Source organism: Oxyura jamaicensis, chromosome 23 (genome assembly GCF_011077185.1).
Source record: "Oxyura jamaicensis isolate SHBP4307 breed ruddy duck chromosome 23, BPBGC_Ojam_1.0, whole genome shotgun sequence".
Taxonomy (NCBI): domain Eukaryota; kingdom Metazoa; phylum Chordata; class Aves; order Anseriformes; family Anatidae; genus Oxyura; species Oxyura jamaicensis.
In genome coordinates, this window is record NC_048915.1 from 5893675 (window position 1) to 5949042 (window position 55368).

The 55368-nt window shown below is 51.1% G+C and overlaps 6 protein-coding genes across 8 annotated transcripts; 2 read left to right on the forward strand and 4 right to left on the reverse strand.

Moving 5' to 3' along the window:
* Nucleotides 1-2057: 2057 nt before the first annotated feature.
* On the reverse strand, nt 2058-10125 carry TXLNA (taxilin alpha). The gene is made up of 11 exons (XM_035345631.1): nt 9880-10125; nt 9257-9406; nt 7873-8211; nt 7288-7379; nt 6127-6297; nt 5222-5416; nt 4913-5032; nt 4540-4614; nt 3901-3993; nt 3399-3494; nt 2058-3256 (listed from the first exon to the last, which is right to left on the reverse strand). Exons 2-11 carry the CDS (start codon nt 9372-9374, stop codon nt 2906-2908), a joined length of 1650 nt encoding a protein of 549 aa, XP_035201522.1. The 5' UTR covers nt 9375-9406; nt 9880-10125; the 3' UTR covers nt 2058-2905.
* A 901-nt stretch (nt 10126-11026) lies between these two features.
* KPNA6 (karyopherin subunit alpha 6) lies at nt 11027-29842 on the reverse strand. 3 transcript variants are annotated; one of them, XM_035345418.1, is made up of 14 exons: nt 29707-29842; nt 20360-20493; nt 19530-19625; nt 19134-19233; nt 18734-18828; nt 17661-17792; nt 17346-17434; nt 16245-16344; nt 15079-15242; nt 14612-14690; nt 14071-14196; nt 13342-13469; nt 12647-12825; nt 11027-11678 (listed from the first exon to the last, which is right to left on the reverse strand). In XM_035345418.1, the coding sequence occupies exons 1-14, from the start codon at nt 29708-29710 to the stop codon at nt 11494-11496; spliced, it is 1611 nt and encodes a 536-aa protein (XP_035201309.1). In that variant the 5' UTR covers nt 29711-29842; the 3' UTR covers nt 11027-11493. The 3 variants fall into 3 exon arrangements, with proteins under 3 accessions (XP_035201309.1, XP_035201307.1, XP_035201308.1); XM_035345416.1 differs by having other exon boundaries at nt 20267-20493; XM_035345417.1 differs by lacking the exon at nt 29707-29842 and adding an exon at nt 25354-25479 and having other exon boundaries at nt 20267-20493.
* A 623-nt stretch (nt 29843-30465) lies between these two features.
* FAM229A (family with sequence similarity 229 member A) lies at nt 30466-30783 on the reverse strand. The gene is made up of 2 exons (XM_035345421.1): nt 30677-30783; nt 30466-30580 (listed from the first exon to the last, which is right to left on the reverse strand). The coding sequence occupies exons 1-2, from the start codon at nt 30781-30783 to the stop codon at nt 30466-30468; spliced, it is 222 nt and encodes a 73-aa protein (XP_035201312.1).
* A 743-nt stretch (nt 30784-31526) lies between these two features.
* Nucleotides 31527-32779, forward strand: TSSK3 (testis specific serine kinase 3). The gene is made up of 2 exons (XM_035345871.1): nt 31527-31671; nt 32076-32779. Exons 1-2 carry the CDS (start codon nt 31527-31529, stop codon nt 32735-32737), a joined length of 807 nt encoding a protein of 268 aa, XP_035201762.1. The 3' UTR covers nt 32738-32779.
* Nucleotides 32780-33152: 373 nt separating this feature from the next.
* Nucleotides 33153-41062, reverse strand: BSDC1 (BSD domain containing 1). Its single transcript, XM_035345420.1, has 11 exons — nt 40940-41062; nt 40528-40588; nt 39939-40055; nt 39198-39368; nt 39040-39094; nt 38214-38329; nt 37804-37872; nt 37524-37605; nt 36796-37335; nt 35670-35773; nt 33153-35106 (listed from the first exon to the last, which is right to left on the reverse strand). The coding sequence occupies exons 1-11, from the start codon at nt 40948-40950 to the stop codon at nt 35074-35076; spliced, it is 1359 nt and encodes a 452-aa protein (XP_035201311.1). The 5' UTR covers nt 40951-41062; the 3' UTR covers nt 33153-35073.
* On the forward strand, nt 41019-50185 carry ZBTB8B (zinc finger and BTB domain containing 8B). The gene is made up of 4 exons (XM_035345419.1): nt 41019-41063; nt 41296-42243; nt 44859-45037; nt 45341-50185. The coding sequence occupies exons 2-4, from the start codon at nt 41298-41300 to the stop codon at nt 45656-45658; spliced, it is 1443 nt and encodes a 480-aa protein (XP_035201310.1). The 5' UTR covers nt 41019-41063; nt 41296-41297; the 3' UTR covers nt 45659-50185.
* Nucleotides 50186-55368: the final 5183 nt, after the last annotated feature.

The following is a 55368-nucleotide window of genomic DNA, read 5'->3' on the forward strand; positions in this document are numbered from 1 at the left end:
CCCCCCCCCCCCCCCCCCCGAGCAGCGGGACGGGGACGCGGACACCGACCTGTGCCAGACCCCCCCGCTCCGTCCCGGCCCGTCCCGACCCGCGGAGCCGCCCGGCCGCCTCCCCAGCCCCGCAGGACGGCCACGGCCCCGGGGCCGGGATTTGCATTTAAAGGGAACGGGAACTTCCTCCGGGCTCCGCGCAGCCCCGGGGCGCTGCCGCCGGGCCGGACACCGCCGGCATCGGCACCGGCACCGGCACGGCGCTGCGGGGGGCAGGATGCGGCCACGGTCCTGTGCAGCCGCACACACAGCGGGCACGGAGCGGGTAACGGGGGCTGCACCCCAGCAGTCAGGGGGGTGTCACCGCCTGCCCCCCCCCGACTGCCAGAACTCTCCCCAAGCTCCCCCAGCAGCACCGGGTTCGTGAGCCCGGTCCTTGGGCAGGAGGACAGCAGGAGCAAAGGGTGCTGTCACCCCAAAGCACAGAGCTGAACACAGCAGCTTATGGAAACCACCCCAGGGCTCGAGGCCAACCGCAGAAACCTGGGGGCTGACCCCCCAGGGGGCTGATAGCACGGGTGCCAGGAGGGTCCCTGACTGGGCCGTGCCTGCAGGACCCCAGGGTGGGCACAGTGCGGTGCCCCAGGGGCTCACCCAGCTCACAGGGGAGAGCAGCACGAGTTGCCCCATGCCAGGGGTCCTGGGCACAGACCCCCACCCCTTCCCCGCAGGCAGGGACATGCCAGCAACTTTGCACCTGAAGCCCCCCTCCCAGCCTCTCCACTCCCACCCCACGAGCCAATGTCCCTCATTTCGCTCCCAAACACAGCCCTAACGCCCGAGAAATAACACAGACAGCAGCAGCGAGTTTGTGTGCATTTCTATTGGGTACCAAGATACATACACCAGCCCCCCGCAGAGGTTTTCTGTACCATAACAGAAAAAAAAAAAAAAAAAAGGTGGTGGTGACTTGCTATGAGATTTTTATTTGACTGAAAGAGCAAGAAGAGAAGTCCAGAGCCAGGCTGCAGCCCTTGCCCAGCCCTGCTGCTGGAGAACTGGGGGCTCCCGCTGGGCCAGAGCTACATTCACTCGCTCCGGAAGGCTCCTGGCAGAGGCAGATGTGTCCCCATGCAGGAGGAAGCGATGCTGGCAGCGCAGGGCTAGAGGAAAAAGCCCCACAGAACTCCAGGGAACGTAGTGGATGTTCAAGACTGTGGCTCTACAGAGACGTATTAGACTCTGTAGGTGACCACATTCATTAAGCCTGAACTCGCTGGACTTCCCTTGGAGGAACGGGGGATGCAGAGGCACCTGCTGCAGGCTGCTCCCAGGGCAGGTCCTTCACAAGGGCACTGTACAATGGCAGAGAGAAGATGCAAGAACAGCTGCATCACCAGAAAAGAAACCAAAGCTGTTCCACTGAATGCAGCCACTGCAAGGAACGGCTCAGGCCAGCTCACTTCAGCTTCAAGCAAAAGGAAGGCAATGCTGAAAATAAAGGCTGCTGTAGAGAAGCTACAGGAAGGTTTTCAAGGAAGCAGAGGTCTCCCAAAATAACAGTGAAATGAGGAAGTCTTGAGAAACTAAGGAGAAATCCCCCAAGCCCCGTGCCAGCAAGCCTCACGTGTCTCTCAATGCCCTCCCACCACAAGCAGGTCCTGTGGGCGAGCAGTTGGTCCTGCGGGCAGTGGCTGCGGCTCGCACCCAAACAGCAGCAGCGGCTTGGGCCAGGCAGCAGCTGGCACTTGCGAGCTGCTCTTCTGACCAAGCAGAGGGAAAGGAAGGGGCCAGGCAGCACCAGTGCAGACCAGAGGGCCAGTGGGGTGCTGATGCTGCAGGAGGGACCAGCCCCACATCAGGGTCCTCTCCTGGTCCCAGCGCTTCAGCAGGTCATGGAGCAGACGCAGGTTGGATCCTCCTGGAGCCCCAGCTCCGTGAACGCCTCCAAGACCACCCCGCTCAGCACCAAGGGGTGGTCCTGACGCAGGGCAGAGCTCAGCTGGAAGGACCTCCCCGTCCCCTTGCACAACTGGTCACACGTGCTTGTGCAAAACACTTCGGAGTTAGACCTTTGGATTAACTGTTTAATACACTTGTGCACATGTGCGTATAGCAAAGAGGCAACTGTGAATCATAAGGCTATCGAGACATTGGCAGGTTCTGGGAAGAGCAAAGAGCCTGCAGGAGGCCTGGGTGAACCAGGCATCCACAGTTTGCTTCTTTTTGTCCCCATTCAATACACAAAATCCACACAGAGGGGAAACGGCCTCTCTCGCCCTCGTTTGCTCATCTCACGCTCAAAAGAGCTGCCAGCCAGAGCATGAGAAAGGAGTAACAAGTCCAGGAGCTCCCTCCTGCCTGTCACAGAGGAGGAAGGGAGAATCCAGAGCTGAGAAACGCTTCTGCTCTCCCTCGCTCAACTCTTTTGCTGTCACCCAACATGAGAGTGTCGCTGTGAAGGCGGAGGAAGCAACGCATCCAGCTGTCCCAGTGCCACGAGCCGGAGGAGGGCTGGGGCTGATCCATGCACCTGCTTTCCTGAGCTGCGCTAGATTTTGGGGGAGTCACAGCCTGCCAATGACAAGGTCTTTTAGTGAAAGGGACAATCAGTTGAGTCTCCATATATTAGTTATTCACGCACACGCAGGGAGGTGGGTCGTTCTAGGTTCCATATATATTCGTATATAAAGTGTACGCTGCCCTGCACAGATTTTATATCCCATATATATATATGTCTCACACATATATATATATAAATTTAAAAACCCTCCAAAAACCTACGCTAGGAAATCTCGAAGCCCAGGGAGGGCTGTCCTCTTGCACCTGTCCAAGGACCAAGAGAGGGCCATCAGAGTCTGGAAACATTCACGCTATCCTCCCTTACCCTACCTCTGCCTACCGCACGGCGGGCTCAGTCAGCGCCCTGAGTGCCTTCCTCAGTCCCACTCTGCCCCAGGCCTCCTATGCTCAGTTCTCCAAGCGTCTCCACAGGATCTGTGCCGTGTGTTGGCTTTCCCGAGTGGAGGCAATCCTCAGCCAGGCGCTGCTCTGCTGGGGCACCTCCTGCCACCGCCTCGGAGCCCTCCCGGGCTGGGTCCTTCAGGGGCTCCGACAGGTCCATGTCTGCCCGGGGCGCGTGGGCGCACAGGTCCTGAACCTTCTTGTTGAGGTCGTTGCGCTCCGTCTGCAGGGCTCGGCACAGTTTCTCCAAGCGCTGGATTTTCACCTGAAGCCCCTCCAGCTCTTTATCCCGAAGGGTTTTCTGCAAATAGAGAGGCAGTTTTCAGACTACCATGCTGGGGATGAAGGCAGAAAGGGAGAGAGGTGAAATCTCAAACGTAAGTTCAGGGGGAAAAGACCACGCAAGTCGCCTGCCTCAGCACAGAAAGCCAGAGCTTCCTTACCTCTTCAGCCATTTCCAAGAGAGCCTTGTTGCTGCTCTCCCAACGAGAACGGTACATAGTGGTCTCTTTCTCCAACTTCTTAATTTTCTTAGTCATCTACAGAACCAGTGACAAAAAGGGAACAAATGAGCCAGTGATACAGCGGGGCACACCTCGCGTATCCACCAACGGGCACCTGCTTTCCCAGCACAGACAGAGATCCTGCTGTCCTGCACAACGTCTCCGTGCCTTGTTGTGGTCAGCGTCAAGTGGGAAACATCCAGCAGGTAACACCAAACCAGGAGACAGGGGTAGCACTGCTTTTTGTGATTCAGGAGTGGTGCAGCAGTCACCCCACAAGTCCAGTATCCACCTTCTATCAGCAGCCAGCTCGTGGCTGGTTTATTGCCAGCAAAACTCAACAAAACAGAGCTGCAGCTCATCCCGCTCACAGACGCAGCAAGGAGACAGGCAGTACCTCCAGCCCACACGCGCTCTGCCAGGCAGCGACAGCGTTACCCACCTTCTCCATCTCCTGTTTAAATGTTGTGAACACTTCACTGCTTTTGGAAAGGGTGTTCTGGAATTCTTCAAACTTCTCTGTGTAGAGAGCAAGCTGCAGGGAGAGACAGGGTTACAGCTCCTCGCCATGGCACCTCCTGACAGCCTTCCCTGGCATGGGGGAGATTTTAGCCAAGAAGTGAGCTAGTTATCTTGTGACTGAACTTTATGACAAACAAACTAGCAGCATGGGGCTGCTCTGCCAGCTTTAGGTACTGGAAAATGTGGAAGAGTATTTCTTCTTTCTTAGGGAAACATCCTCAGAGCGTGATGTGCTCTGCAAACATCTGGCCTTGGCAGGAAGCACTTGTTGGGTCTGATTCAGCAGAGCATGACCACACAACTGCTCCCAGCACTGGGAAATGCACTGGTAAAACCAAGGCCCCTTTCTCCCACAAGGCAGAAGAGCTGAAAGAGGTCTCAGCAAACCCCATGCTGACACAGACACACCAATACCAAACTCAGGAGCAGTCTTGCCCTTGTGTTTTCCAGATTAAGCAACTTCAGGTTGTTCCCCGCTGAGGGAGAAAGGAAGAGAAAACAAACAAACTAGCAGGCAAACGAACAAGCAGGCTGAGCACACACAGACCAGGTAGCTCACCTGCTGCTTCAGGTGGGTCTCCTGCTGCTTCATCAGCTCACACATCCTCTGCGACTCCACAGCTTCCTTCAGCAGCTAGGGAAGAACAGAGGCAGTTACCTGGCTGCCACCAGGGGCAGTTCCTGATATGCGCTGCACAGCTGGTGCTTGGCCTGGGGACAGCAGAGGGCTGGGAGGAACACCAAGAGCAGAGCGGGGGCTCCAGCTGTGCTCCTGAGGCAGCTGGGGGAACAGTCACTGCCGGGCAAACAGCAGGTCTGGGATGGCCCCATCTGACTTGGGCTCTGCGCGTAGGAACCCAGCAGCAACAAACCTCCACAAACAAGGCACAAAGCTAACTGCTTGCATCCTACAGACTTGCTGTGAGACTTACAAAGTCCTTCTCCCGCTGGTGTCTCTCCTCTGCCTCCTTCAGCATCTCCTGTGCCTGCTGGAGCTTGGCATCCACGAGCTGCTGCTGCAGGTCCTTGTGTTTGAACACCTTCTCAATGTGCTGCCAAGGGAACGCCACCAGTCACTGACACGCTCAGACAGGGCCCTGCTGCCCAGGTGGCAGAAATCTCGAGGGAAGACCCCAGAGCCCCGTGGCCCCTTTTCCCACCAGTCCCTGCCCAGAAACACGCTCCACAGGGCAGAACGGGCACACCCCAGCAGGCTGCCCCAGGCCCCCGCCCCAACCCACCTCCTCCCGCAGCTCGTACTGCTCGATGAGCTTCTTGAGCCGCTCTGCCAGCTCCATGTTCTCCTGGCGCAGCTTGGAGTTCCTCTCGTTGTGCTGCTCCATCTGGAGCTGGATGTCGTTCAGCGTCACCTGGAAGTGGGAGGTCACCTCCTTCCGCTTCTCCTCTTCCTCCCGGGCACGCTGGACACCCTCCTCCTGCACGAGCAGGGCAGAGACAGCAGGGCCACGTCAGCCTCCGCACGGGCAGGCAGGTGAGCGAACCTGCCCACGCCGCGCTGCTCTGAGCCCACCCAGCCTCCCACTGGTGTCAGTCAGGAAGGGACCTTGGGCCACTGCCTGAGTGCCTCTTCCTCAGCCTGCCCTGGGCCTTTCCCCAGGATTTCTGCAGGGAACATAGCCCAGAACAACACCTGGGCATGGTGGATAAAGTCATGCCCCTTCCTCCTGGGTGTCTCCTTGAGTTACCCCAAGGGCAGAAGCGGGCAGCACTGCAGAGCACAAGGATGCACAGGCAATTTGCTGACCCCAGAGAACTCCCTCGCACAGCAGCAGCTCCACTGAGTGGCTGGATCAAGTAGCCAGCGCTCCTGGTCACGGCTGGCACGGTCACCAAGGGGCAGGCTGCATCCCGGGCACTGCCCACTCTCCTTCCCTACCAGAGCTGTGCCAGCCCACAAAGCTCCCTGATTTTCTCCACACGAGACCATGCAGGTCGGCCCCCTTCCTTCCTCTCCCTTGCGAGGAGAAGGCTTAATAGCAGAACTAAACGCCTGCTCTGGACATCATCAGGCTGTGGGCAACCACGGGCAGAGGTCAGCTTGCCAAAGAGGCTCCCAGCCCCGCAGCAAGCGATCCGAGTGCTTGGGAGGAAGCAGCTCATGGGGCAGCGCCCGGGAGACACTTGCCTTGAGGGTGCGGTTGTGTCTCTGGAGCTCGCGGCACAGACTCTCCAGCTTGCTGCGGGCCAGGATGGCCTTGCTGTGCTCGCTCTGCAGGTGGTCCTTCTCTTGCACCAGCTGCGTCTGCTTCTTCTGCAAGATCTTCATCTGCTTCTGGGAGTTACGGTGCTCTTCCAGCTAGGGCAGGAGAGCAAAGGGCACAGATGTAGCAAAACAGACCAGGGCAAAGCTGTGCCTGTATGAGGGAACAGGGGGACCAAAGAAGTGCTCTGTGTACCGTAAGAGAACAAGAGTTTTATAACACAAAAGGTGCTGGTTTTGAGCAGAGCAGAACTGATACAGAGCCCAAAGTCCCCTGGACAGGGCCTTTCTCCTTCCTGAATCAGGATCCTACCAGAACCTGACAGCCTCACACGTTTCTCCAGCATCTCCATGCACACCTTGCTCATACGGAGCAGAGCTCTGAGCACATGGCCAGCTGCAGGGAAACCTGAACACGACCCCTTGGGATGCACAAGGACAGTCCCACATGTGTCCTCTGCCCTGAATGCAGCACGTGCTCAGGTTAAACGCGGCCCATGAGAAACGTGTGCACACTCAGCTCCACAACACACACCTAGCGGCACGCTGGCTCTGTCAGACACGTTTCTTGCTAAGAAATTATCAACAGAAACACGACCGAGTGGTGGAGACAGGAGATATATCGGCGTGATCCTGTCACAGCTGGGCCTGCCAGCTCACAGCTCAGCCCTGCCTGCAGAGACGAGGAACGCAGGCTCAGCAGAACAGGCCATGTATGCCACCAGGACAAGATGGGCAAGAGATGCAGCTTCCACTTACAGAACAGGCAGGAAGCATATCTGAAGTCCTCTTACATGCTGACCTATCAAAAATACTCCTGTCACTGCTTACAACTCTACAGAATGTTAAAACAACAGTGCCCAGCCAGACCAAGCAATGCCTACCCTCTGATATTTGGATACCCAGCACCACAGAGATCCCAGAACATACACTGCAAAGCTACAGGCGTGTTCCTGGACTGTCCCTCTCAGCACCAAGAGCAAAATAATCTACAGCCATCGTCTGCCTCACCACGCAGTTCTGGTGCTCGCTGCAGCAGTATCCTCCCTCTGCCCCAGAACCTGGCACGCAGACACAAGGACTCACCAGCTCAGCGTATTTCTTGCACAGTGCCGCTAGTTTCTCCTCTGGAGTGCTCAGGGTGTTCAGCGTCTGCATCAGCAAAGTGATTTCCTTGCCTGGAACGAGACACAGAAGGAAAAAAAAAACTAAACATCGCTCACGCAGAATTCTGGCTCCTAAAGGCAAGGACAGCAGAGCCAAAGCAGGCCTCGCAGCCGTCACTGCCCTGGGCTCCCAACTCCAGCGCCTCCTCAGGACTCTGTCCCACAGGCTGCACCGCGTGCAGCAGGTGAATGATAAGAGCAGCCAGGGAGAGACCCGGTTTTCAGAGCAGGGAACCACCGCTGGGCTGGCCAGACAGAGCTGCATCCCGCGGAGGGGAAATGTGCAGAACTCAGAGGCTGGAGCCGCACCCAGGACCAGCCAGAGCCTTTGCACCTCTCTGGTTCGCTCCCACACTACAACAAGATGCCGTACTGCTCCCAAACACTGCTGCACATCGCACACCCGAGGTGCTCACTGTGCTAACGGCAATTAGTGCATTACAAAATCCATGCCTGCTCCAACGTTCTCGGGCTGGCGGCACCACCACCGCAGGGCACCTCTTACCTAGGCCCTTGGCTTTCTTCTTTTCCTGAGCTTTCTTCTGATCCCGCTCCCCGCACTCCTCGCCAGGCCGGAACTCCTCCGTCCCCTTTGTGCTCTCCTTCTCCCCGTTCATCTCAGGGACACCCGGCTCCTGGTCGCCGTTCCTCGGGGACTCGCTGCGACACTTCTCCGCCTCCTCCGGCTCCGCAGGCTCGCTCTGCCCACCGTCCTCGCCCGGACCCTCCTGGCTGGCATCCACGCAGTACGTGTTCAAGATGTCCTCAAGCTGTCTGCTTAGCTCTTCGGAGACGTCACGCACGGCAGGCCGGGAGGACTTGGTGTCCTCCTGCGCGAGAGGAGCTGTGGGAGACGCGAACACAAAGCATGATGCTTCCCCCACGCAGCTTATTCTCTGCTCCCCAGAGACACACAGCCAGGGAGAGGTTTCCCCGAGCACCCCACGGCACCGGGGCCTGCTGAACTTCCAGCAACACAAGCCGCTTTGTTCAGGTGCGTCTCCAGGGGGCTGCCCTGACAATGGAGGTGCATTCCTAGCAGCCTCTCCTTTGATCACGAGAGCATGACCAAGCCCCTGACATCTGTCAAGAGCAAGAACTGCCCCCTGCGCGCCAGCCTTTAGCACAAGCAGGGTGCGTGCGGGTTTCCCCTCAGAGGAGCATCCTGCAGGTATCCCCAGAGCCGAGCTGTGGGTTATTCCCTTCTCACACATAGCAGCAGCTGCACAGGCTCAGACAAACGCGTCTCGTCCCCAGCAGCAGACACGTGGGGAAGAGCAGGCAGCGTATCCTTCAGCACACTTCTGTGCTTCCAAAGTTCCCCCAAAGGGGAGATTTACAGCAGCAGGTTATTAAACTAACTCTGTTAACTCTATTATTAAACTAGCTCTATTCACTGGGCACTTCCTGCATCACACATTTACGAGGCGTGAGAATCCAAGGCGAGGTTTATGTTAACCAAGCTCCCCAAGGATTACCCGTTTTTATCTTCCAGAGAATTATTTTTACCGAGTGCTAATAACAGAGCAGATCGCTCAACGCTGCCCCCAGGAGGGTTGCCTGACACGTTCTGTACGGGACCCTGGAGGTTTAAGCCCGACGAACAGCCCATCATTTCCACACCAGAATCAACTCCACACCTCGGAAAGGGAGCGGGAACTACTTCAGACCCGTGTACACGCAGGAATTGCAGGAAACCAGGATATTCTGCCCGTGAAACCACATCTGCTCTCACACAAGCAGCCGGGGGTGAGCACAGCATCCTGCCCTCACCCAGGAGCAGCAGCAGCCCCACTGTCTCCATGCCTGGAACCCTCCCTCGGGGTTTCCCTGCTCGTGCCACCAGGCGCAGGCAGCAAGCGCACGCCCCGGCCCCGGCCCCTCCCCACCTTCCAGCGCCGCCGTGGCCTCGGCCGGGTCACCCTCCTCCAGCAGCAGGGCTCCGCCGGCCACGGAGGAGCCCGCAGGGTGCGGGGCTGCCTTGGCTTCCCCGCCTTGGTTCTTCATCGCTGCCGCCGCCCGCTCGGTCTCAGCGAGCCCTGGTGAAAGAGAAACGGGGGGGAAGCCACGGGGTTTAACGGGGTGAAACCGGGGTTTAACGGGGGCCAAGCCGTGAAGCCCTGGGGTTTAACGGGGGCAAAACCGTGGGGTTTAATGGGGGCCAAGCCCCGGGGTTTAACGGGGCCAAGCTGTGAAGCCTCGGGGTTTAACGGGGCCCCAGCCCGTTAACGGACGGCAGACGCCCCCCCCCCCGCCGCAGGGCAGCTCCGGGGCACCCCGAGGCGCGGGGACGCGGCCGGTTCTCACACCCCCCCTCCCCCCCCCGCTTTGCCGTGGGGCCGCAGCTCCCGGGGGCTCCGGGCCCGGGGACAGGCGGCGCCCCCGGACCGGCCCCGGTCTGTGCTGGGGGAGCAGCGGGGGGGGGAGGGGAGGGCCCCCGGTGCCCCCCGCCCCGCCCCCCCGTGTCCCCACGTGCCCCCCCCCCGGCCCCGCAGTGACGTCACGCACGTACCCCCGTGGCGTCAGCGGTCTGACGTAGTCGCCCCTCTCTCCTTCAGCCAATCAGCGGCCGGGAGCCGGCGGCGCTCCGGTGCACCGGCGGGGAGGGGAAGGGGAGGAGAACGGCCCCGGCGCCGCTCCCGGCCCCGCCGTTCTCGGCCCCAGTCCCTGCCCCGGCCCCGCCGCCCCGCGCTGCAGGAAGCGGCTCCGGCCCGGGCCTCTCGCCGTGCGCGCACCACGCATGCGCCGCCCCGCGCCGCCGCCCAATCAGCGACGGGGCGCCGCGGGGCCTGCCGGGAAACGCCGGCAAGAAGCTGCAGCCGCGGCGGGCAGCCCCGCGGACTACAACTCCCGGCGTGCCCCGCGCGGGGCTCTCCGCAGCCTCTCCCGAACTACAACTCCCGGCGGGCTCCGCGCCCTCCCCCCTCCCCCCCCAGCTCCTACGCCGCCGCCGCCCCCCACAGCCGGCTCGGGCCCGGCCCGCCCCCGGCGCGGCGGATCCTTTATTCAGTCAGCAGCACAGCCCCCGCCGTGCCCGCCCCACGTACCGCTTTCCCTGCAGCCCCCTTAGGCAAATCTCTACCTCTACGTGATATAAAAAATACAGAGATTCGGGTTCTTTTCCTGTACATGATCTGAGTGGGGTAAACCCCGCCCCGAGGCGCGGTGCCACGGCAGGCAGCACCACGCACAGCCCTTAAACATCCACCCCAGCCCAGGTCAGGAAACATAAAAGAAAATCCAGAACTCAGAGCATGTTCTCACAGAGAGAGAGAAAAAAAAAAAAAAAGCTTTCAAGTAAAGATGAGGAGCAGCTTCACCATTTCAACAGTTCTGTGACTTCAATCAGTAGCAATGCAAACAAAGCCTGTGCAGCAGCAGCTGTGCTTCCTTTCAGAAACCACCCCAGCATCCCGCCCTCTTCAGTTACCAGCTCTGGGGTCGTGGTGCTTTTCTCCTTGTAAATGCTACTAGCAGTTCTCCGGGAACAAGAAAATCTAGGCCAAGGGAAGAATCCTTCCCCCAGAAAATTCTTCCCAGGAGGGGGAGAAGGTCCTGCTTCTTCGTCCATTTACAGCATATCTCAGGGGAACTTGGCCCAGCTCTGTCAGGACTGTCCACTGAAGGAGGGTCGCAGAAAGGCCAGGGCTAAACTTTGCTCTTGGCAAATTAGAGTCTTTAATAAGAGTAATATGTGCAAAAAATTAAATAGATCAACCCAGGTTTCCAGAATTATTGTTGTCAGAATGCTTACTTTCTATTTGTGTTCTTACCCAACCCAATGCTGAAATCTCAATTAAGTACCCGAGGTAAGAAGTGACATTTGGGAGAGATCACCACAAAGAAAAAACCCCAAGAGGTGCAATCTGTTACCTCAGTGTTCTTCCTCCACCCAGATGCCTGCATTAAAGACACGTATGCAGCAGCAAAAAGAAAAAATGTGCAAGATATCCCCTCCTTTCCATGAGGACAAAGCACTGTTTCTAGTTGTTTGAAGGAAGAATTGTTTCCTAACAGGTGGAGTGGGTGTTCAGCCTTCCATTAGCAAGGAGGAATGGGACAATCAGCTGCTCCCAGTTGCTTTCTGGCAAGTTTGTGGTGGTGTTTTTTCTTCCCCCCAGGCACATTATAGCTGGAAACCTTCCATGGGGGCTTCGGCTTGCTGGAAGATGAATTGCTGCTGGTTCTCATCGACCTGGGGAGCTAGGGTGGAGTCATCCTCTACTCCAAAATAGTGCTCAATCAGGTCAAAGGCTTTCTGGTAGATCTCTTGGTTCTCATGGCTCTGCAGGAACTCTATCTTATCCAAGCCTTAGAGAAGAAAAAGTGAAATGCAATCAAACAAGGAGGTCCTGTCGTTCACGCTGTCCCAGATCCATCCTCCACCCTTCCCCCTATTCACTGCAAGACCCTTGTCTGTGTTAGATTAGCATTTTTGTGAGCAGCACTAACAGCTAAAACTAACTATTCCTGTTTCTTCAGAGTTGCCTGTGGATGTAATCTGTATCAGAAAGCATTAATGCCTTTCCAATTGTAGGTTTAGCTGATACAGCTAAAGCAGATAGTCTCCAGCAGAGAGCTGCAAGCACAAAACTGATCATCAGTGAAATTAATATCACTGGCTGGGAAAAGTTTGGCAGTTGCAGGGGGAAGGAGGTAGGGTCTGTCCCAGTAATCTCCAGCAGAAGGGCAGCAACAGCTTAAGCTGTCCTAATTAAATCCACTGCTGAACAGGAAGCATCCAAGCATTACATATTGAAGAATTTCAAGAATTATTCTTACTGGGACACACGATGTAACAGTCAGTGAGAGGGCAAAAAAGACACTGGCAGTATACAGGACATTTCAGACCAAAATAGGAACTGTTCCTCAAAGCATTAGGAGCAGGACAAGAAACACCAAATTAGGCCTCTACAGGGAAAAGCCAAGTCTCTCTGGATTTCCATCATACAACTGCAGCAAGAAGTGTCATGGACTTCTTACTTAGCTCAGCTTATTTTGATTAATATTCCCAACCGTGCGGGCCACAATTATCCGGTTGGCATCCAGCTCTAAGAAACCCAGATAAGTATGATAGTTTTTGTTTCCTAGTGTTTTGACTTGCACTGTAGCGTAAGACTAAAAAAAGACAGCATGATCTATTATTGGAGCAAATACTGACTTACAATATACCAAATCCCTTCACGGAAAAGCAACCAAAAAAAACTTAGCATCAGACCTTTCAATATAATCGATTGCTTTCAAAGTCAATAGCACCAAGACCACCAACCACAACCTACCGTATGCCTCTTCGATCAAGCTACAGTAAGGGTTGATGCCTGTCCCACTCTGGTTGGCTTCTTGCTCTCCAAGCCTCAGGATGTTCTCCAGGCCATTCAGCGCCACCTGAACAATCTTGGAGTCCATGACAGTCAGCAGGTCACAGAGAGGCTTGATACAACCCAAGTTTACCAGGTATCTAAAGAGAGCACCAAGAACATACATACACCTTTCAGGATAGCTAGCGTACCCTTTGCTCAGTTATAAGGAACAGAAGTGAGTCAAGCTAAAATATATTGCTTAATTTTAAGGTAAGATTTCTATTTTGCAAGGCTAATTTTTAGCTACTTATTTGCATTTGTATACAACCCCTTCCCTTTTTTTAAAAAAAGAACATTTTTGAAATGCAGGTGCTATTCAAATTAGATGCACACTGGATTTTAATCCGTCATCAAGTTTGGACATTTAGCCTAGTCTAAGCTATGTAAATGGCATGGGAGGGAGTTGTAGGGGAGTTGTTTGGACTGGCTTATCCTTAATTCAGAAGGAAACTACAATTTACAGCACAGCATGTGATCTGTATAGCTTGGCCTGTTTCTCAAGTACTCTCCCTGAGGTTCTCCAAATTAGTCCCTTGTTACTTGTTCTTGCAGTTCCCATAAAGACAAAGCTACCATACACTCAGATTTCCCTTAGGAGGAGCCACAGGGGGTACCTGATCTGTTCAGGAGTTCCTCCTGACGTTGCATTTGTAATTGCCCATGCTGCCTCTTTCCTCGTACGGAATTCTGCTTTCTGCAAGATTTCTATCAGTACCGGGAAAATGTTTGCATCTATGACTGCCTGGGGAGAGAGAATAGTAAGAAGTGTTTGAATTGACAATACATTTTCTAAAAAGGGTATTAAGAAACCTGAACAAAATCTCTACCTCCATTTTCCAATTCAGAAAGAACTTTCCAAGCTACTCCCTTCAGTGATTCCTCCATTACATTCTTCAGCAAGATCCTAGTCATGCAAGATACTCAATTCTGTAACTAGCACAGTAGATCTTTATTATCACATCAATACTGTAGGAATGCTTTCATCGTTTATCTGCCTTTGTACGTAGGTCATTGAAAGGGTAATTAAAACTCAACAAGCTACAGCTTTTCAAAGGAGTATTTCTAATTGCATATAGAGAAACTGGGGCTGTGTCTCTCATTACTCCAATGATCCAGCCTGTGGGACTCATTTCAGCCCAGCCTTTGTAGGTACAGTTAGTACTATTTTTTTTATGCTTTTGTTTGGCAGATGGCTAGGTGCAGAAGTCTGCAAATACCTTCCAAATAAAGGATATGGAAAAAACAGCCTCAAAGCATCAGATATGAAAAAAATGCAAGTTCTTAGTGCTGAGCTTAGAAACTAGGATTTTTACAGGTGGACTAGAGAAGACTCAATGCTGTACCTGTATTTGTGCTCTGTTTCCTGCTGTGATGTTAGATATAGTCCAGCAGGCTTCTTTCCTGATTGACTCCTTAGGACTACTTAATAAATGAAGGAGACATGGCAAGGCTGAACAGTTCAAAATCACCTTTAGAGAAAGAAAGCAGTAGTTAGATCACCAGTATCAGGCAGAAAGTTAAATGCTTTCAATTTTCACACAGTGAATATGCTGTATGGGCACTGCACTTCCCTCCCTGACCTTTTAGAGAAGAGGGGAGCATTGGCACTTCTACATTATGTAGTAAAGAAAAGTATTCCACCCCACCACCCATATATCCCAAAAACAGAGTTTGGGTTTTTGAAATTGCACTAAAAATACACTCTCCAGAGTAGAAAAAAGAAAAAAAAAAAAAAAAAAACACACGAGAAAAGCAAATGGTGCACCTTGATCCTAAGAAAACTTGCTGCAGACATACAAGACCATACGTCCCAACTTCCATAAATATTATTAAGAGCTGTACTCCTCTTTAGCTGCATCTGTAAAACATTCCTATCCCCCTCACCTGGGTCTGGATGTCATCTCCTGTCACGATGTTGCCAACCGCTCGCAAAGCTGGGGAGGCCACTTTGTAGTCATTGTGCCTGCAGGAAAGATGGTGCAATGACAACAAATAGATCACTGTACCCAAATACTTGGGAAACCCTCTCTCCAGTCTCCCATCTGCATTACTTAGTATTCCATTCCCTAGCATACAGTCTAAGTATCAGTCCAAACCTCTGTTTACTAAGTTCTTAGTGTACAGTATTAACTAGCACTCCAGCACTAGAAAATGCTCTGCCTCTCTCAGAAAGAAGAGGTTGATAACCCACAGCTCCCACCCAGCTTCAGCCCTCTTTTGTAACTGCCCCAGCAGAGCTGGTTAAGGCAGTGCCTGGATCCTGCCCCCACAAGGTGGGGAGCGCTCTGACAATCTGGGAATAAACTGCTGCCCAGCCTCACTGGGCTGAAGCAGTGAGACAAGATACTTACATTAACAGCTCCACCAGTCGCCGACACACCCCCGAGTCAATAACTGCTTGAATTTTCTCATTGGGGCCATCTGATAAATAGGAAAGAGCCCAGCATGCATCTGCCAGCAAGTCAGAGTCACTGTTGAATAATAGTCGGGACAACACTGGCAGGCAGGGAGATACCTACAACAACAGCCACCACCCCACATTAGTCACAGCCTGTCGAGGACCACTACATTTGCATACCAACAACACAACGGCCACACTGACTGACAAGATAACAATATTGAATGTCCACAGCTTCCTTCCCCAAAGTCAGCAGCTTTCTTGCTGGCCTACATACCTCATAATCATGGTTTAAAGTTACCTCAACAGCTTTACTACTAAACTAAAGTTACATCCCTTCCTCTTGGACCAAGTGTAGACTCCTGAGACAAGTGCTACCATGCACACTGCAGTTTGGAAGCCCCTTACGTTTCTTATGCAAGAGCACTGCTCCATTTCTTCTTCTCACTAAGCTCAGTATTCAGAACAGCAACCATCAACAGTTACACTTCCAAGCGCTTCAAGTATTTGTTTTTATATTTACACTCAATTTAGATTTCACCCCTCACTGCAGGCTTCCCAGCTTTGATAAGCAAGCTTTCATTTTAAAAACACAAAACAAAAACACACTGATCTTAACCGTTTCAGATTTACCAAACAAAAAAGGATGAGACAGATCTGAACGACCAGCAGAAACGTTAGTGTCACTGGCATACCAGGGAAGGGAAAGAAGAAAGCTGCCGCAGCTATAATGTAGCTGCAGAGGTCCTGTTTTGTAAAATCTGGATGCCTCAGAATTGAGTTTTCAGTCTCAGTTTCAAAGTTGCAGGCTTCCAGCATTCACAACAAAAGACTTCAGGGTAGCCCTGAGTATGTGCTCCTTGCACAGAAGTCTGGGTTTGCCCCTTACTCGAGGGGCTAAGCTGATGGGCTGCCAACAGAGCCATGCAGCGAGGTTGGCAGAATATTAAAAAGGCACTCAAGTATCTGCTGAACAGTAAGATCCACCTCAGCAGGAAGAACCTCACCCCGTTCCCTCCCAGAACATCTTACAGAAGTCCAACGGCCAAAAATAATTTAGACAAACATCTTGGCTGGGTGTCTCCCCATCACATCTGCCAACGAGGCATTTACTCTCACCTTATCAAATTCAGGTGGTGGACTCTTTCCTCTGCATAAGTTCGACAAGGCCCAGACAGCATTTCGTGTCATTGTCAACCTGGTGGACTTTGTAAGGAGCCTGAAGAGACAATTACCATGCATTATCCTTGATGAAGAACATAAGTTGCTGGAAACCAGCAAAGGAATCAAAAAAATAAAACAATTGTACGACTGTAAGGAAGTCAAACCACTATTCCACTTGCTGTAGCTCAACATGCTGTTTGTCACTCGAGCCTCTCAATGAGCAAGAAGAGGAGTGAAACAACTCCTAGAGCAAACAGCTATTTTCCTAACACTACAGTGACATGGAACAGGCAAGCTCCATGCTAGACAAGTTGCAGAAAGAAGTGTAAGTCAAATGCAGTTCCAAGATCAAATTCAGCCCAGACACTTGCACCAGAGGTGAGATGTCCTCCCGGCAACCAGCTGACAAACTGCTGTCTCTACTCTGCAGCGGAGACAGTAAGTCCTGGGGCTGAGGAAGGCTTCGGTCAGTAATTGCTGAGAGAGGGGACTGACAGGAGTACCAGTATAGCAAACCAGGTCACTTGTGACAAAGCATCAGTTTGCCAAGGACAGGATACAGTAAACAATCGTTTCCAAAGCAGCCAAGTAGTGCTGGAGAGCACACTCTTGACACAGATCTTCTGACTGTGCTGGGATGTACCACACCTGCGAGCTCAGAGGCAAGGCGGTGTGCAGAGACCTGCTTCCCTTTCCTCAGTCCTAGAGAAGCCCACTCAGACAAGCACCTGAAATCCACAGCATAAGCACAAGAACAGGCATTTGGAGGGACACAGTGAAACAGCAAGGCCTGTGACTTCAGAGAGGCAAGCACACTGAAACAGCACCCGCTGCAGATTCAGAGCAGTGTAAAGGTTTGTGAGAAGGCATGTTATCTACCAAGTCCCACTAGTTATCAGATACTTGTCTGAGCTGCCAGTTTATCATCTGGTACCAATGGTTTGATTCCCATCAACACACATTGCTAGGGAATCTATTCATCCAGCTCAAATATTGCTCTGCTGCAGTACAGTGGGACTTCACAAAGTGTATTGGCAAGTATTCATGGCTACTCACATTAACAAGGGAGGAAGAATAGCGCAGTTAAGGACATAATCTCTACACACAGAGCTGTCTCCAGCAATGTTCCCCAATGCCCAGACAGCCTGAAAGGAAACAGCAACAGTTTTAGCATTCACGCAGTTTCCAAACAGAGGAAGAAAAAGGTAGTGTACTAAGAAAGCATTTTCCTGTAACTCCAGGTAACAGTCACTTCGGTTTGTGGTCTGAAGCCAGCTCTCAGACTAGTCACTTATTTTAAACATTGCATTTTAATTGTGTGCGATCTACTGTGGTTCTTTCCCTAACCCCAAAGTAAGAAGTGAACCTTACCTGTTCTTGAACATCCTCAAAGTCAGAGTTTAACAGCTCTATAAAGATAGGAACTGCCCCGGCCTCAATTACTATTTTTGTTTGTTGGGAAGTTCCCGATGCAATATTCGTCAGTGCCCACGCTGCTTCAAACTGAAAGAAAAGACAGAAGTGTGAATAAATAACCCCAACGGAGCAATGTATTTGCTATTAAATTTCAGCTAGAATTCTTTCATCTTATCTTAAACTACTTGTGAGAAAGCATTCCCCAACAAAACACCTCAATACACTAAGAAAAAGATTTTTCTTGAACCATAAGAAAAACCCACACCTGCCTCCCCAAAGGCTCAGCTTAATGAGCGAAGACATTTATCTCTACAACCACTTTCCTGTACAAAAGTGAAGATGCATACCCCAGAAATACAAGGAACAGGAAGCTTTATCTATTCAGTGCAAGCAGTTCTAGCCCACCCTCTCATCTGGCTAACACTACAAAGATGCCTCATGATACGTGGCCCTGGGCCAGAGGGAAGATAGAAAATTATGAAGGCAGCCATCAGCTCTGAGATCCAGCTCCATGTATGGAAGTATCTTTAACTCCTACAAGATAACTATAGTTATTACCAAGCTGGAAGGAATCTCAAAAAGCCATCTAGTCCATCCCTCTGCCCCACGGCAGGGTCAGTACTACCTATGTCACTTCTAACAGCCATTTAGCCTGTTCTTAAAAGCCTCCATTATTGGAGGCTTTTCTTTACACAATTGCTCCCTACACGTTTACTCTGTGGCTCCACTAGCTTCCAGCAGCAACATCAGACACAGGAAGGCCAAATTCCCCTCTGCTGCAACTGAAATACAGTTTTTCATTATTTTTGCCAGTATTCTTCCAAGAACCGAATTCATAGCAATCTATAACTTTTCTGTTTCCCCTTTCCAAGCATTAAAGCTATCTTCATCTTCTCCCATATATCATACAACCTGCATCTTTTGGGTTCAAGACCACTTTTATCTAATAGCACCAGCAGGTTCATGCTGCTCAGCTGCAAAGATTTAACAGCTACAAGCCACGAAGAATTCCTAACAGTCTGCTTTACCTGTAGCGTGCAATTTTCACTTCTTTTCAGGAATTCAACAAATCTGTCCACCACTCCTTGAGTGTTTATCACTTCATCTATTGGAGGATTTGGCTCTGAAATAGCAATACAGTGTCAAAATAGTATATAAGTCTAATACAAGGGAACAACAAGCATGAACGATTGTTGACCTGAATGGTTTCAAGCTGTACTGAACTTGGCAGGACAACTCCTCAGAACCACTTTTGGTAAGATGTATTCAATTGTAAACAGTTAGCAAATTTACTAGATTATCAGGTTTCTAGATTACAGCCTTCCCCACACTCAAAGCTGGAAAAGCTTCTGTACAACACTCAAGTGCACAAATACTTCTGAAATAAAGCCTATGCCAGACCCTAGGGCAGGGATGAGTGACTTTTACCTTTGGAAAGTAGCTTCCTGAATTTCTGTGTGGTTGCTAGCTGTAGGTCAGGGTCATCTGAAAAAAGCATCTCTACCATCTCTCTTGTGATCACTCCTTCCTGAAAGGATGGCAAGGAGAAAGAACAACAGTTCCATGTCACATTACGCTTATTTAAGGTATCACGGTCAGGACAGCCTACCACAATTTTGTGCTTGCTATTAATCCAAAGACGTTGCTGTCTGAGATTACAGCACACTATTTGCTTCCTGGCAGACTTCTCCAGTTTGTTGTAATAGTACTAGCAACATTCCCCAAACCAGGGAAAAACAAACAGGTTACGGTTTATCAGTTTTATGCAGTCCACAGCATTAAATCTATCTGAAGGCACGATCGCAACAAGGAAAGGCACCTTACCCCACATGTTGTAGAACTAACATAGGAATCCACGAGGAGGCTATCAAACATGGAGGCATCTTCATTGATCAGTTCCACATTTCTTCTTTTAAAGAGCTAACAGGGAGCAAAACACGGGAGTCATTATTAGAAAGCAATGATTAACAGTCTTCATAAGTAGACATTCTTGTTCCTCAAACAAGATCCCGTCAGCTATAGACGAAGCGTAACCTGAATAGAAAAGTAGTCATTAATAACAGCTCTGCACACTGAAGACTAGCTTGGCATACAAACCATGATAATAAAACATGCTAAGTCTTGCTCTCAGATATGCAAATGCCCAAGTCACTGAAGCACTGGTATAGGCAAGTGCAGAATTCGGCCTAACAAGTTAAGGAAAACAGGGAGAAGGCAGCTTGCAGATGATGCAATCGTTTAGTCTGAGCCACACATATCACCGAAGAATCACCTTTCACTTTCACAGACCTCCAAGCAAAAAAAAAAAAATACAGCTCAGAGTTAAGAAATGCATGCAGCCCATGCTTTCACTTACTCTCCCTGCTTCTTGATGAAGCAACTCCATCCACTAATTAATAAAAAAAAAAAGTTAAAAACAAGGATCTGTGAACAAAAACCTTCAGTACCGTAAAGACAAAGTGCTTGGAGAGCCCTTGGTATGAGCGACACTCTGTACTAGGTACAAAGGAAAAGCAAAGCAAGATCTCAGAACAGGAAAAATAAGAGGACTGCCAACAAACCTTAATGCACAGATCCTTGAAGATTCCCATTTGGCAGCAGCACAATCTTGGTTGCGTTAAGGCTGTACACAAGCTAGTCAAGATGAGAGTTACCTGTTGCTCTCGTTTCTGTTTGCGCAGTTGAATTCCTTCCTCTTCTCTTCTCCGACGCATTTCCTCAGGATTTAGGGCTTTGTTCTTGTAACTCTTCATTCGATAGTTATCCTTTCCAGGACTCGCCATGGTTTCTGTGAAGAGGGAAAAAAAAAAAAAAAAAAGGCCTCATTTCTGGTCACTCTCTGCTCCTTTATCAGTGTGTTGTTTTCAATGAGAAAGTCAGTGCACATAAAAAAGCAAAGAACAGCCAGATTAAATCGCCTTTTAATGTAAAAAGCGAGAGCTGGTCTCTTGCACGCTGAAGTAAAAGCTTCAAGCTGGAATATGATCCTGAGATTAGTTCAGGTGATGTGTTGTTGTGGTAAGACTTATTAAGTTCGTAGGAAGCAGAGCAGATTTACTGTTCTGAAAGGAACCTGCATCCAACTTCCCAACACTGAAGCACGTTACCCGTATGAAAAGCATCTCCTCAAAGAGCTTCATTGTCCTCAGGAGGTGCATAACTAAGTTCTAACTTGGTATTAGCAGAACTTATTTCCCCTGTACCATCAGGGAATAACCTGCACCTTGACATTCCTTTCCCACAGACATCTGCTGAAGACCGTTCTGATTGTCAGTTGGTGACTGCATCAACTTCAGCATTTCGGAGCAGCCCCTGAAAGTACCAAACAACATCTGCATGGCAAAAACCCAGCAGAGCTCACAGTAAACTGAAGCCTTGACTTTAAAACTCCAGTAAAACACTGCAGAGACAAGCTGTACATATCACAGGCCATGTTTGCAAGTGTTCAGTACCTGACCTACTTATTTTGCTGCTTCATATCTGACTAACGCAGTACTTCAAACCTGATTACTCGTGTATTTGCCTCCTAGTCAGGGAAGTGACACTCCACTGTTTAGCCCAGTAAAAACAACCAGGGCCAAGCAGCAGCCTGAGCACAGAAGGATATCAATTCCTCAGCTGCACCCAGCTACAACCCCCTGCTCTGACCACACCAACTTCCAAATGCTCCCTTTCTCCCATTTATGAGACAGATCGCTTGGCTTCCCTTCTGTGCCCTTCCCAGGACAGGAAGGGAGCAGCGATAATACAGAGCAGCAAACTGCCCGTTAGCCCTGAGACCAGACGACAATTCCCTGGCAGTCAGCTGGACACCAGTATCTGCCTTTTGTCCACCTGTGCCTAGCAGCTGGAAGACGTACCCTGTGAAAGTCGGCAGCTATCTCCTCTTACCTCCTCCTTCAACCTTTAAGCACTCCTCAGGCACGTTGCTTACAGAAAGTCCATGTCTGACTTATCAGCTGCCTCCAGCCACTCTGGAAGCCCTCCAAGATCAGCTAGAGAAGTTTCAGACCTTACTGCCCTCCTGCTAGCAGGGCCCACAGCCAAGCCAAAGACAGACAGGTACAGTGTACAGTTATCCAACAGCTCACTGCTATGGAAAGAGGAAACAACCAGAAGAATTCATGTTAACATGAAGAAACAAAATACTTTCAGTTATAGGATTTCAAGACCAGTAAGTGGAGACACTAAACATTAGGAGAGTCACGCTCCTTTTAATGGCATCTGCTTTCTGAGAGGGCATTCCCTTCCCTGGTCAAATCAGCAAGGACGTTCTTGTGAACAGCAACAGATAAAGCAAAAACACCGCCAAAAAAATCAAGTTCCTCTGGTCACTTACACTGCAACAGACACTGGCAAACAGTCCTGAGCCCATTCTGAAGCTCAGCTGACCCCAGAGACATCCCAAGGCTTGAGGAGGTGTAGCACAGCGGGCTGAAAGCTTATTGGCACCTCTAAGGCTGAAAAGAAGCCACCAGCTCTTCATCAGGAAGAAGCAGTATCCCAGAGTTGTATTAGAAAGCCTTTCAGTAGATGTTTAGGACACAGTAGCTCTATGAAAAAGGGACTGCATCATACTTGAGCACCACCAAGGAAAACACACAGAGCCTCCAAAGAGAATGGAGGGCTGAAACAAGTCAGAGCACGGCTCCTTTTTTCCTGAGTTCTCCTCTCACAAGGCAGAGGTTCAGAGAAATAACTGGCATGTTTGTAAAGGCATTTGGCACACCTACCTCATCCTCAGGGACCACTGACATAGCAAGGAAGCAGCCTGAAGCTCTCAGAAGCCAGGCTCCCCCTTGGCCATTCCCCTTCCCAGCAGGGCTGTACGCCAGGACGGAGGGAAGAATCTTTATTATTTTTGTCTGAGTAGCAGCTACTTCAGGAGATAGAAGACAAAATGTACAGGGGGTTGTTTATAGCTGATCTTACCGGAGCAAGGCGTCATCTACATAGAGATTTTAATTCAGGAAATAATTTCACCACTGCCATTCGTTCTGTAGGTGAAGCATCCACGTGACTACCCCAGCACTAATGGCTGATACAGGCACATAAAGGAGTAAGAGCTGATAGCTTAATTCAGAAAGATTACAACAGAATCCCTAACAGAGAGAAATTTGCTACCTCCCTCTGGAAGGCAAAGTCCCCAGTTAAAAGGTAGTTTTTAAGAAAGGGATAAAGAAAAAGCAATTAAATGGCTTAGCAGTATGCCTGGGCTTACCAGCCAGTTGGTCACACAAATAGCTGAGTGGCACATGACAGTCGAGCTGCCCGGGGACTTGCACAACCCCGCTCCGCAGGCACACCCTGACAGCCCGGAGCTGGGTGTCAGCGCAGAGAAGGAAATCGGCCAGGCAGCAAGGTCTCACACTCTGCATGGCATAAGTGTGCTCACACGCCATGCAGTGTAAGGCTTGTGATTTCAGGAGCTTTGAACACCACCGTGACACTGCAGGGAACCCCCACGGACGCAGCCAGCCCCTGCAGGGTGACTTTCTGTGCCGGCTGCACAACCACACACCTCTGTGAAACCACCACTGGTTTTCTACTTTATTGTGCACACACACACCTCCTCAGGTCCTTTCTGAGGACTTTTGCCAGTCCATCCAGTCCCAATACTTTGACATTGGAATGCCGGTTTGTGACATTACCTCCCATTTCTACGGCAGTGATGTCACCGGGGCAAGATCGTAACTTCACCGTGAGCTCAGCTGATGCTGTCAGCACCAGGCTGCAGCAAGCGCGAACACGTGGAACAAAACTGACAGCAGGAGGCCCAGCACATACAAATTCTCTGCACAAAACATCTGGCTCATCCAGTATGTCTGCAAGCCAGGCTTCGGCAGCGTTAACTATTAACTGAAATTCTACCCACACACCAATCCCACTAAGCCAGGCTGGAGGGGCAGTCTGATTCTCTGATCAGGAAAAGCAAATCATCCCCAATCATCTACGAGTGATGTGCAGACAATGCACATTTTCACTTTGCAGCTTAACATAAGTTGTTGCTCTGAGAAGCTTCTGCTTTTCTGTAAGAGTCCTTGACTAAGCGGCACTGGAAACCTAACTAGAGCATGTTTCTTTTAGCTGCTCGAAGTTTCCCACCCAAACCTCCACAAAGCGCTAGGACAGTACCTCTGCTAGGACAGTTTTCTTCTCTCACAACCAACTAGGCCCCGCCTTATAACAAGATGCATCAGCTCATGCCCTGGAATTACGGAGTCATTCTGATGTTGTTCCAGGCACAAGTCCTGGGCTCCAGGCTTCCCTGCAGCGCCCCACAGAAGCAGGGCACTCAGGCTGCTTCCTCCTGCACTGCAGCGCTCAGCTCACGGCCTGGCAGCAGCTCCCCCGAGCAGCTCGAGCAGCCTGCAGCTGCCCCAGGTACCCTGTTCCTTGCACGGAGGCCGAACCCTCCTGGCAGCACCCACAGCCCCGCTTACCTCTCTCCAGCCTGGCTCCCTGCACGCCAGGTGCCCGCACCCATCCCCGCCACACCTAAAGGCACGGGTGCCTGGGGCACAGTGGTGTCAGCCGATCCAACAGCCTGCTGAAGAACAAGGACAAGCACACACACACCTGCCAGGTGTCCCAGCACATGGCAATGCCACAAGGAGATGCAGGCAGCATGGCCAGGCAGCACCATCCCAGCACCGACCCTTCACAACCAGCACAGGACTGTATTTTCGCTCCCAGAGCTGCCCAGGCAACGCGTCAAGCTGAGCCCAGTCTGCCGGCCTGCTTGGGAGCAGCGCTGTTAGATGAGGAGCTTGCTCTGTTCTACAGGGACATCACAGCGTGATGGGTTGTTAGAAAGGACAGGAAAACAACAAGTAGGACAGAATTAGAACGAGGCACCTCCTCTACCAGTGGAAACAACAACACAGCTTTTCCATATCCAGCAAAAGCCAGTTCAGCTGCTTCAATCACACGCTCACACCTCGTTCTACCATCCTGCTGCAGCAGACAGCCTGCTTTCCCAGGGAGCTGGTTTCCTCTGAGCAACACCCCTCGGACTGCCCTGGAACGGTACCATCACTGCCAGCTCCTTTGTCACTGGCCAGTCAAACCTGGCTTCGGCCGGCTCCTTGGGAGCACCCACGTCTCCTCAGCCGTACACAGCCCCTCCCCGCTGCAGGAGCGATGCGGGGTGGCTCAAGGTGCACTGCTCTTACCTTTACCTCGTTAGTCCGATTTATCTTCCCTGGAGCAGAGGCAGAACTTGCTCTGGATGTTAACAGCCTGTCAAGCTGTCAGCCCATCCCTTCTGAACAGCCCCGCAGACCGAGCAGTTCCACGAACCTATGGGAGCTCTAACACATTTTCCAAGAAGACCACTTGAGGATCTGCTATTTGCGCCCAGAACCTCACAGCATTCCCTCCAGAAAAAAGACACAAGCGCAGAGCCTTACAGAATTAACTCCCATCTAGGATGCTGCTCGGACTAAGCTTGACAAGATCCCACGTCTGCCAACGAGTTCTGGATGCTAACACCTTCGGAATCACATCATTGTGGTAAGGGTAAATCAAGGACAGGCTTTATGAAGCTCATTCACTCTGGGAATGCTTTCAGGTGGTCTGTGAGCTGAGAATTCTCTTGCAGGAGCTACGGGAACAAACTTAGGGGTGAAGCTTAATTGATCAATACCTTTTCAGTTCCCTGGGTAAAGGGAACCCCTTCGGGAGGCTGGAGAAGTTTGGCTTCTGCTGTAGGTTTGCTGGCAATGGTCGGCTTCTATGGAGAAACCCTCCCGTTGTCATGTAAGCCAAAGAACGAACAGAACGCCACACTCCTCCTTACCCTACATTGAATGATACGAAAGTTTTTACCACGTAAATGAAAAAGCAGGGTGAAAGTTGGACTCAAGGCTCACCAGAGCACTCAGGTCCCGTAATTACGCATATAAAAGCCAACAAAGCCACAGCACTCGGCCAGAAAGGCGATTCCAGGGTCATTGCTACCACGCCAAGATTATAACGGCTTCTTAACGTTACTGAATCAGAAATGCAGCCTTGCTTCTTTCCAGCTGACGCTCTCCCCACTTCTCTGCCTTACACAAAGCAACTGCTTCCAACAGTTCTTCAGCTGCTGATTAAAGCCTCCGAGCTGAGTCACTGCAGGGGCTCGCACGTCTAAATCGGGACTTGTGCTGCTGAGTCAGACTGGAGGGACAGAACAGAGGAACAGTGACACGGACAGATCTAACCAGGCGTTTTAAAGCCAAAACCTCCTTCCAGGAGGGCAATCTTTGTACGGTATCTATTGCAGTCCTGTTGCTGGCCACAAGACATGTACCTAAGGCAACACCTGGCCAGCAAGGAGAGCTGACAGCCGCGTGTTCGGAGTTCAGTACAGCAGCAGAGTTACACAAGGGGAAATTAACGCGTTTGATGAACTACAAGCACTGATCTCGGTCAATTGGCAGCCCCTCGGTACCTCTCAAAGCTAGCCCAACTGAGCAAGCAGCAGGCCAGAAAGGCCTCTTCCAGCCCAAGCCTTCCCTGCCACAGCATGAACATGGTCAGCTACAAGAAAAGAAAAATCCCTAAGCTCCACAAATAAGAGCAAAACACAATCAATGTACTAAGAAGTTGCATTTGACAACCCTGCTGCTTACACCCTCCGGGTCTCTTCTCCCTGGCAGAATGTTTCTCCAGTCCATAAAGTTGCCTGAAAAGCCTGAGGAACCCCCTGCCACCCTGCAGGCCCTGACCCCAGAAATCAGTGTAACAGCAACAAAGGAAACAGCATTACGGATTTCTGAAGCGTCTCAAAACCTAAACCCTCTCTCTACATAGTCAAGCATTAACCACCAATTTCTCTGTAAGCACAGCGTGCCACTGAAGACCACAGCTGATGTCTTGCAGCTGTAACAGGGGTAACAGCCAAGATTTACTTGAAGTAAGTTTGTAAACCCACTCTAAATTTACTCAATAATCAGCAGTGCTTATGCGAGTTTTCTGTTTCCTCTGTCTTATTTGTGAAAGTTCCTGAAGTTCGAGAAGCAACAGAAACAAAAGTTCTTCTGAACCTCGGGTACGTAATGCGTTATACGCCTCTACAGGTATGTCTCCAGGCAATTCTTAAATGGATGTTTAAAGCACTTGCTTTACAACACAGCACAAGGGTTCTCCGTAACAGCAGCTACGGACACAGACCTAACTTCTCTTGAGAAGCGTGTCCAGGACAACTTAATAGTTTAGTTGAGAATGTAGAAAGTGAAGCCTATGTAATCAGTACTTCCTGAACACAGCTAAGTGAAGTTGGTTATGGTGAGAATACACAAATAGTTGAATTGTCTGTGTGCACTGCATGACGAGGCAGCTCCGAACTGCTGGCAGACACGAGCCCAGAACAGCTTCCTATACTGAGCCTGTCGTTTTCTCTTGAACCTGTCATTTTGATAGTTCTGTAGTGAAAAGTAAATTGGGAATAAAATCACTTCATCGCTCAGGTGACAAAGGGAAAAGGAAACCAAACAACTACCCAAGGAGTCCTGCCAAGCAAGCAGCTACTCGGGGCTTTCCCTTCACAGCCCTGGAGTGACCCAGCCGCTGCTAACCCTGGAGGAGAGGCCAAGTGCTGTGCTCTGTCACTCGCACAGGTCTGGCTTGCTCGTTTCATTCTGCTTTTACGTCCTCCTGCAGGTTCTCTGAGTGCCTGCTCCAAGCGAGCAGAGGCAGTACTCTTGCACAGTGGTCTCCAACACAGGCTGCTGCCATCCTGGGGCCGGGTGCTTCGCCCGGAGTACATCGTGTGCTCGCAGAGCGCTTATCCATGCAGTTATTTGGCTGTCTGGTGCAGCAGTCGCCGTTGGCTCATTCCCGTCGGTTTTCGCTGCGAGAGCCAGGGCCGTGATATCACTGCAGGAATGTGCAACAGCCTCGCTGCTGCCTGCGGAGGGGGAGGGGAGCACAAAAATTCTCTTCGGAGGAATTAAGAGCCCTGCAGCATACTTGTCTTTCACCATGGTCAGCCCGAGATTAGGCCTCCCTCTGGCTGTCCGTGCCCGATGTAAGGAGAACTCGCTGTCCTTGAGTCTGCTTCTCTGAACACTAACTTCAACTCTACTTCCTCCTGACCTTTTCACCCCAGAAGGCTGGGGTTTGGCTCCTATAAATCGCCTTCAGCCTGATTTACATGTCCCAAGACCTTCAGACTTCCTTAAGAGTGTATTGATGATCTGAGAAGTATAACTCCCTCTCACCTGAGGTCAGGGAGTCCTTTGTAACAGTTCCTAAACCGAGGATCAACTCAAACTTGACCCACAAGAGATATGGGAGTCCTAAAGCAGTCTGAAATAGAGTTACAGAAAGCTACAGAATTCCAAAAAGCTCATCCCTCCCAGCACGTGCTTTCCTGCAGAAACAAGCAGCATTGTGCTTTGATAAGCATGTTTATCTGGACTTCAAAAGTACAATAGCTTAAAAGTGAAAGGCCGGAGGAATTAGTACTCTCCCTATTACACCCACCACTTTGATGATCAAGCTCCCCTTCACAAAGTTCATGTTTGCTCTCCTGAACTCAAGCAAACAAAGCAAAATAGCCAAGTAACTAGTTAAATTCATCAGCCACAAGGTTTGTGGAGTCGGACGTCACTGCTGCACGGGCTGAGCAGCGCAGCAAAGACACTCGGACATCTGTAATCTGCACGGTGAATGAAGAAAGAACTGACGGGCATTTCTAGGAGGTGAGACCAACACCCTACAGCCACCAACAAACCACAGCACCCCCAGCCCACACCACGCGAAGTATCACGGCGTTCTGCCACAATTTATACCTATTAACCCAGAACACTGAAAAAGCAGTCTTAGTGTATTTTAAGTTACTTTCAAAAAGTTTAGGTGGGAAGTATTGAATGGCTGCTGTCGGAAACGTGTCCGCTTCAAACTCCAACGAGAAACCACACGGCAGAGGGGGGGAAGGATGGGAAAGCTCCTTCGAACATCCTCAGCCACAGAAAACACGCAGTTTCCAGACGTGCTCCAACAGGCCCGAGGACATTTTTCTATTCAAAGTTGCCAGTCAAGGTTTTACATCAAGCTACACATTAAGTTTCAGAAGCTGTTCTAGACGGGGAGGTGCTGCAGCCGGTGCAGCCGCAGACTTGCAGCCGCTCACTTCTGAGCCTCGCAGGAGATGTCTGAAGATGGCACAGGAGCTCCTGACATCTCGGTCAGGCAGCATCCCTCCACAAAGGGCATTTTTAAGACCTCTGAGGGCAACTCTGGTTAAAAGCTGCTGTTGCTGAAAATTGACAAGACCTTAACTTTTGCCTCAGAGACGAAGCTTACACGGAACAGGCCTGCTGCAGGCATCGCTTCCCTGCTCCCCTCACCCCTCCAACCCCCCCCTCCCTCCGTCAGGCCTCAGGGAAGCGCCACGGCCCCGAGCGGGGAGCTTCGGTCTCAGACCACGTCTGGGCTGACAGAAACCTCCTGTCACCGCGGGACCTGCCGAGGGGCAGCGCTCAGCGGTTATTTACTTGTACCTAACGAGAGCTGCTCCTCTGACAGGGCGCGGGGACAGCCCCGGGGGGCTCACGGCGCTGCCGGGACCCGCGCTGACAGCAGCGGCCGCCCATGGCTGGGGTTTTCGTCCGCTTTAGCTGAGAACTGGGAGATACGGGGGGGACTGACGTGAGGTGAGGCAACGAGCCGTGCTCTGCTGGGTCACGGGCAGGGACTGCCAGTCCGTCTGTCAGTCGGTCGGTCGGTCTGCCTGTCTGTCTGTCCGTCCGTCCGTCCCCCCGCAGCCCGCCCCGAGTGAGGCCGAGCTCCGCGGCCCCGCACCGAGCCCCGGCCGGCCCAGCCGCCGCCGCACCAGCCTCCCCCGCCCGGGAAAGGCCCCCCCGGGGCCGCTCTGGGTGAGCCCTGCCTGCAGCCCCCGGCCCGGTGAGGGGCACGGGCAGCCCCGGGCCGAGCCTCAGCCCCCGGAGGGTCGGCGTCTCCCAGCCCGGTCCCGCCCGATCCAACCCCGTCCCAGCCCGGCCGCCCTCACCCATCGCGGCTCCTGAGGCGGCGGCTCCCGGCGGCGGCCACAATATGGCGGGAGGGCGGCGGGGGGCGGGCGGCGAGCGGCGAACGGCGGCCGACAGGAGCCAAACGGCCCCGCGCAGCGCGGCCCCGCCCCGGGGCGGGACGGGACGGGAGGGGAGGGGCGGGGGGAGTCGCCCGCCCCCAACGGCGTCCCCTCGGCTGTGGTCCCTCACGTTCTGTCCCCTCACGTCCCCTCACATCCCATCCCCTCAGGTCCCCTCACGTCTGTCCCTTCATGTCCCCTCAGCCCCAGCCCCTCACATCCCATACCCTCAGCCCTGTCCCCTCATGTCCCCCCGGCCCCTCACATCCCCTCACATCCCATCCCCTCAGGTCCTCTCACATTCTGTCCCCTTGCATCCCCTCAGCCCCATCCCCTCAGCCCCATCCCTTCACGTCCCTCCAGGTCCCATCCCCTCAGCTCTCACCCCTCACGTCCCCTCAGCCCTGTCCCCTCACCCCCTGCCGTCCTCCAGCCCCATCCTCCTGCACCCCAAGCCCTGCCATGTCCCCACACCACCCTCAGCCTGCCGAGCTGGGGGCAGGCAGCTCCGGGCCCCCCAGGGGAGGCACTGAGGGAACACGGGCCCAATCCTGCTCCACATGCAGCTCGGAGCAGGGCAGCACGCACAGCAACGCTCTAAGATGTCCTTTCATTATAAAGTGTTTAAAGGATCTGTGTCCTTCGCAGCTCCACGGCCTCCTGAGCGGCGCGGGGGAATCAGGTGGCGCGTGGCCGGCAGTTCCCTCCCATGGCAATGAAGACGTCAATGGGGACGTGGGGCAGGGTCAGGCAGTGGCTCCCGGGGCATCGCCGCAGCTGCCTGTGGGGAGAGAGCAGGGTGAGGGCAGCAGCACGGCACAGCATGGCCAGACCCTGTACCCCACAGGAGTCCTGGCAGGGCTCAGCACCCCCTTACCTTCCCACCGGCTGCTCAGCACCCACCGGGTCCTGAGCCTCTGGAGCCACGGCCAGGCTGGGACAGTCACCTGCCTCGATGGGGAACCTTCGGGCCTGCGGTGTTTCCTGGGAGCTCATGTCCGGGCCCTGGACGTGGCTGACCGGGGAGAAGCAGGCGTGAACTGGCAGCACAGGGCCTGGCCCCAGTGGTCCCCAGCCCCACAGAGGGGAACCCAGGGCTCGCCGGGGCCGGGCCTTGCCCTGCAAAGGGCAGGCGGCACTGCCCGCTCTGGTTCCAGCTGCCAGAGCTGGCTGGATGTGCCCAGCTCGGTCGCACGGCTGCGATGCAGCAGCAGAAGGAGGCTGGCACAGGGCACGGCCACTGCCTCCCCTCGGCATCCCCTTGCTGGAGGTGCAGGATGACACCGAGCAGCAAAGTGTTCCCAGCACGCCAGCTCTGAACTGTACTGCCACCCCCCAGCCTGCTCTGGGGAAAGAGGGGAAGGGACACGGAGGGGCAGCAATGGCAAAAGGAGGGGGAGCACGTGTGGCCAGCCCCGCATCCCCCACGTTCCCCACCCCATGAGCCCACTCACGGTGCCCACTGAGCGGGCGTTCCAGCACAGCCCTATCCCCCTGCCCGGTCGAGTGGCCACCCACTTTGATGCACATCCGTCATCTCTGATTCATGCAGCATCAGCTGCATCATAATAGCACACCTGGGTTTAATAGGTCCCCCTATGCTCCCCTTCACACAGCACCAGGGCACGAGCAGGGCCTTGGGGTGCTGTGCATGCCAGCGGGGGGCACGGGGAGCCCCTGGGTGCTGAGATGCTGTTGTGTAGGACCTGAGACTGAGCGGTCCCAGCTTGTAGGAGGACATGGAGGCGTTTTTGCTTGCCAATGGCTACCAGCTTGGCAAGACCATTGGGGAGGGAACTTACTCCAAAGTGAAGGAAGCCTTATCCCTAAAGCATCAGAAGAAAGTGGCAATTAAAATAATTGATAAGAGGGAAGGCCCAAAAGGTAAGAGGTGGCCCCAAAGGGACTCCAGGCTGAGACACCATTCCTCCTTGAAGACTTTTCATTCCTGCCAGAAAATAAGTTTCCCAAACTTTCCACCTAAGTGCAATTTGGCCAGATGCTGACCCCCAGCGGAGCAGCCAGGGGCCATGACCCAAAGATTATTTAGCTGGCTGCTCCTCCAACTGCAGGGAGACCCAAGTGCAGGCAGAATCCAGCATCCCTTCCGGATGAGCATCCTGGGTGGAAGGCTTGGTGCCAGCCCGCAAGGCACTGAGCACCCACAATGTGCCCTTCCCTCCCTCTACCCATCCCCATAGCCTCAGCTGGGAGAGGTGCAGGGCATCAGCAGCTCAGGGACAGCCCCATCCCCACTCTGTGAGCACATTTGCCTCCTCTCCTGGCAGAATTTATTCAGAGATTCCTGCCCCGGGAGCTCCAGATCGTTGGGCGCTTGGACCACAAGAACATCATCCGGGTGTACGAGATACTGGAGTCTGCAGAAGGGAAGATCTACCTCGTGATGGAGCTGGCGGAGGACGGGGACATCTTTGACTGCGTGCTGCGCGAGGGTCCCCTGCCCGAGCACGGCGCCAGGGCGCTTTTTCGCCAGCTGGTTGAGGCCATCCGGTACTGCCACGGCTGCGGGGTGGCTCACCGCGACCTCAAGTGTGAGAACGCCCTGCTGCAGGGCCGCACCGTGAAGCTGACGGACTTCGGCTTCGCCAAGCTGCTCCCCAGGGGCCGCCGGGAGCTGAGCCGCACCTTCTGTGGCAGCGTGGCGTATGCGGCGCCTGAGGTGCTGCAGGGGGTGCCCCACGACAGCTGCAAGGGCGACATCTGGAGCTTGGGTGTCATCCTCTACGTCCTGCTGTGCGCCCACCTGCCCTTCGATGACAACAACATCCCCCAGATGCTGTGGCAGCAGCAGAAAGGTGTCTCCCTGCCCAGGCACCTGGGGGTCTCCAGGGAGTGCCAGGACCTCCTGAAAAGGCTCCTGGAGCCAGACATGATCCTGAGGCCATCCGTGGAGGGGGTCAGCAGGCACCCCTGGCTGGCAAACCCCTGAGAAGTGCTCGTTCTGCTCTCGCCCCATGGGACAGATTGCTTCTAAAATGACAATAAATTTGGATGTCAGTGTTTACCATCTATACAGTCTCCTGGGTGCCCTGCCAGGCCTCTGGCAGGCAGAGACACAGACTGGTTCATATCTGGACACTTTTATCTGCTCCCTCAAAGCCCACAAGATCTGGGGCCACAGGGATAGGCAGGAGGGCACCCTGGCTGTGAGCACCCCAGCTGCCCGGCTTGGAGAAGGGCAGCCCAGACACCTCTGCTTGTCCTCAGCCCTCTCCCCTCATCCTCACAGGTAAGTGAACCTGCCTTGGGGTAGGTGGAAAGAAAGGGAAAATAAATTTAAAGCAGTTGACTCGCTGAAGGTGGCTCTCCCCACCCCACAGGCAAAGGAAAGGAGGACACAGGTAGCAACTCTGTAGAATTCCTTTAATTGCTGTTAACTGCAAGTCTGTAAAAGGTTTGGAGAAAGTCATTGTTACAAAACTACCAGCGGTTAGAAGTGTTCCTGGTTTTTGCCCCTGCTAGAAAAGGCTCAGGGGGATGCAGAATAGTTCAGAACAGAGAATATTGCACAGACAACCCAATGGTTAATTTGACAAAAGAAAAAAAAGACACAGATGAGAGCACTGCACCCTGAAGCTCTGCTGCCGGGCTGGGGATGCTGCTGACTCACACCCTCAGACTGCTGCTCCAGCCCCAACCACTCGGCAGAAACCTCCCACTACAAGGGTTTCTGCTACAGCTCAACGTGAGCCCACCCCAGGGCGAAGCCGCAGCACGTTTCAGAGGCTCTGCTGTGATCCAAGCAGGAACTGAGTGCAGCTCAGGCCCTGGACCCCACACACGGGTTCTACAGCACAGACGAGCTCGTGTAAGGGCCTGAAGTCGGTGCTGCCACCAAGCCACCCGGGAGAGCAGCTGCATTTGAGAATCTCAAGCAAGGAGAAAAAAAATAAAAATAATAAAAAAATCAAGTCTTCCAAGTGTACCTAGGCTAATGCTATCCAGAAACAGAAGGAAGCCCCAGCTCACATGGAGCAGCCCTGCAAGGGGCAGGACAACGATAACACATAAAACCACCACCCAAAAGGCCAAAAAAGGGCAGTGTGGGCTCTGCCCCTTCAGGATAACTTTATGTTAGCAACCCCCACTGAGGAGCACCTCATGGCACCACGAGGGAGCTGCCTGCAGAGGCCGTGGGTCCGAAGGAAGCGTTGCAAGCAGTCGCAGGGGGTTAAGTGAGGGAAACCAAGTGAGCGCAGGGAGGTTTGTGACCCTGGTGTGGCTGGGACGCAAGGAGGGCAGACACACCAAGGGGTGCCATCCATGCTTGGACGCTTCTGCCTCCCCCCAGGCTGGGAGAAGGCTGAGCCTTGGCACCACAGCGGTGTTGAAGTGGTTAGTGGCCCACACTGGGGCTTCGCAAGGGCACTGCAGCAGAGGGTTCTGCTCCCAAGCTGACCTAAATCACTGCCTGTTCAGAAGGGCTCAGTAAAAGCAAGCCACAAAACTCTGCTTGGAGAATTTAATGAGAAGTACCTAGAATGCAGTAGAGGAAGGCAGTACAGCTGGTCCAGCTGCGAAGGGGAAAGCATCAAGCCCTGGCTCTCAGAGGAGCTGTTGCTCTTGCCGCAGCAAAGAGGAGTTCCCATCAGAAAAGGCTTCCAAGACAAAAAGCCAGGCAGAAGCTCAGGGTTTGGCAGGGAGTTTGGCTCCTTCCAGAACAGCCCAGCTTTGGCCCAAAGCCACAAACCAACCGCCTTTCTTTGTGGCAACGAGTGGAAAAGCAAATGGGGCTTCTCCTGCAGCATCTCCAGCCCCTGGCCATTCCCCTGGGGGCTTTCTCTAGGGACAGCCTGACCAGCAGCACAGAGCAGTGAGCGAGTGGGAGCAGCACCCAGGATCCTTTGAACTGCTGTACCATAGATTACACACACACACACAAGCAAACAATCAGCCAACAGGCAATTCGGCAGCACCAAGCAATCCTGCCAGGTGCCCAAGTGCCTGCTCACCCCGGGGACCCCTCACTGCATCTGCCTCCACCCGACACTTCTGGGGCAGTCAGTTTTGGCCTCGCCAGCCTCTAGGACCTACCGAGAAGATGAACTCCCTAGCAGCTACGTGTACGAGCAAATTCCTGCTTCCTTCTCCTCCTCCAGGTCTGAAGGGGTCATTTGAGATGCCCACAGGATTTAGCAGGAATGGAATTCCTCCAGCCAGGAACTGCGATCCCCAGCACAGTTACACACAAAGGAATAGCCGGTCCGTGATTTAATTCACATTCGATGGTGGAAATGAGCCTGTGACACACTGGAAGAAGTTGGTTTATTCCCAGTCTTCCCACTCTTCATCTTCAAGCTGCAAACAAGAAGAATATCTGTTGTTTCTGTAACTCAGACGTCTATTGACAAATCCTCCTGCCCAGGGCATGCGAATTAGTGCAAAGCCTGACGCATCCACTCACTCCCACACCCACACAGCAGAGATTTGCTTGCTGTGCTCCGCCTGCAGAACCTGCACACTCAGCCCTCTGTAAGCACATCCATCCTTCTTTAAGCACGAAAACCCATTCTCTGCTCTAGCTAATCCCCACGACTGCCATGCTGAGATCCCAAGCAAAGCCCTCAAAGAGGGAGCAACACCTTGAGAAGCCACCTGCGAGCTGCTCAAGTCAGGCACCTGCCTGCTGCAGTGCTGTCCTGCAGGCCAGCAGCAGCCACATCTGCACAGCCGTGGCTAGCAGCAGGGCTGACACTGAGGTCCTGGCACTCTGCAGTCTCTCCAAACCTGGCTTCAGGCCCAAGAGAAGCACACAGAAAGGGCCGAGCGCTGCAGCATCACCCCAGGGAGCTGATGAAATGCCACTGCCTTCCCCAAGCAGCCTTCTCGCTTGGCTGAGCGAGTGCCTCCCCTGCACTCACCTCCCCAGACACTTCCACCTTGGACAGGACCAGCTGCACCTCCTCTTCAGTCATGTCCAGATCAAAGTCCTTCTCCCAGTCCTCGCTGATATCCGTGCTGGAGCCTGTAAGCACAAGCACCACGACAGAGCCGTCAGAGCTGTGCATGCTCTCCAGACACTCCAGCCAAACAGGGCCTGCTCAGGCAGCTCCACAAAGCGCTCACGGGGCTTGGGTCCAACACACCCTGCCCGAGGAGGGAAAGCCTCCGCCCCCCCCCAGCAGCAGGCCACCAGCTCACTGACAGGCACGGGACAGACTGAGCTGCATTTCTGCGCTTCCAAGGGCTGTTCCCCTGGGCACAGGACAAGTGGGAGAGGCAGGTGCTAGAATGTGTTCTCCTCTGGCCTGGGAGAACTGGGATGTGTCATGCCTCACTCATACACAGAACACAGCAGGTAAGGAGTGACAGGAATGAGAGAGATGGGGACTGTCACAGCCCCAACAGCAAGCAGGCACAACCTCCCGGGGCAGAGGGATGCTCCTCAGGGTGACAGGCAGAGGGAAGGAAGCCCACTCCCTGCACAGAGCACAGCCTTGGCATTGCTATCCAGCAGGCTGGGCACCAAAGGCTGCTCCGCTCACAGGCTTCTGATTGCTTTGTCTAATTTGATCCAGTTTGCGATACCGAGCTACCTTCCCTGAGCTCGGGTTACTCCCAGCAGCTTTACACCCCTAAAGCTAACACAGCCGTGACGCTGGGAGACTACAGAGGCTCTGCTGCAGGCGGCACTCCCTGCAGTGAGAGGTGTGTGAACAGCATCAGAGCTGCAGCACTTCCCCGCTAAGGGCCACGGAGGAACCTCCCCCCCGCTCTCCTCCCCCATCACAAAACCAAAATCTGGGCTTGTCTTTTGGTATGTTCTAAACAGCAATTCAGGGAAGGATGGGTCAGGACAGGGCAGAGATCTTCTGCACTGCAGGAAGTTTATCAATACCTACACAGCCCCACCACCTGCATGTCCAGGAACCACAACTCCAAGCCCAAGAAGGCTGCACCCAGGTTTCTGCTCTGACTCTAAGCCCTTCCTCAAAAGCTGCCCCCCCCAGTGGGTTTCCAGGCCCGGTGCTGGCCCCACACACGCACCTTTCTTGCCGTTGTTGGAGGGGGTGGACTTCCCGCTATCCGAGTTCAGCTCAAAGATTCGTAGATCTGTTGGTCCCTCCTCTTTCAGAGTCTCTGTCCTGCCCTGGGCTCTGCTCTCCACCTCTCTGAGCTCTGTAACAGCCGGCTGCTCCAAGGATGCTGCGGGCTCCCGGGCAGGTGCAGAAGGATGCCCAGGTTCTGGGGGCTTTGGCAGAGAGCTCGGCTCTTCTGAAGTGGCTTCCAGCAGCCTTTGGGAGAGGTCTCTGATCCCGTCTGGTTGTGCTCCAGTCTGTAGCTGTGCAGCAGGCACAGAGGCAGGGTTTGCAATCTGAGTCACAAGGGAGACGCTCTCACTGCTCTCGGAGGGGCTCCCCTCTGCTGGGGCCGGCTCAGGAGGGAGGACAGCCCGGCCTTCCTCTGAGGGACCCTTGCAAGAAGCAGGGTGGCTTCCCTCCGGGGCTGCAGGGGCAGCTGCTTTCTCTGCTGCTTCTGGAAATTTCATGTTTGCACAAGGCAGGGGTGACATCCCCAAGAGCTCCTCTGTAGGAAGGCAGAAGAGAAGCAAGAGATGTTTCAGCAAGCGCAGCAGCAGCTGACAGTGCAGTGACGTTGGCTGCAGCTGGGCCAGGAGCTGAACATGGGGGAGCGAGGAGCAGCCACTGCCCTCCCTAACTCAGACTGCCAAGGTCTGCATGAGCCCACCCCCAGACCCCCACCCTCTGACCCACCTTCATCTTCTTCCCAGCCCGGCTCCTCTCGGTGAATGCTCTGCTCCGCACGCTGCTTCAGAGCCTCCCTCCGGGCTTCATCCTGCAGGGAGCTCAGCATCAGCAGCTGCTACATCCCCGGTCCCTTCATCCCGCAGGGGCATCAAGGACAAAGACACAGGAAAGGCAGCCCAGAGCCCTGCTCTTCCAGGAAAAGGAACCTTCTGCCTCTTGGGCCTGCCTCACAGGGCTCCTTGGCTGGAGTGCCCACCCACAGGAGGAACACCTGGCCCTGACCTACCTGCTCCAGGCGATGCACTTTGTAGAAGTAGCGCTGCCAGAACTCAGAGTGGGAAACAGCCACGGGGACCTGGGAGCAACACAGGGATCATGGTCTGAGGGAGGGCTGTGGCTGCTGCCTCACCCCTTTCTCTCCCCGAGCCTCACAGGCACCACTGTAACCTGTGCAAGGCGTTTTTGGGTGCACAGACTTGGGACCAAGCACCAGGATCACACTGCCAGGTGCTCATGGGCATCAGACAGCTACAGAGAAAGTTCTGTTCCAGGCCCGTGACAAACAAGTGAGGAGCAGACTCAAACGCTGCCTTGCACCACTGTGCCAGTTTACCATAAACCAGCTCCTCAGGGCCCAAGTGGGGATCACGTCTCAAGCCAGAACCTGCCCATTACAGGAACCCAGCAGGGCCTTACCATTTTAGTGTAGAGAGCCCGTATGGAAGGGCTGGTTGCCAGCAGCTCTGCTATCTCCCCTTTCTTCTCCTCCAGGTGAAACTGGGAGAGCCAGGCCTCGAGGAGTTCAGCAGGGCCTGAAAAGGACAGGCACTGAGATCATTTTTGGCACAAGCAAGGCACAGTTTCAGGAAGTTTCCTTGGAAAGATGCTCCAGACCAGACCAGCTAGGATGAGCGAGGGGCAGGCAAGAGAAGGCAGGAGTCCAGCAAGACACAGCCCTGATGAGCAGGCCTCCTTCTTGAGGCCTCAAACCCCACATGGCAGGCAGGAGGGGATTTGCAAGCAGGACACAGTCAAAGCAGGGAAACCTGGGAGGGGAGGAGCAGCAGCTTCAAGCCATGAGCAGCCAAGGACCCGAGGGGTGCCTGCATGCTCCCCTTCCCCAGAGGAAGGGAGCAGCGCTGCTGCTCACACCTCACTGCTGCAAGGGAAAACCCAAAGCCCCACCCACAGCTTGTCAGGCAGCACCCGGAGGTCACACGCTGAGGGACGGACACCGATCTCACAGCAACGGCTGCAATGGAGACACAGGTCCCTGAGCACACCTGGCAGGCTGGGTCCTCTGCCAGCAAAGGGCGAGGCAGTGCCAGCTGCGGGGGTGGTGGAACCCACAGCAGGCTCACAGCCAGCCTGGTCCCGACGGCAGCAGAGGGCCTGGCTCCCTCCCGCTGGTGTCCCTGCCCCAGGCAGCCGGCAGGGCTGCTGGTGACAGGCTCTAGGTGATGGGGACGCCCCACAGCCCCCGCACCACCCCAGCCTCTCGGCAGCACTGCCGAGCCCATACCATCGGGTTCGTTGCAGTAGGTGGCTGGGTCTGACTGGAGGCTGTAGAGGCGAGCCTGGAGGAGAACACACGGGGAAGAGCCGTCAGTGGAGGGGCGGCAGCAGGGCTGGGAAGATGAGGCGCAGTGCTGGGGAGAAACTCCCAGACAGGGCACTCACCTTCGCGCTGTCGTAGGGTTCTGTGGTCCCTGTGGGGGTTGCCATCAGTGTTATAACATCGCAGTCAATGGTTTTGTCCGGTGAGGGAGCAAATGTATCTGAGATGACGCCCAGGAAGTCAGAAATCCCTTTCCTCACCTTTTCAGTCGCACCTGAGGAACCTTCTGCCCTCTTGAAGAAGAGAAGCAGCATAATGTAAGTAACAGTTCCTGAAGCAACAGGACAAATCTGTCTTTTCTGGGTGTGTTCTTTTCAGGAAGCAGGATTTTTCTCCCTTCAGTGTGCTAACAATGCAACCACATGTCCAGGCTGGCAGCCCTTCGCAAGAGGTTGGTTGGGAATGGAGCAGAGGCTTTGAGGGGAAAAGCAGTCAGGCTCAAGGCCTGGCACAGCAACAGCTGTGTGGGGCTAAAGAGAGCAGCTTGGGCAAAGGTCCGATACGACACGACAGTGATGCTGCCAGGAGGCTGCCTACATGGCACACAGGCAGCAGAAAAGCACTGGTCACCTTTCCCCACTTATTCCCAGAGGTTCCTCACCACTACAACACAGAGATCCCACACAGTGCTCAGAATCAGATCTGCACAGGAACAAAGCCTGAAACCCACAGCCTATGTCCATATCTCGGGGTCTGCTTGAAGGACCGTGCCCTCAGAGGCAGGACCAACGTGCCAGCTGCAGGCGTATCCCATTCGCCCCGTTCTGCCCTGCAGCGCCCAGCTCTTCCACTCCTCTACTCACTGCCAGTTTGTCCTTGACCACGCTGGCCGTAGCAGCGATTGTGCAGGCTGTGTCATGCTGCACTACTTGAGTGAACTCAGCCAGGTCCCGCTTCATGAACTCCAAAGCTTCTGAGGACTGCAAGAAGACAACAGACAGATCGCCTAACCTTTGGGTCTCCAGCAAAGCCACGGTCGCTCTGGGAACGCCTGATGTTTACACAGATGACAGCGCAGCAGCCTTCACCCCCAGAGCCCTCACCACAGCTTGCGCAATGGGCAGGGCTGCAGTAAGCAGGGTAACAGCAGGACACAGCCGTACCCAAAACACATTATGGCATTTTTTTACGTTGAGAACAGAAATAGATGTGTTTTGAAAAGCCTTGTTTTGAGCATTACATAGTATAATTGCCACAAGCAGCGCTGTTACGCAGGAAGTTACACACCAGCGGGCAATGCTGCGGGCACCTGCCCTCCCTGCTCGGGTGAACCTCCCCGGCTCCCAGCCCCCCCCCCCCCCCCCCCGGGGGGGGGCCCGGCCCGGGGCCCGTCCCCCCCGCCCCCCCGCCCCGGCCGTTGCCCCACCGCCCAGCCCCGGCTGCGGCCCGTACCTTGTCCCTGACGGCCTGGAAGCTCTGCTGCAGCCAGCCCCGCCACCAGCCCGCCTCCTCCCTGCCGGGGAGGGACGCGCGTCAGGGGGGGGCCTGGGCCGGGCCCCGCCGCACGGCACCGGTGCGGCACGGAGCCCCCCGGGGCCCAGCCCGGTCCCCGGAGCCCGGCCCGACACCGAATGCCCAGCCCGGTGCCCGGATTCCGAATCCCAGCCCGGTCCCGATGCCCGGCCCCGTCCACAAATCCCAGCCCGGTGTCCGGTTCCCGAACCCCAGCCCAGTACCGATGCCCGGACCCCAACCCATCCTAGCCCGGTCCTGGTCACCAGGTCCCGAATCCCAGCCCGGTCCCGGCTCCCGGTCTCGTTCCCCGGTCCCCGGCCCCGGCCCCGGCCCCGGCCCCGCCGCTCACCCGTCCGCCATCTCGGCGGCGTGACGTCACCACTATTTACCGACCCCTCACCCCGCAGCCCCGGCCCCGGTCCGGGCGGGGCTCCCGGGTCCGTCACTTCCTGCTGCCGGGCGGGCGGCCGGCGGTACGGCGGCCGGGAGGGGGGGGGCGGGACCGGCAACGGCACCGGGAGCGGGCGGCGGGGCGGGGCTGGGCCGGGAGGGGCCGGGCGGGGCGGGGCGGGGTGGGGTGGGGGGCCCGGGATCTGCCTGCGGCCGCTCCCGGGTTAAGGAAGCCGCCGGCGGCGGGGGGGGGGACCGGGCGGCGTGCTCCCGGTGCCCCCCGGTGACGGCGCCGTCCCGCCCGCAGCGCCGCGGCCATGGAGGTGCAGTCGTACTACGCCAAGCTGCTGGGGGAGCTGAACGAGCAGCGCAAGCGGGACTTCTTCTGCGACTGCAGCATCATCGTGGAGGGGCGCATCTTCAAGGCGCACAAGAACATCCTCTTCGCCAACAGCGGCTACTTCCGAGCGCTGCTCATCCACTACATCCAGGACAGCGGGCGGCACAGCACCGCGTCCCTCGACATCGTCACCTCCGAGGCCTTCTCCGTCATCCTGGATTTCCTCTACTCGGGGAAGCTGGATCTGTGTGGGGAGAACGTCATCGAGGTCATGTCTGCGGCCAGCTACCTGCAGATGACCGATGTGGTGAACTTCTGCAAGACCTACATCAGGTCGTCCTTGGATATCTGCAGGAAGATAGAGAGGGAGGCCGCCTTCTACCAGGCCGACAGCGGGAGTGGGAGCTCTGCGAGGGAAGGCCCCTCGTACGGCTCCAAGAGCCAGGGCTCTGTCCCCGTCTCGTCCCTGCAGGAAAAGGAGAGGACGGTGGGTTGTCAGCGAGACCCCCCCTGTGGGGAGTGTAGCAGCTGCCACCCCCTGGAGCTTGTGGTGAGGGACCCGGTGAGCAGCGACTCCCCAGAGGACGTTAATTCCTCCCTGCCCAAAGGGGTGGAACCCAAGGTGGAGTTCGACTCGGATGAGGTGGAGGTAGAGGTGGGCGAGCGGCTGCAGCAGTACCCGACTCCGCTGTCCCTGGAGCAGATGGAAGAGGGGCTGCACAGCGGGCAGGCGATGGACCTGGCCTGCAACAACTACCACATGAAGCAGTTCCTAGAGGCCCTGCTGCGCAACGGCTCAGCTCAGAGGAAAGATGACGTGGTTCATCACTTTGTCCGGGGCTTTGAGGGTAGGCCAGAGGATGCGGGGGTAGCCATGAGCTCCATGATGGACATTCACAGCGACTGGTATGGTGAGGACGCAGGTGAGAGGACTCGAAGGTGTAGTCAGGGTGCTTGATGAGGAAACCGCCTAGTTGTGCGACCTCCTTTGTTACTTTCTTGTTGAGGAGTGTGTTGCTGAATATTATACCATAGCGAAATAAACGATTGTTGTGGACTTCTAAAGAAAGCTGTACTCATTTATTCAGTGCAGCACCTGGAAGGTAAGTATTTCTATAGGGTTTACAGTCTGAAACTGATCCTGGAGCTTGGTGTTGGTGACACTGCTTTAACAAACAATCTCATTTGGGATCCTGTTGAATAGCAGGTGAATTTAAAACACCAAAGTTATGAGAGGAAGTTTCTTTTTTAATAGTGCAATTGGCAAGCTAAGTTGGGCTGCTCCAAGAGGGATGTACTGTAGAAGCTGACACACCAGAATTAGCTTATTCCGCTGGAGCTCCTACCAGCTAATCGGCTGCAGGATCGTAGTCTGCTTGCCATTACTCTGACCTTCAGAAAGGCGGAACTCAGTGTTGTTCAATGCTATGATGCCTAGAATGTCTTTAAGAATGTGGAAAGCTTTAAACTCTGTGGTATTGTGTAAAGACGAGGCTTAACTTTTACTTCCAGAGGCAGACTCGTTTTTCATCTGCTGGTCACCTGAGGTGCTGCTGCTTTCGCAAGCCCTGTGCCTGTTGGGATGTCTCGCGCTGGCAAGAATGTCTCCCAGCAGCAGTGTCAGGGACCTGGAGCAGCAGGTGGTCATGTCCATGTGCATTTCTCCTGAAATGGACACAAAAGCATTTTTATCTGCTTACAGTAATGTTGGCGCACAGCTTACCTCATCCAAACTGCCTTATGAAGAAGGGAGGCAACCGATACACACAGCAAGTGATGTAACCTGAGGATGCGACAAATGGCATAACGGTGCGGGCAGCAGAAAGGAAATCTTCCATGAAGTATTCTTCTCTAGATAGCAAGCTTGCATTTGTGTTATTTCCTGCTCAAATATGCTAGTATGATCTTAAAGCCAATAAAAACAATACTTTCTCTCACTGTTCTTAGATTACAAATCTGGTAAAATCAATACTCCACTCCTACAGTCACCAAAGGACTAAAGTTACCAGAACAGAGTACCATCACCAGCTCGTATCTATGATTTCTGACATGTAGCGAGGTGAGAGCATCCAATACCCAAACTTTGCTTACTTTTTCCCCTCTTAAGATCTTTAGATTGTTAATGTTTCATTAAAAATGAAATGCTTCTAGGATTTGATAGAGAACGTCAGGTGTTAGTGACAACGTATTACAAATGTTAACGCTAGATGTGCTTTAAATAGGAGGAGGGGAAACAAAACATCTTGCATTCAGCTGTTTCCCTGCTTAAACCAAACATCATAAAGAGTTGGTAGGATGGAGATGCCTCTTCTCAGCTTTTAGTGCTCCTGCTACCTTCAGCATTTTCACAAGACACCAGGGCTGACAAAGCCTTGATAAAAGAATGGTGTGCTCACGAATCCAAGCTGACAGATGAGAAATGCCACTTCCTTCCGAGTCTCCATATGTGTTCCAGTCACCATGGTCCCCCTCAGCCGATGGAGGGTCGACACCACCCCTAGAGTCTGGAAGCAAGGCAGGTCCAGCTGCTTTTCTTTCTGCAAATGGAGGTCTTGATGCCCAGGAGGGACTAGCAGTACCTCGCGGAGGTACAAAGCTGGGCAAGATGAATTTCACTTGATGGCTCCATGTCGATACTAAACACACTTTTCCTTTTTTTTTTTGAGACGGAGTCGAGCAAACCTCATTAAGAGGAATGTCCTACAGTCTTACCTAAATGGTGCAACTATTAAAGAATTCAAGGCTGAATATGCAAAGAGTTTTTTTGAATCATACCTGAAACGTTAGAGAAACCTAATCCTTTAAGGTTACATCTAAGCCTCTATGCTGCAAAGGCAGCTCGTATCTGGGCTGACACTGAAAACTTTGGCAATACCCATGTTTATTTTAAACAGGATTAATTCCCTGTTTTTGCATCTGACTTGATAAATTATATATTTGTGTGCATGTAGTCTGATTTTAGTAAAATTTCATCAGCAAAAATATTGGAATCCTTCATCTTGTTATTTCTGACAGGCTAACGTGAATGGCAGTAGGAACAAACATATTTTCAGATGGCTCCCCCGTGCCTAAATTTGTGTACATTGTAAAAGTGCATGGGAAACAGTGCACTGCTACCTGTAATTCATGGTAAGATTTTAGTTTCCAATGCTGTTTGATTATAAGGGTGTATATATATATATATATATATATATAAAGACTTTCTATGGCTGAGACGGTGCAGTGATCTATTGCACTAAAATCAACTTCTAGGCTCTTAATTAATTGGCTTCTTAAAATAAAATTAATTTGTTTTTCTGTTGTGAGCCAACTCACTTAGCCATGTAAATATAAGCAAGCTGATTTTCAAGGGACTTGATCATCTCCAGCTGCATTAACGCTTTGGAAATTGCACAACCTACGGAAATTCCAGGTAAACCAAATGCAAAAAGAGTGGAAAATGCAATTAATTTGACTCAGATTGCAGCAAGGACAAGAAGCCGACATGCCTAATGTTGCTGAGCTGCCTAATCTAATGCACTGTGTTCTTTTTCAAAAGGTGATGTGTTAGTTGTACCCATCAAGCTTCACAAATGTCCGTTCTGTCCCTACACGGCTAAGCAGAAAGGAATACTGAAACGGCACATTCGCTCTCACACAGGTGAGAGGCCCTACCCCTGTGAGACGTGTGGGAAGCGTTTCACCCGGCAGGAACACCTTCGGAGTCACGCTTTAAGTGTAAGTTTGAAAGATGATCATGAAATTTTTAAAGCAGACTGTTTTATTGTTTCCCGATTGTATTTCCCAGAACACCTTGCACACGGCGATTGTTGCCAACTCTGATAAACTGTGCTAATAATAAGTTTAAGCAAATGGTATTTGGTTCAGCAGTAGTTACGTAGTCCCAAATCTTTGGCAGTGTGGCGGCGTCACCTGCCCCTTAGCTTAGATGTTCTACGTGTGCAAACCAGCACTCCAGAAACAGCTAAAGCTGAGAAGACAGATTGCCTTTTTATCACACTATGTTATTTTTAACCTCAGGTGCATCGATCGAACAAGCCAATTATCTGCAAAGGTTGCAGGAGAACATTCACAAGTAGCCTGTCTCAAGGACTGCGACGCTTTGGCTTGTGTGACAGCTGCACTTGTGTGACCACTACGCACGACGACTCGATGCCCATTAACCTCAGCCTGATGGAACCTTCCTCAGAGGGCCAGGAGAAGGGCGATGTGGATAACGACTGGCCCATATACGTGGAGTCCGGGGAGGAAAACGATCCAGCTGATGATGATGATGCTGATGGTGATGACAAGCAGGAAATCCACAGGAGTTTATCAGATCGAGAAACACTTATGTAGCAGTGGCAGGAGAGAGGGAGGACTGAAGGTCTCTCTCTGATAGTGGCTGGTTTGCAACAGAAAACTGCGTTAGTGAGGCTGAGTTGTTGTTGTTGTTGTTTTTTTAATTATTCCATTTTTTAATTGAAGAACGGGGAGAAATAGAGTTTTTAATACTTTTACGTTTTCAGTGCTGTGCACCAGAATTCTGTGAAGAATCTTCTGTCTGGGCTTCACAGAGGTTTTACCTGAACAATCTCCAGTTGCGTCTCTGCTTCCTAGTTTTGAGGAAGAGGCAACAATTTGTAGGCGGAACATCTCTGTTGTTTTGATAACAGGTTTCTTCAAATAACGTTGTCATGGTCCTTAATCCCTGATCTGGAAGGGGCACCGTCTTCTCTCTGAAGATTAGATTTGAAGAAATGTAGTTTTCATCCATTACCTTGGACTTTTCTAAACTAGGTTGTGATCCTTCTGCATCGGGATGGTATTATCTAAACTGTAAATATTAAGTGTTTTCATAGACTTGCGTTGACCTGGAAATCAGGGCAAACAAACCAGAATAACAGAACTATGCTGCTGCTGAAAGTGTAGAAAGTAAGAATAAATATATTTTACATGTCCTTAATTGCAGGTAGAGAACAAGCTTCTCTTTCCAAATTGTTTTTGCTACATCTTCCTCTTTCAAGAGCTTGGACTACAGATTTTTCAGATGTATCCTCAATGTCATTTAGACATTAGTGGTCTGTGCTTAAGAAACATTAAGCACACGTTATGGTGTCTAGTGTCCTGGTCTCTCAGTTTAGACTAAATGAACGGCCCAATTCTCAACATTTTACAGTAGAAGTGAAAAGTTATCAGTCAGGTTACTTGGGAATTGTAGTAGATTAAATAATCACTTGTGAATGTGAGTCCTCGTCTGATGTAGCTGAGGAGTAGTTAAATATGTATACATGAGCTATGCATATAAAACAGCCCTGTATACCCTTTTTGAAGCAATTGGGTGGAAAATCTCAGAAATTTTTACTAGCCTCTTTGTATGCAAATCCTTTTTTCTTTTCCTCTATTTTCCTTAAGTCTTTGGTAGTCTTTCTTATGGTTGATGTTGTTGTGCGAATTTATGCAAGTATTGTGGTTTTGTTTGTTTTTGTTTTTAAACTCCAGTGTAGACCTCCTGTATCACTGCTGGGGTGGATAACGGTTGGCTTTCAAAGGAGGTGAGATTTTTACCTTTCCAGATGAAACTAAGTTGATGTAACCTATCAAAAATAAATCTGGGAAACTTCAGAAGAAAACACCACCAACAGAAGGCCTGTTTGGTTATAGGTAACTTACTGTTCCTTAAAGAGGAGATGGAACTGAAAGATACTGTGAAGTAAGACTTTTAATGTTTCTTAACTGTGTTGTTCGTGTTTAATGAAAATGCAAATTGTACCCGAGTCTTTCTAGCTGGAGTAAGTGTAGATCTGGGATCTGGCTACAGAAGCCAGATGCAGCTGACAAAGTAGGAGCAGTTCCTCCCACTTTACACTAAAAACCTCAAGGAACACTGTTGCTGCATTTATTTTTTGTAACGTAAACTGATGAAGCTTTCTGTATTTCCTATTCCATATCATCAGTAAATTTGAGTTTGTAATAGCTGAACAGTATCACAGTGACAGGCAGAAAAATCTCACTGGGACAAGACAGAAAATCTAGGGCTCTGTAGCCCCTACTTTAGTCGTGTAACTTAGGACCATCAGAGACAACTTGTGTAGGTGCCAGACTTGGATCCAAGCTCCTCTAAAAATCCAGCTGTAGTTTTGGGTCCTGTGTACTTCTGAAAAACTGAACAAAACGTGGCCTTGTAAATCGTGCTAGCATGTTTGAAAATGCCACCTCTAGCGTACTGGCACTAATCTTTTGGACTGCTACTTTATTTTTTGTTGCGTCCAGACAGCTTCAGAGAGTGTTTTTTTCTGAATCCGATTACCTGACGTCAGGAGGACGCGTGTGTGTGAGAACACTGAAAAAGTTGCACTATCTGCATGTGTTAGGAGACTAGCTCACTAATGAGAGTGGGGTAAATAGGGACCCACAATGATATTTAGTGACCAGGCATCCTGATCTAGCGTGAAGATGCCAAATTACTGTAAATATTGGTAGAGGCCACTAGACACAGAATATCAGCTGAGCATGTTTGGGCTAATGTGCTGCAATTAAACTGTCAGAAGATTTAGCTTATCACATGGCTGAGCTGTGCTGAGGTGTGGGCTAGCTGACTCTGAACCTGTGAAGACATTCAGAGCAGGGAAAATTAACCTCGCAAAAGTCTGTAGTGAGAGCTGCAGGAACGACTGCGGAGATCTCAGCAACTTTACTTCAACCTGCTTCCTTTGGTCTTAGAGATTATTCTTGTGTGTCTTGTGCATAGAGGATGGAGCTGTGTTAAGGTCCGTGTAACACTGGGGAGGGTGGGGGGGGTGCCATTCGCAGTCCAGATGGAAGGTGACCACCAAAATCGATGTTTCCTGTTGATCCATCATATTGTGCTACTTTGTTTTCAGTGCAGTCCTTCAGCTTCTGTATTTGGTAGAACAGGATGTAGTTTATCCACATTCTTGTGACAACATGTTCATGTAAATGTTTGCTGTACTTTTCCTCCTAGTTTTTGATGTTTTTCTTGAAATCTTCCATTGTAAATCCAGCCTCTACAAGCTTTGAGAAAATGATGTAGCTGTTATAAGATATTCACATGGTGCTTAATGAAGAATCGAAAATATTGTTTTTAAGAAACTTATTTCTAATGTAATCTCTTTCTCAAAGTTTTTTAAAGGCCATGCAGACTACATATTTTGAAGTCTTAGCTCTATGTAATTGACTTTGTCTAGGAGTATATGTTCTAGTATACTTTTGCACATAATTGCACTGTATTTCTCTAAAGGAATACATGCTGCACTGGTATTCATAGTGCATTTTACCTCTTGGTGCAAGACCTTGTAAATCTTCCAAATGTGCTCATTTAATTTACTGATGTTTTGTAAGGCAGTTTCATAACTGGAGTCCCTTAGTCTAGTTTAAGTGACAAATTCTTATAAACCCAACCTTACTTGTAGAAGTGACTTAACTATATTTGTGGATCTTTGAGCATTCTGGAGTTTTTTGACTGTCTAGAAAATAAAACTCTCTGAGAGGGTTGCTTTGATTTTTATTTTTTTAACCATTCAAAAGTTGACTTGGTAAACCTGAGTGCATCTAGATTAAGGCTCCTCACATTTAAGCTTCTAGGAGTTAAAAATGAACACATCCATTTCTGCTAACATACACTGTGCAGGCAAAAAAGAGATTCTTGGTAGGAAAGGATTAAAAGGATGCTGTCCACTTAAAACCCAGCCAACTGGGATTTATTAGAAGATCCTTTATATTATTAATATTGATTTGGTTTTCTTACCAGTTTTTGTAGTTTTATAGCCATCATCATTTTTTAAAAACCTTTTTAAAGCTTTTCTTGTTTATGTTGGGCAAAAAAAAATCCATGCAACTGGGAAGCAGTCACAGATGCTAGCTAGAAGAAAATCTTGGCAAATGCCTATAATAAAACAAATGGGGAATTTTTATTTTATTTTTTTTCCTAGATCACCTTGCAAGAATATTGGATATTTCACATATGGACTTTTTAAAACTTGCTTGTACAGATGCTATTTAAAATTGGTATTTATCTCTTGATTTAGAATATCTTGAATCAATGAAAAATGCAATAATCTCCGCTTTCTTTTCACTGTTTTAATTCAAACAATGAAATCGGATCAGTTTTATTTTATTGGAATCTTTTTCTGTTGTAGTTGAAGGAGTTTTTAATACAAGACAGACATCTTTTGTTGGTTGATAATAGCTATTGGTAGCTAAGACAGCTATTTCTAGTTCACAAAAAGTTTTGAATACCTCAGTTTTTGGAGACTTGGAGGATTCTTCTTCTCTTCTCTTATGTGAAACTGTAAGCTAGAGTTAACAATAGTTAACACTTTGATGAGAAAGACAAATGCCAGGGAGTGAAAGAAGGGACCGGCATCTGGTGCTCTGGTTCCACAGGTATTTGGGATCAATCGTCTATGTAGGTCTTTATAGTGTGTTACAAAAGATAGCTTTGCAGTGTTCACAGACAATTCAGAGTACGGTGCAAATCCAGAAGACCTTTCCAGATTTATTAACTGGACATTTTTTGCACATCAGTAATAGAGAAGTTGCAATGACATTTATCAGAAGCTGCTGGATCTGCCAGCATACCTGTCCTGCTGTCGAGCTGTCTGCCAGTGTATGTATCAGGGTGGAAGAGAGAAAAAGAAATTAAACCAAAGTTGAGAATTAATGTACACCCCCACCATATAGGAAATTTACCCTTTTTAAGGGGTGGGGTTCAAATCTTTAAGTGCTTTTTGTAACTTTTTTTCTACAGTGGTGCATTACTGAATTTGTCTTTACTGTATGTTAAATATATGTACTATATATGTTTATATTGTTGTCTGTAGTCTGGTTCTTTTATAGTTAAGAACATAAAGTATTAAATATTAATCTCATAGTAAGTGTATTTTTTTCCCATTTTCCATTAAAAGGGAGGACACTAGTTACAAAATCTCACAAGACTACTATCGAGTCTTCTAACTGGAAATGTAATTTAGTGTAGATTTGTCAGAGTTTCTTTAGAGAGGAGGTGAGGAGACTGGGATTCAGCAGGACCATGCAAATGCTACATGGAAACCATTTCTACACTCACAGGATTTGCAGTTACTATTTTAAGGGATGGATACAGTGAAAGGTAACAGGTGCCCATGCCATCCTAAGTGAGGGATTTCAAATGCTCCTTAGCACGAATCTGTCAGTTCCCCGCCTCCACATCACTAGGCCACGGCGGGCTCTGGGGGACAGAGGGACAATGTTCAGAGATGTGCAGGAGGCTCCTTCCCTTGCTTAGTACTAAAGCTTTGATATTCCGGGGCAGGAGGGATCCAAGTGACATGAAAGAGGGAGGACTCTGAAGCACTCATCCCTGCCTTTGTCTGCTTGACCCGAGGGCCCTGCTTGGTGAAAGGATTCTTCCACTGTCAGGCCAATGTCAGCTGTAAATGTGTCTTTTCTGGGCAAAGGTGGGTGTGGGAGAAGGAAAGCAGCCTTGAGGGTAGGGCAATCAAGTGAGCTGAGAGTCTGTCAATGAACTTGCTAATGAATCGGGAGAATTAATTGTTCAGATCAAGGACAAAGTCATCAACGTAAATGAACTGTACGGGAATATGCTCACAACTTTAGGTGTTACAGGAAGCTGGCTTGAAGGTAAGAATACACCCAACAAGTATTTCTGTTATTGGTACAGAAGTTGCATTTCCAGCATAGATGAAGCCACTGACACATTAGGCTGAGCTGCTGGTGGAGCTGCAGCCCCTGTTAACACCGCAGGCGAATCTGGGGCTTTTCCCAAGCTGAGAACTTTGGTTAGAGGATAGGCTGCTCAGGCAATATTAGGCCTACTGGCAGATGGGAGCTTGCTCCCCATGCTAAACAGATTAGGAAATGTAATATGACTTCCTTAGCATTTTGAGAAATGAAGTGACCTCCTAGTGACGTGGAGGCTGACCAAGTGTTTGTGTTTGTAGTGGAAGACAACAAGCAAGCAGCTAGGGATCTTCATGAAGAAAGCTGAACTACAGAAATCACAGAAACTGAACACAGAAGTCGCTACTGTCTGTGTCACGTGGAAAGCTGGTGACAGCCAAGTGATGCTGAGGCAAGTGAACTAAAGCCAAATATTAGCTAGCAGTGTATTAAATGGAAATTGTAATCTCATCCTTAATTCATTTCTGGTGTCTTGGCTATGGTTCCCCTATCTCCAGACCATGTCTGCGTAATTTAGAAGCTCCTTCATTACAGCTGGGACATGGCCTTATCTGTTATCTGTATACTTTGTATTCCGCAAGGCGTTACAGCCCGGAACACTGAAAAGTTTCCTGAGATGGAACGATGAACAACTCACCTATGAACTGAATATATTTTTACATCACACAAATTTCTTGAAAGCTTTTGAACAGGCAAATGTTCTCAGAAACGTACTTTACCTTTAAGAGGTACAGCACTACGTGACCGATGCCCCCCGACCCCTGGTGATATGGCTAGCATAACCGATGTTGTTTCATAAGGCAAACAGCTGTAACACGCAAGCGGGCTGATCCTGCATCACGCCCCAAGCACGCACTTCTCTCCCCGTTCATGCACCAGGTCGGGTGACCCCGCTGCAGAAAGAGCCTCCTGCCAGCACTGGGATAAGTCCATCGGAGTTATCAAAGCCCAGGTGCTGGGTCCCCAGGGTGTGGTGACACCCAGCGCAACAGGAAGCATAACAGCACACGAGATAGTGCCCATAAAAACGAGCAGCAGCAAGTGCCAAGTGGGACTTTGACTGGAACTGCAGCTGGATTGCAAAACTTGGGATCTGCCTTGGTCAGGGACACCTCTGCCATCATCTGCTTCCCCCGAGGGCTGGGTGAGTAAGCTGTTCTTGCTGCTAGAGACTATAGATAGTAATAAGCCATGCTGATTGCTAATTTTTTAATGTGATAATAAAGCTCTAATTATAACCACGGTCATGTGGCTGGTCCTTATTCTACCAGGGATCCCTAAAAGAACCTGCTCGTTGGGCGATACACTGTTTTTAAAGCAACTATTTTTGCAGGAGCATGGATTAAAATTCCTGCTGTTCACATCTTCTCATTGAATGCATTTTACATGCAGGGAAAAAAGAAAAAGAGGGAGAGCAACTAATTAATTCCCCAAGTATGGTACATTTCTGATCGTGTAAAAAATACCCAGCTATTTCTTGCATGGCAGAAAGACGAAATAAATTTTTGTTACTTTAGCCCAAGGTTATATGTAATCTTACTTGTATTTTAAAATAAAAACCTTAGTAAATTCATATTACTTTACTCACACACTTGAGAAAAATCCATTACCATTCCATCCAATCCAATCCAACAAGTTAATCTTGTGAATCAGTGTCCCCCTTATCAATGTCCCCCTTAACTATGCTATTTCAGTTGTTCTGGTATACACACTTGACTTTTCTCTGGCAAGAAATGTCACAATATACTTAAAGTCAGAAAACATACCATAACTGAAATATGTGATTTTCCAGAAATATTTGTGTTATGAAAAACTTAAATCTTTTAACTGCTGCCACTGTTAATTAAACTTTTATATTTGGTTACCAAAACCCAAATACAACAATGCATAATTTTATGATAACAAATTTTGTATCAGCACCAACAACATCATTTTAAAGTTATTTCTAAGTTATTCTCTAAAATGCAGACTATCAGTCTTGTACCTGAAGCACTCCTCCTCCTGCTGCTGTGCACCTCCTCTGCATAGTTGCTAAGTTTATTTCCATTGGATAAACTCTCCGAGCAACATCTCAACCTCAAGTGGAACTTGGTTAAATACAGCATCTCTAAAATTTAGAAGTGCAAAGTGCTAGATTAAACAACTAACTGCACTTCTAGAATCAGTGTATTGTTTGTGATGTGTTATTGTGCAAAACAGGATGAAATTAGTCCCTGTGTATGATGAAACCAACAGTCTGTTCCCTGTCTGTTCTTAACTGCCACAAGCAGCCTTCTTGGCAAGGTTTCTGAAGTATTCTGAGTAAAGCACTTGCAACACCTTTAAAATTTTTAATTAACCACTCTAGATATCACTGCATTTTTTTTTCTACTTTTAAAATTCTATTACCTCTTTCTAGCAGATGGAGAACCCTTGAGCTCCCACTAGTATTGATACAAACTGCCAGGCTCAGCACTCTCTGGTACACACGTGAAAGTACCTAGTACATAAAAAGTCAAACAGAACAAATACCTACAGATTGTTCTTTTCAGAAGGAAGTTTTCAGCAGATGAAGTATTTGAGAATAGAACTGAAAAAATACATAGGATGTTACATATAAAGTGGTGCTACTTAGCTGAACTGACAGGCAAGTAAATTATTAGTAGCTAGGAGCAAGCTTCCAGTGGCTTTGGGAAGTCAGGGCTAGCAGAGGGAGAATTAACGCAAGGGCAGCTGCATGAGCTCCTCTGTCCCATTGTCTTGTTCACAAGAGCAGACAAAAGCAGTTACTCCACGGAAGAATAAGAGAAGCAAACAGCAACACTTTTACCTCAGCCTCCTCCAGCCTCCTCCAGCTTATGACTTGGCGGCTTCCAAAGGCACGGGCACTTCTATATGGAACTCTCAAGTCTCTCTGTGACCATGTCTAGTACACCCCTGTACCACTCACCAACGTTTCGCATCCACAACAGCCTAGGGAAGAAGTTCCAGTGCCTAATTGCATGTTATGTGAAGAACCACATCCTTCGGTTTGACCTGCCAGCTTCATTTGCTGTCACCTGACTCTTCCAGCAGAATAAGCAGTGACCAATCACTCCCTATTGATCCTGCCATGATTTTAGAGATTTCCATGTATCACCTGTTTTTTTTTTCCCCTAGTTTGGATACCTCACACTCGGTAGACATTTGTACAAGGCTCTGGCACACTTCTATCATTTCTCATCTCCCTCTCTGAACAATTACAGGTTCCTACATACATTCTTTACGGTGAGTGACACCAGGGCTGCAGAGTTCAACATGCTCTATTAATTAATGGTAAGAATCAAGAAGCTGGGTACTGGAGCTGCATTGGGTTACCCTGAAAGGGGAACACTGAGGACAAAGAGGGCTGCTAACAATCCTCTGCGCTGGCTTTGGAATCAGTTCAGCCAATACATGGTTCTGACTCGGATGTAAAAGCAAGATGAATTGTGTGACATTTGCAGGTGACACTGATCAGAGGATGACTAAGAACCAGCAATGCAGCATGGCTGGAAAGGGCCGGTCAGTTGTAGGCACGTCAGTTTCAAATGTTTCCAGTTGATAATTAACACCGTTGTCCAGTGAACTGAAGAGATCCTAGTAAAAATACTGTGTAAATTCCAGACACTTCCTCATGTTCAAGAACGACTGATTTAAGCTGGTCAGCAAAGAATGGAGTCTTGGACAAGCAAATAGGTCTCATGAAAGATTTAAAAAGTGTGGCCTACATATAAAAATGTGAAAGGAAAAGGAATTTACAAGACGGCGGATGTTGATGAAAAGGGCAGTATTAAGCTGGTGAAAAATATTGTTACAAGATAAATGGATATAAATTGAATGTGAATGCATGATAGACGGGGAGAACGTTTCTAACTATCAGAGGAAAAAGTCTTTAGATATCTTTCTGCTTATTCTATAGTGGGGAAATGAACATAAATTGTTTCAAGATGGAATGTCTTAAGTTTATGGAAGGGAGGGCTAAAAGGACACAAAGGATACAGTGAAGGCAGAATGGCTCACATGGGAAAACAAATATTTATGACAAATAACTGGGGTGACAAGACAGAAAAGACCCTGGTGGTAAGAAGAGGAAGGAGAAAGATACCAAACTTCCAATGAGAGAAGTTAAGAGGTTTAAGTAGTAGGGTTTCAGACATTATGCTTTTTATTTTTCTCCCAGAAGGTAACTGAGATATGAAAAAAATACGATACTGCATCTCCTCTCGAGGAATCTGCAGGCACATTAAAGAAGAATTTGGGTCACCAAGGCCCCTGCTACACATAAAGGTGCGAGAAGGAAGCATCTAGGGCATCGTATCCCCTCCTGGGCAGCATGTGGGTGTGGGAAGAGGAAAGCAGCCCAGACT

Bases quoted from the DNA above. Each gene is read 5' to 3' on its own strand.
- TXLNA (XM_035345631.1), bottom strand. From the start codon at position 9,374: ATGAAGAACCAAGGCGGGGAAGCCAAGGCAGCCCCGCACCCTGCGGGC. The intron at 3,994-4,539 runs GTGAGCTACCTG...CTCTCCCTGCAG, and splicing joins AGACCCACCTGAAGCAGCAG to CTTGCTCTCTACACAGAGAA. The intron at 3,257-3,398 runs GTAAGGAAGCTC...CTCTATTTGCAG, and splicing joins TCTTGGAAATGGCTGAAGAG to AAAACCCTTCGGGATAAAGA.
- KPNA6 (XM_035345416.1), bottom strand. The intron at 17,435-17,660 runs GTAAGGTTCACT...GTTTCCTTTCAG, and splicing joins TTGAGGATGTTCAAGAACAG to GCTGTCTGGGCATTGGGGAA. The intron at 14,691-15,078 runs GTAAGTATCTTG...TCTTTCCTGCAG, and splicing joins CGACTGGTGGAGCTGTTAAT to GCACAATGACTACAAAGTGG.
- FAM229A (XM_035345421.1), bottom strand. From the start codon at position 30,783: ATGAGCTCCCAGGAAACACCGCAGGCCCGAAGGTTCCCCATCGAGGCA. The intron at 30,581-30,676 runs GCCGGTGGGAAG...CCTCACCCTGCT, and splicing joins GACCCGGTGGGTGCTGAGCA to CTCTCCCCACAGGCAGCTGC.
- TSSK3 (XM_035345871.1), top strand. From the start codon at position 31,527: ATGGAGGCGTTTTTGCTTGCCAATGGCTACCAGCTTGGCAAGACCATT. The intron at 31,672-32,075 runs GTAAGAGGTGGC...CTCTCCTGGCAG, and splicing joins TAAGAGGGAAGGCCCAAAAG to AATTTATTCAGAGATTCCTG.
- BSDC1 (XM_035345420.1), bottom strand. The intron at 37,336-37,523 runs GTGGGTCAGAGG...GCCTTCCTACAG, and splicing joins GGGCTGGGAAGAAGATGAAG to AGGAGCTCTTGGGGATGTCA. The intron at 35,107-35,669 runs GTGAGTGCAGGG...TCTTGTTTGCAG, and splicing joins AGGTGGAAGTGTCTGGGGAG to CTTGAAGATGAAGAGTGGGA.
- ZBTB8B (XM_035345419.1), top strand. From the start codon at position 41,298: ATGGAGGTGCAGTCGTACTACGCCAAGCTGCTGGGGGAGCTGAACGAG. The intron at 42,244-44,858 runs GTGAGAGGACTC...CTTTTTCAAAAG, and splicing joins CTGGTATGGTGAGGACGCAG to GTGATGTGTTAGTTGTACCC. The intron at 45,038-45,340 runs GTAAGTTTGAAA...TTTTAACCTCAG, and splicing joins TTCGGAGTCACGCTTTAAGT to GTGCATCGATCGAACAAGCC.